This window comes from Macaca nemestrina, chromosome 7 (assembly GCF_043159975.1).
Source record: "Macaca nemestrina isolate mMacNem1 chromosome 7, mMacNem.hap1, whole genome shotgun sequence".
Lineage (NCBI taxonomy): Eukaryota > Metazoa > Chordata > Mammalia > Primates > Cercopithecidae > Macaca > Macaca nemestrina.
This window is the reverse complement of record NC_092131.1, coordinates 23,149,018-23,221,106: the sequence shown is the minus strand read 5'-3', so window position 1 is coordinate 23,221,106 and position 72,089 is coordinate 23,149,018. Positions and strand designations below refer to the sequence as shown.

Sequence of the window (72,089 nt, the reverse complement as noted above, 5' to 3'; positions counted from 1 at the left end):
TATAATTCAGTTGATGAGGAATGGTCCCAGTAATCTGAATTTAAAAAAACGACTCAGGGCTGGGTGCGGTGGCTCACGCCTATAATCCTAGCACTTTGGGAGGCTGAGGTGGGAGAATCATGAGGTCAGGAGTTCGAGACCAGCCTGACCAACATAGTGAAACCTCATCTCTACTAAAAATACAAAAATTAACTGGGCGTGGTGGTGCACCTGTAATCCCAGCCTCTCGGGAGGCTGAGGTAGGAGAATCGCTTGAACCCGGGAAGCAGAGGTGGCAGTGAGCTGAGATCACACCACTGCACTCTAGACTGGGCGACAGAGTGAAACTCTGTCTCAAAAAAAGACTCAGATCAAAAGCACTGATAGTTTTATTTTTCATTTTATAAATAATTAAACCAAGAAAGGTAAAATAATGTGCCCAAGTTTCTGCAAAAGTTGGTGCCGAAAGAAAGAAAGAAAGAAAGAAAGAAAGAAAGAAAGAAAGAAAGAAAGAAAGAAAGAAAGAAACTACCCTAGAATGCTGTTTTCTACTCCAGAAATTTTTTTAGACTTATTTTTATAACCATTTCTTCCCAAAGTGAGAACACAGTTTATACAGTATTAAATGGTAGAGGGTATCACTCAGATTATTTCTTCTTCTGTAGTTTTCTTAATGTGCCTTTCAAAAAAGTGATCAATTTCATCTAAGTAGTCAATATTTTGGCCATGAAATTGTCCATAATATATGCTTATTGTCCATATAATGTCTGTTTGTAGCATAGGTAGTTTGCCCATTATTTAATATAGGCTTAGTCTTCATAATCAGTGTTGTCTCTAGAAAATAATCAGGCTTTGCTTTCATTAATTTTCTTCATGATTTGTCCAATTTCATTTATTTAAATTTCCACTCTTCTGTTTTCATTTTCTCCCTTCAACATACTGCAGGTTTGATTTACTCTTCTTTTCATAGCTTCTTAAAGTAGAGCTTAGATTATTATTTTGTGAGGCTTTCTGCTTTTCTAATATAAACATATAAAATACATTTCTCTCTAAAAAAATGCTTTGAGTTGTATCCTGCAAATTTTACTCTTTGGAGTTGTTATTTTAAAATATTTCAACATACTTTGTAATTTTTTTGTGTGATTTCTTTTCTATCCCAGAAGTTATAAAGAACAGTGCTGTTTACCTTATGAATCTTTATGGACTATCCAGGTGTTCCATTATTGTTTTTAGTTTAATTTTCTATTATTTGCCTTTTTTGAAATTTATTGAGACTTGATTTATGGTGGATAATATTATCTATGTGTATGACTATTTTATGAGCACACAAACAATTTATGTATTTCAGTTGTTCAGTGTAAGGCTCTATAAATATATTTGATGTGAAAATCACATATATTTATGAGCTTTGTGTGCCTATATTTTGTTTAGTTTCAGGTTATTTTCATAGCTCTTATATGTCTAATGAAAAAATCTTAATATTTATTTGACTGAATATGTGTCTTTCATAATTGCAGTGATTTTTTGTTGAGCTAACCTGAAAATTTGCTGCTCCATTGCATCTGTCTTACACTGCTTCTTTTCAAAAGTCATCAGTAATTTTTAGCTTTACTTCATGAAGATGATATATATTTTTTCTCTGATTTTTTTTTGAGATTTTTAAAAATTTCAGTTTCTATCAATTTGATTTTTATAAGCTTTTGTGGTGTTTTCTTTCTGTTTTTATTTAATTAGCATTCATGATAATTATTTTATCTATATATTCATAGCTTTTACTGCATTTGGAAAAAATACATTTTATTTAAGTGTTTTTTTCCATATCTCTTTTTCTTTCTTTTTTGAATTACAGTTATGCATATGTTAGACTACTTGATAATGTTCTTCAAGTAACTGAGGACCTTTTCATTTTTTTAAATATTTTTTTCTCTTTTTCAACTTGGAAACATTTTATTTTCTTATCTTTTATTTACTTATCTTTTCATTGACAATGTTTAATAAGTTGTTAAGCCCAAAATGGTAATTTAAAAATTTTAGATATTGTAGTATTCACTCTAAAATTTTTACTTGTCAATTATGTTGACAATTTTTATTGTAAATTGATAATTATAATTGTATACATTTCCTTTTATTGATCACATGTACATCCTATGCTTTCTGTTTTTCATTATCAATAAATTGATATTCTTCAAGGAGTCTGCCTCTATTTTCCTTTTCTCCCTCTTAAGGAATCGTTTTCCAAAACAGTTAGTGAGGTACTCAGATTAACATTTATCTGCCAAGCATTACTATTGCTATAAGGTACCTCTTTCTTCTCTCCTGAATTGATATTCTGTTTTTTTAATTCATTTCCAAAATATTGTTTGTGATTTTTGTTTTCTAATTTCTAGCCAAAATGTGTGTGTAACGCAGGAAAACCCTGTTCAAATAGATGTCATGATAAAGAGACCCCGCAGGAGGAAACACTCCAAGTCACTATCTGAATGCCACCAGAACCCCCACATAGGAGCAGGAGATGTCGTCCTGGGACATGGATCTGTATCTCATCTTTAATCTGTGGAAGTGCTTCACACCTCTCTGTGTAAACACACTACACCAGCTAAACTGTAGTGTATTTACTGTAGGCTTTGCAAAACTGAGGGAAAAAGAAGAATTCTGAAAACAGGAGCAGAGAATATGATCTATCAAAGACTAGGCAGTATTTATTGGATCCATTTAGATTGTAAGAATACAACTATAAAATATGTGAACTTGCTAAATTAGCTCAATGATTTGCTCAGCCTCATTAAAGGAATGGCTGGTCTGCAATAAGGAAATTCCTCTGGTGTGGTTTTTAACAGGCCCCATCTAGTGAGACCTCAGTAAGAAAGTTTCATACTAGGTGAGCGAAGGAATTGTTCTCAGTTTTGAGCTTCACTGGGTGGGGCATAACTTAATGAAAGCAACTGTCTGTCAGCTTTTGAAAAAAAAAACAAGATTATTCTAATTATGGATTTTCCTACCTGATGATTTGGCTGCCAGAGTGAGAGCCTAGTAAACATGTTGAATACTCAAACACAAACCCTAGAATCCTGGAAAATCTAGGCCATGAGTCAAGGAGCTCACAAAAGTCCTAGGTCTGCTCTATATTTGGAAAAAAAGGGTATTTTTTAGTAACAACACAAAATAACTGGTAATTGACTGCAACATGGATGTGTAGAACCTTTTTATGGGTGTCATACCAGTCACTGCTGTGTTCAATGTGCCAACTCTGCCCATGACTGGCTCTATATTGCTGGCACTAGATGGCAGTTAAATTGCCATATTTTGTACAGCAATTTTACATTTTGATATACAAACAAACAGGTTTTTGCTGAAAATGGGAAAAAGAAATTTTTTTTTACTTCTTTGTTTTGGGGGAAAGAATAATCATGATTTGCAATACTTCACACAATAACTACATTTCACTACTGTAATTGACATGTTGGATGCCATCTAGCTGTCTACATCTGTCTTCTGGCTTTCATCTTCCTATTGTTTATTTGTAATTCTATCATACCTATGACCTAATAGATTTGAGGTCACTTAATCAATTATTTACAATGTGAAATGAAACAGCTTAGTGAAAGTTTGTCATATTCATATGTACATACGTGTAAATGTATAAACGTGTTCGTGTGTGTATCTTTGTATGCAAACATTAATATCCTTAAAAATTGTTTTTTTCTGACTTTACAGAGAAGATATTTAAATAGAAATATAAATGTGGTAAAAATAATTTAAATAATTAAATGCAATAAGATTGAGGGGAAATTTTTAAGCTACCATCAATAACCACCACTCAATAATTAAGTCAATATTATATTAACCACATCATAAGCATATATTGAGGTACTACCATGTATTTGGTGTAATGGGGCATACAGAGATGATAAAGATCCAAGCCTATAGCTCTTGTCAGTCATGAAAACCCCTACCATTTTAATTAATACCTGGGTATCACTATATTTTTGACATGATTACATTCCTCTTTAGAAAGTAAGCTTGAAGACCAGGTTATTAAAAACAAAAGAAATTAGAGATGAAAAAAACTGAAGTTAAACCATGTTAGGTAACTTGCCCAGGGTCAGTCGATTCATTGTGGAGGAGACTTACCATGTGTTGTCAATAGTCAACAAAATAAATAATTCACCAAGCATACAAAAAGCCCTGCATTTCTTGTACAGTGTCATTTAAACTCTAATCAATTACTTCATCTTATATTTACCAAAGAAATTATGACCTCTTTCAATGCTGGAAGAAAAACTGGACAAATTAGATTTATTAATGCATGCTGTACATTCTGGATGACTGAAAAGGATTTTCTAGGCTAATTTTGATATTACTTAATTTAACTCTTACATACTGAACTTAGGACGTAAATCCTGGAAATAATCAACAAACCAAAGCCCTTGCATCTTTACTCTTTGGTCAAGACCTGAACTCAATCATACCTTTTGACTCTTAGACCTTCGTGGTTTCATGGCAAACAGGGCCAATGAGACATTGACCAGTGTTGCCGATGAATTGCTGTGTGGCTAAAGGTCTATTACCAATCCACTCTACAGATCTGTTTCTTAGAGCATGAAGAGGCTAGACTAGATTATACTTAACTCATCAAACTTGGAATTATATAACATTGAAGTTGGGTACTCAGATACAGACTTTATTCCTGAATTAGAATGCATCTTTTCTATCTCAAAGACATTCTGGACTGTCTTGGTTTGTAAAGTTCACTCCCATCATTCTTAGATTTTCTGATGTAGCCATGTGCAAAAGATACTCATAAGCTCTGGTCTTCTAAACCTCAAATATCAGAAAAAAAGGCATGAGTGGTGAAAATTATACTTGTTGTCTGTTTTTCAAGCCACACCAAACAGGATGACTCAAACTCTGAAATCCATGAATGTAGCCGAGTACTCTTCAATGCTGATTAGTAAATTCTTTCATAAAATCTTTATTAGGAGAGTTTCACTCAAGAAAGCCCCCTTCAGTTTCATAGAATTACAATTATTAAAGCATTTTCAAAAGTTCTTGTGAGCCAAGTGTGGTAGCTATTGCCTGTAAACCCCAGCAGTTTGGGAGGCTAAGGTGGGAGGATTCCTTGAGCTAAGGAGTTGAGACCAGCCTGGGTAACATGACGAAACCCCATCTTTACAAAAAAATTATCCGGGAGTGGTGGCACACACCTGTGGTCCCAGCTACCCAGGAAGCTGAGGTGGGAGGATCACTTGAGCCCAGGAGGTCAGGCTGCTGTGCACCATGATTATGCCACTGTACTCTAGCCTGGGCAACAGAGCGAGACCCTATCACACACACAAAAAGAGTGCTTGACATTACTGGTGAAATGCAGATAACACATTTTTTTTAACATGATTTTATATATATATATATATATATGCTATAAATATCTTATGTATATGTAAAGATATATATTTTTTTACATGATCTCTCTATATATAGTGTGTATGTATATATTGATGGGTGTGTGTGTGTGTGTGTGTGTGTGTGTGTGTGTATGTGTAGGTATGCATTTTATCTTTGTAAACGACTCTGACAACATCAAAACTGATTAAAACGTTTGGTTATTCTTGAGTTTCCTAATACAAACATCTGGCAAGATCTGAGTAAACAGGACTGTTTAACTGAACTCAAAGACATATTTCAAAAAAGTGTTTGAAAGTTTATTGTTGAAAAATTTCAATGCAAAACCTCTTGTCATTTATCATTGTTTTTCAATATATTAAAATTTTGTATAATAAAGAAAACAGTTGAGTAAATGTAATTATTCATTTAGCTGAGTTAAAACTGATTTCTAGATATTATATAATTATTAAGTGTACTGTTGGTCCACATGAACATGTGGGCTATTGAAAAATTATATGGTGCTCCTTGGTTTTGAATCTCTCTCCGCCAACTGAAATATATATAGACGCTAGATAAATCCTAGCAATTAATGTTTTAATGCCTCGCTACTGTATGAGTAATTAAAAGAATTCCTATTGAATTAATCACTCACAACCCATTGACAAAGGGAAAAGAATGCTCACGTTTATTGTGTTTGATCTTAGATCATCAATAATTAAGTAGCTCATTCATGCATTCAGGAAACGTTCATATACATGGAATCATGAATATAATTACCTAGGCTCAGAATATTAACCATGCTCAGAATTTTCAATTTGACCTTATCTTTGAGTCTGTAGGCCTGGCCTTAAAATTCAACTAGTAATGTACAAGTGTATCTAGTTTGTGCTGGAGACTGGTTGCCTTCAAGTCTATTACCTTCCCCAATTTTGCACTTAGGAGCTTTTGAAAGGATAAAATTTTGTCCTATTTCTCAGTAAAAATGACATAATTTTCCACTTACCAATCATTTTCCTTCCATTAGCTAATGTTACAATTGGCTCAGGACACTCATTAGAGCCATCAAATTGTTTTGAAAAAAAAGGTAACATTTCATGCAAAATTGTGTTTAAAGAATAAAATGTTGATAATAATCTTTCTAAGCCTGCTGCCTCTTCCATGATACAACTCTGTTATATCACTTTACTCCACAATTTTTAGATGTAAAATGAAGCTTAAGACATGGATACTCAGAGACTAGAAATATGTTAATGGCATCAAAATACTACCATGGTCGGCCGGGGCGGTAGCTCACGTCTGTAATCCCAGCACTTTGGGAGGCCGAGGCGGGCGGATCACGAGGTCATGAGATTGAGACCATCCTGGCTAACACGGTGAAACCCCGTCTCTACTAAAAATACAAAAACTTAGCCTGGCGTGGTGGCGGGTGCCTGTAGTCCCAGCTACTCCGGAGGCTGAGGCAGGAGAATGGCGTGAACCTGGAGGCGGAGCTTGCAGTGAGCCGAGATCGCGCCACTGCACTACAGCCTGGGCGACAAAGCGAGACTTCGTCTCAAAAAAAAAAAAAAAAAAAAAAAAAAAAAATACTACCATGGTCACCAAAAGGAGGGAGACATGAAGGAAGGGGAACTGGGAGCTAGCAGGGAAGAGCAAAACGAGAAGCCATGGTAATATTTAAAATCACTCATTCTTCCTTCTACTTTGAGTTTTATGACTTTTGAAGCCTGTCCAAACTGATGAATTTATTATCCACTAAAATTTCAACTTCTATTTCCTATTTTGTTGTATATTTTATTTTTCTTTAAAGTGCTTTAATATTAGACATTCGAAAGCTTAGATTTTCCATTTATCTATTCCAGATCCTCTTTAACAGTAATACTTAAAACAAATTGCACATAGTAAAAAAATATTTATTCAGGCATTAGTAAAGCAGATTGAAAATTTAAATAATCAGAGCACGTATTACTTACAGAAAAACAAAACTATCCTACAGTTTAGGTGTTGGACCTATTCTAATAATTAATATGAAAATAATGATTTTTTATGCTTACAAGACCAAATCTACTATCAACTCTTTTCATATTCCTCTGACTACATTTCTCTATTATCTGAGATTGTTCATCAAATTTATTTATCAAGAATACCAACCATACACTTTCTTACTCTACTCAGAGACAGTCTTCCCCTTGATGGCACATCCCCCCATAGTGTTTTGATAAGAAATTAACATATTTCTTTCTCCTGTCATTCCCGCCATAATAAGTCCAGTGCTATGCACTCCTTCCACACGCCCTCTTCCTAGAGCCATTTCTACCCTCACATTGATGATTAGTTTCAAAGGTATTGATTTTCAAGGAATTTATGATAAAACTATACAATATTTTGCAATTAAGGAAAAAAGTAATACAGCAGCCTATAAAAATGTAGTTTATAATATCTGTTTTACAGCATTTTAGGAATTATTTTCTCCATTTTCACACATGTCTGGATACATTTTTGTGGAGAATATATGGATTGTGAAAATGTCTAAGTATTGCTGTAAACATGAGTCAGGAAAAATGTTTTCAGTTCATTTGGTCACTTGACCACTGCTATGGTATGAATATCTAGGTGTCCCCTCTACAATTCATATTGAAACTAAATTCCCAGTATAAAAGTATAAAGAGGTGAGGCCTTTTAGGAGGTGATAAGGCCATGAGGACTTCATCCACATTACAAGATCAGTGTCTTATAAAGGGCTTGAGGGGGTGAGTTTCCCCTTGTATCTCTTCTTCCACGTGATGACACAACATTTGTCCCTTTTGGAGGACACAGCAATATGGTGCCATCTTGGAAGCAGAAACTGAGTCATCATCAGCCTCTAACCTTCAGGTCCCTTGACCTTGGAATTCCAGTCTCCAGAACTGTGAGCAATGAATTTCTGTTGTTTATAAATTCTATAGTATTTTCTATGGTATATAGAAAGTCTATAGTATTTTGTCATAGCGACATAAAGGATATAATACAATCATTTATGTTTTATGTTTTATGTCATTTATGTTATAGATTTATATGTGTATCTGTATTTATTTATATACTTACTTATTTACCAAAAGAACAACAAGGATTCCAATAACTTCTATTTCTAGGCGCTTTCTTCAGCCAAAAACTAATATATTTGTTATGATTTTGTTTTGTTTTAAAAAATTTTCTGGTTTTTAGTTTCTCATTTACTATTTCCTGTTGAAGCAAAAAATGTTTATTTACAGAACCATGAATTGCCATTATATTTCTAGATACTTAAAAGATATAATAACATAATAGAAAATCTTCAAAGTTTTTTTATTTGTATTTCTTAGCATTGACAATCAAAATCTAATTCAAATTCTTCTCAGCTTTAATATCTATTATGGTAGATTGGTCTGCTTCTTTTTCTCTTTCTTTCTATACTAGGTATTGCTCTGACATGGGCTTCCATTTGGCAGAAGCTAAACAAAGTGAGGGGAAGCTATTAAAAGAAAATCTAGATCTGAAATAAAATATCTCTGATGGTGAGAGGGGCACAGTGAAGATCAAAAAGCAGCAGGAATAAGATGCTTAGTTCATGACATCCAAAATAGGTAGGTCTTTTCAGAGTACATGTTTCTAGTTAAAAATAAAAGACCCCATAAGGCCTAATTCTTTGCTGTCTTGCAAACCTTCACAGCATTCTACCTACTGAAAATTATGACCTTCATCCCCTTCAATTTTAATTGTTGACTATGTTATTGTTAACTTTCCCTGCCACCCAGCATTACCATAAAAGTAATTGGTGCAAGTGGATTAGCAATGAGATTTCTAAGTATTCATTCTTCATTCATTCATGCATTTATTCTTTCAAAGTTCTCTAGAGAGGTCTATTTGAATGTGAGTTTAATTCCAGAAGCTGAGAATACATGAAAAACTCAAAGCAAGTAGAAACAAGAAAACAGTAAAAATCATAGCAAAAATAAATAAAATGGATACAAAAAAAGAAAATTTATAAACCCTAAAAGTTAGTTTCTGAAAGTATCAATAAAATTGATGAACTTTCAGCTTGAATAACCAAGAATAAAAGGAGATAATTACAAATTATTAATTTCTGTATGCTTTCATAATGTAAGAAAAGACTAAAAAAAACCTAGAAATTGTTATACAATCAATATGGTAAAAGATATTTAAGAAAATCCACAGCTTATATTGTATTCAATGATGAAAGATTGACAGCATTCTCCCTAAGCTCAGGAATAAGAAAAAGATGTTAATTCTTAGAGCTTCTTTTCAAAATTGCACTGGGGGCTTTAGCTAAGAGATTTAGGCAAGAAAAAGAAAGAAAATCCAGACATAGTTGAAAATAACAAGTAAAACTATTTCTCTTCTCAGATAACATGATTGCATGTAGAAAATCTTAAGGCACCAGCAAAAAATTATTATAGCTACTAAATGGTTTCAGTAAATTTGGATGATATGAAGTTAACATGTTAACTTTAATAAAGGTAATTAATACTTGGTAAAATCTATTGTCCTTATAGTAAAAACAATAATGCATACAAATTAGGAAAAATCACTTAACATTAAAGATAATAAAATACTTATGAATAAATTCAACAAAAAAAAATGCAGGATTCCTGTAATAAACCCTACAAGTCACATTGAAAGAAACTAAAGAAAACCTAGTTAAAACGGTAGGCATTCTCGGAAAGAGAACACTTAATATTGTTAAGATGGCAATGCTCTTAAAAATTGACTACAATTCAAAAATAATCCTTCTCAAACTTTGGAGTGTCTTTTTTTTTTGCAGAAATAGACGAGTTAATTCTAAAATTCACATAGTATTGCAAAAGACCCCGAAGGGCCAACGACTTTTTTTAAATAAAAGAACAAAATCAAAGTTGAAGGACTCATATTTCCCAAATCGAAAACTCACTCTAAAGATTACAACAGGTCAGTGTGGTATTAGCAAAAAAAAAAAAAAAAAAAAAAAAAAAAAAAAAAAAAAAGACGTATAAAGCAATGGAACAGAATCAAGAGTACAGAAATAAACCTGCACATTTTTGGTCAATGGACCTTAAACAACAACAGTGTCTCATGGTCTTCTTTTCTTAACTTTTATTTTATTTTCAGGGCTACATTTTTCAGTCTTTGTTATATAAGTAAATTGCATGTAACAGGAGTATGGTGTACAGATTATTACTCAGGTAATAACATAGTACATAATAGATAGTTTATTGATCCTTATGCTCCTCCCACCTTCATCTTTCAAGTAGATCCCTGTGTTGATTCTTCCCTTCTCTGTGTTCATGTGTAGTCAATGTTTAGTCCCCACTTCTCAGTGAGAACGTGGAGTATTTGGTTTGATGTTTCTGCATTATTTCTCTTAGTATATTGGCCATTACCTCCACCCATGTTGCCACACAGGACATATCTTATTTCATTTTATGACTGTGTAGTATTTCATGCTACATATGTGCAACATTTTCTTTGTCCAGTGTATTGTTGATGGGCACCTAGAATGATTCCATGTCTTTGCTGTTGTGAATAGTGCTGTGATGAATATACATATGTTTGTGTCTTTTTGGTAAAACAGTGTATTTGCTTTTGAGTATATACTCAATAATGAGATTGCTGGGTTAAAGGTGATTCTATTTTAAGTTATTTGAGAAATGTCCAACCTGCTTTCCACAGCACATGAACTAATTTACATTCCTATCTGCAGCATATAAGCATTCCTTTTTCTCTGCAACCTCATCGGCATCTGTTATATTTTGACTTTTTAATTATAGCCATTCTGACTGGTATGAGATGGCATCACTGTTGTTTTGATTTGCAATTCTCTAAAGATTAGTGATGGTGAGCATTTTTTTTAATATGCTTGTTGACTGCATGTATGTCTTCTTTTGAAAAGTGTCCCTTCATGAATTTTGCCCACTTTTTAATTGGGTTGTTTGGTTTTTGTTTGTAAATTTAAGTTGCTTATAAATTCTGGAGATTAGACCTTTGTTGGATGCGTAGTTTGCAAATATTTTCTCCCAAAATACAAAATTGGTGAACTTTTTGAACTTTCTGTAGGTTGCCTGTTTACTCTGTTGATAGTTTATTTTGCTGTGCAGAAGCTCTTTACTTTAATTCAGTCCCATTTGTCAACTTTTGTTTTGTGGCAGTTGCATTTGGTGTCGTCATTATAAAATCTTTACCAGGACCTATGTCCAGAATAGTATTTTGTAGATTTTCTTTAAGGGTTTTTATAGTATAAGGTTTTATATATTAAGGCCTTAATTCTTCCTGAGTTGATTTTTTTTTATGTGGTGTAAGGAAGGCATCCAGTTTCAATCTTCTACATATGGCTAGCCCGTTATTCCAGCACTGTTTATTGAATAGGGAATTCTTTCCCTATTAGTTGTTTATGTCAACTTTGACAGATACTAGATGGTTACAGGTGTGTAGCTTTATTTCTGGGCTTTTTATTCTGTTTCATTGAATTATATATTGTTGTTTTTGTTTTCCAGTACCATGTTTGTTTGGATTACTGTAGCTTTGAGTATAGGTTGAAGTTGGATGATGTGATGTCTCCAGCTTTGTTCTTTTTGTTTGGGATTGCTTTGACTATTTAGGTTCTTTATTGGTTTCATTTTTTTTTTCATTATTTTTTCTAATTTTGCCAAGAATACTGTTGGTTGTTTGATAAGAATAACATTAAATCTATAAATTGTTTTGTAAAATATGGTCATTTTAACAATATTGATTCTTTCTATCCATGAGCATGGAATGTTTTTCCATTTGTTTTTATCATCTCTGATTTCTCATAGCAGTCTTTTGTAATTGTCATTGTAAAGGCCTTTCACCTCCTTGGTTAACTATATTCTAGGTGTTTTATTCTTTTTGTGGCTGTTGTGAATAGGATTGCATTCTTGATTTAGTTCTAAACTTGGGTGCTGTTGTCGTATAGAAATGCTACTGACTTTTGTACATTGATTTTGTATCTTGAAACTGCTGAAGTGGTTTATCATATCTAGGAGCTTTGGGGCAGAGATTATGGAGTTTTTGAGGCAAAAATAAAAATTATATGATCTGCAGCAATAGTTCTACTTCCTCTCTTACTTTTTGAATGCCTTTTATTTCTCTCTCTTGTCTGGTTACTCTGTGAGGACCTCCAGTACTACGTTGAATAGGAGTGGTGAGTTAGCATTCTTGTCTTTTTCTGATTTTCAAGGGAAATAGTTCCAGCTTTTGTCCATTCAGTATAATGTTGTCAGTGGGTTTGCCATAGATGGTTCTTATTATTTGTGGAATCTTTCTTCAATGCCTAGTGTGTTGAGAGTTTTTAAGATGAAGGGATTTTTTGTTTTTTTTTAATCGAAAGCCTTTCTTCATCTGTTAAGGTAATTATGTGGTTTTTGTTTTTAGTTCTGTTTCTGTGATGAATAACATTTATTGATTTGCATATGCTGAACCAACATTGCATGCCAGGGATGAAGTCTACTTGATTGTGGTGGATTAAATTTTTTATGTGCTGCTGGGTTTGCTTTGCTAGTATTCTGTTGAGAATTTTCAAATCTATGTTAATCAAAGATATTGGCCTAAAGTTTTCTTTTTCCGCTGTGTTTCTGTTAGGTTTTAGTATCAGTATAGTGCTGGCTTCATAAAATAAGTTAGAGAAAAGTTCCCCCTCCTGAATTTTTTAGATAATTTCAGTAGGGATGCACTATCTCTTCTTTACACATCTGGTAGAATTTGACTGTAAATCCATCTGGTCCTGGGCTTTTTCAGGTTGGTAGGATTTTTTATTATTATTAATTCAATTTGAGATCTCATTATTGGTCTAGTCAGGGTTTCAATTTCTTCCTGGCTCAATCTTGGAATGTTGTACATTTCTAATAATTTATCAATTTATTGTAGGTTTTCTAGTTTTGGTGCATGGAAGTGTTCATAAAAGGCTCTGAAGGTTTGTTTTATTTCTGTGGGGTCAGTGGTAATGTCTCCCTTGTCATTTCTGATTGTTTTTATTTGGATCTTCTCTATTTTTTCATTAGTCTAGCTAGTGGTCTATAAAACCCACATCTGGTTTTGTTGATCTTTTGCATGCTATTTTTCATCTCAAGTTCTCTCAGTTCAGCTCTGATTTTGACTATTTCTTGTATTCTGCTAGCTTCAGGGTTGGTTTGCTCTTGTTTTCCTAGTTCCTCTAGGTGTAGTGTCAGGTTGTTAATTTGAGATTTTTCTAACTTTTTGATGTGGGCATGTAGCACCATAAACTTTGTTTCTAGCCTAGCTTTAACTGTGTCCCAGATATTCTGTATGTTGTATCTCTAAACATGGTCTTATTAACAAATAATGCTCATGTAACTAGACATCCACATGAAAAAGAATAAGGTTGTACTCTTCCTTCATATGGTAGACAGAAATGAATTCAAAATAATTGTAGAACATAACTGTATGAGCTAAAAGTATATGACTCTTAAAAGCAAACATAGAAGTAAACCTTCATGACCTTGATTTAGGTAATGGTTTAGTTCATATGAATCCAACATTATAGCAACAAAATAAAAAAAATTACAAATTTGTCCCTATCAAAATTAAAACCTTTTGGGTTTCAAAGCACACTGTTAGAAAAACAAATTGAAAAGAACACACAGGATGAGAGAAAATATTTGAAATCATCTATATTATCATGGACTATTATCAAGAAAATATAAATAATTTCTACTACACAACAATGAGAAGACAAATACTCAATTTAAAAAACAGACAATAATTTGAATAGATATTTCTTCAAAGAAGATAAACAAATGACAATAAGCACATGAAGAGATGCTTAAAATAATTAGTCATTAGGGAAACGTAAACTAAAACTACAATAAGATCCCACTTCATATCTACTGGAGTGGCTGTAATTAAAAAGTGGGACACTAACAAGTGCCACATGAATGTGGAGAGATGAGAACTCTCATATTGCTGATGGAAAGTGGTACAATCTCTTTTGAAAATAGTTTGGCAGCTCCTCAACATACTGAACATACAGTTAGTATATTACCATGCAATTTTTCTCCTAAATAGCTACCCTAGAGAAATGAAAATGAATATTCATACAAAAACTTGTGTACAAGCGTTCATAGCAGCATTATTCACAATAGCCGAAAAGTAAAAACAACCCAAATACTCATTTAATGAATAGATAAACAAAATGTGCTATTTCTATGCAATAGAATAATACTCAGTAATAGAAAGGAGTGAAGCGCTACAAGCTACCACATAGATCAACTGAAAACATTAAACTAAAGAAAAAAACGAATCACAAAAGACCACATATTACATGATCTATTTATGTTAAAAATCCAAAATTGACAAATACATCAAGTCAGAAAGTAGATTAGTGGTTATTAGGGCTTGGAGGAAAGAGGAAATGGGGAGTGACTACTAATGGAGACGAGATTTCTTTTGGGGTGATGAAAATATTTTAAAATTACATAATGGTTATTACGGAACACTGTTAATATACTAAAAGACACTAAAATGTAACTTTAAAAGAATGAATTTTATGATATGTGTGTTATATCTCAATAAAGCTATTCAAAAACGAAAATAACCCCCGATTATCATGTAAAATTTAATTTGATAAGAGCAAGGGCTGATGCCAGGCCCTTGTTCATTCCAGGTGGTTAGTGAAATAAATCAGGCCAATGAAGACTGTGATTTAGACAAAATCAAATTCTTATTTCTCTGAGATCACTATAACTTTCAGGAAATACAATATGGGCAAGAAATTTATTGCAATTGTCTGAAATAATTTCAACATTGCCAAGGTCCTAAGCATTGAAGTCTATCTGGGCTAATTTTCTTTAGGGAAATAGAAACTTCTCTTGCCACTGAGAAAGGGCTGATTTAAGATTAGGAAGTAAAAATTCTCAAAGTATAGATGATCCTCAAATAAGACTCTATGAAAGAATCAGAAGTACCGCATAAGCTCATGTATTTGTCATTGATAATTTTATAATGTTAATGTCTATATATTTTTAATATAAATTTATTCTCCCATTCCTGATTTGTGCATCATTCAGATTGGCAATTGTTTTTTTCAGTTTCTTGATCATTAGATGTCCTTGCACCAGATAACAATAGGATATCCTGAGATCATCAGTTCTCTAAACCATGAGAACCATTGTCGAAGCACCTCAATCTGATCACATCTTTGAAAAGGGGGAAAAAAGTTTGCAAAGCGCCTAATTCTACCCTCTGGGAACATCTCCTTCATCATACAGCTAATCTAAAACCTCTCTGCTGTTTCCCACTATCATGTGTATCTCTTGTCAGCAAGATCTGCAAATTACCCTCTAACCATTCAGTTCACATCTTGCAATGTTTAATGTCTGCCTTTTTTGTCTTTTCTATACATTAGCTCCTGCCAAATGCTTTCTTTGAAGGGAGAACAAAATAAATTCTGTCCACTATGAAAGGCCAGACATAATTCCATCTTCAAAATATTAAAAGTGATGAAATTGCATTTTACTCCTTTTGGGTTATACTTATTGGAAAGAAGCAGAAAGTTTTCTAATCCACATAAACAATGCCATCAACCACACAGGGAAAGGAGCCTGAATAAATGCATTGGTTCTGGCATTCTTAGAGCAGAATTACACCTCCCCAAGTTCTAGCTAGGAGCAAAATAAGAATTTGTGTGGTGTAGAATGTTTTTATTCTTGGCAGCTCTTAAATGTCTGTTAAAAAAATAAAAATGGCTTTGAAGTCTTTTTGGATTCACTATCACTCTCAACAAACAATATTTTGATGAGTACAGAGTCAATGAATTATAAACAGATGGATTAAATTTCTAATAAAATACTCCCAAGTTTTAAAACTTAGATAACAGTATGCTGTTTCCTGTTATTTTGAAACTTATGGTTTCAAACTAGCAAAAAAGTTGTTGCAAATTACGAGTCTACATTAAATTTCTCCCAGGTTTTCCTATTCTTTAGTAAGCATCTCAAAGTACAGACCTGAAGCCACCGTTTCATGTTGTACTTTTTAAAAATTATTTTTCTTTCTATCAAAAATCTGCCAGAAGTATCCACGAGACAGGAACAGTTTTGTAAATCTGAATATAGATGTTCAAAGAGAACACCTCTAAGAAGACATCATTATTTTTCAAAGCAGTCACACCAACTATTTTCATGTTAGGGGGAAAAAAGAAAGAAAAAATCCTGAAATTATAATACTATTCTTAGACTTCAATAGGGTCAGTAGGTCCCATGCTGTGCTCCAGCTATTAGCTTTCTGGCTAAGCATTTCAAACTCAAGAAGCATTATGACATCCTCTTAGGCTATCTATCTATCTATTGGTCACTAATATGGCAATCTTTTCTCAGGTGATAAGAATGGAGTTAACATATTCTGCTTGCTTTATCTCTGGGTGGGAGAGAGAGATGGAAGTAGATAGAGAGAGAAAGGTGTATCATAAGGATACGAATTAATGACAAAAGATGTGAGGAGAGTGAGCCGGTGTAATGAGAGAGGTAAGTCAATCAGTCACTGGAGAAGTCAAAGTGAGAAAGAACAGCTGTGTAACACAGACTTGCACAAGCACTGCTATCTCATCAGGGTTTATTAGCTGCAAGGAAATAAGATGTGAGAGAAAGATTGGTTCTGTGGAAGAGAGGAAATCCTTCATTTATTATTTGGAGGGATAGAGTTTCAGTGTTCTCAGCCTCCCCTTCCTTTTCCCCCTTCTCCCATCACTCAAGCAACATTACTTATGCTTGATTTCATACTTAAGACTCAGTGAGTACTTTTTATATTATTTGTGGATACAGCCAACCTAAACCATACATCAGAAAAACATGAAAAATATTAATGGAGGAGAAAAAAGTATATATAGAAAGTGCTGCTATAAAGATGTGACTTAAAATGTTTTCATCCAGATTGAGAATAAATGGATAATAAAAAGTGAGGACAACAGGATGTGAGAAAGCAAAACACAAGACGCTTAAGTCATGTTTGCCTGTGACTGGAGTCAAGAAATGTCAGGTGGCTGAACTTAGGAAGAATTCAGAGGAGTTCTGTACTTTGGAATACCAGTACAATTTTGGAATTACTATATGGTACATGTGTTGGGAAAGAAGATAAAGATATAGCAAAGGCAAACTTTGCTAATACTGAAATTTATCTAGGACACAAAAAAAGACAGGTGACAAATCCTTGAAGAAAAACTTCACCTGTGCCAAGAGTGTACTTTAAGCTGTCTTTAACCAGCAAGCTCTTAATCACTAACAGTAATGAAATGCAAGCTGTAAGAAAAATACATGCTGTATATATAACATTTGATTATTTTTTTCTGCTGGACAAACAGAGGATATTGGAGATAAAAACCCATCATAGGTACTGTAAAATGTTCATTGCTTTTAAAACAGCAGGTGACAGTCCCATGAGGCTGAGACCAAGACAGCTTTTGAACATGCTAAGCGCAGGAGGACAGGTTCCTACCACCTTGGCCGATCCAGCTCTTGCCTCTGTAGAAAAAGAATAACAATTTCTTCTTCAACAATTGGCTTTTAGTTTGAATTAATCCCTGTAATAAAAGACAAATTGGCAATAGAAAAACAGATGTACATTAACATGTATATTTCAGGTATAAATGGGAGACACCAGGAAATAAGTACTAATAGTTCTCAAAGAGGTGGCTTTGAATTACAGTTTTTACAACATCTTCAACAAAGAACAGTAACATTTTAGAGAAGAGACAAAATAAAGAAAAAGAACTTCGATTCTCTAGAACCATAATTTGGAGAAAGACAAATAAATGACACATAAAGGCTAGTTAGTAAAGTTTATTAATGTAGATTCTTCCGGTATCATCTGAAGATGATAAGGGTCTAAAGCTGTCTTCAGTGGTTAACTTTTGCTCTCCTAGTTAGAAGAAGGGCAGTGTATCTTTTGTCTTTTTAAATCTATTTCCTACTCTTAGCAGATAGGGGAAGGCTGAGGTTTTTCTGTATCTGCTGTTTCTTAAAATGCCTTCAGCTCAACAAGTGTTCATATTTGGCAGTATATTCTAGTCTCCCATACACTCTTCCTTGCAATTTTCAGGCAGAATGCACTGAAAATGTAACATTCTAAGACAAGCAAGAACTGCCTAGAATAGCCTTGGTTCTGTACTCATCCCTCCTAAAAAAAAAAGATGTACTGTAATACATCAGCCTAGTGGCTTAAGTATCACCTGAGGTATAAAACCCAGAGTAGAATAATTTCAGTCAGCTGTTGTAAGACATTGGGCACAGACAAGACTCTTTCCATACTGGGTTGCTTTCCTGAGCCTTGGGGCACCAGCTTGCCGTGAATCCTAGTCTTGTATCGGTTCTTGCTGCCTATTTGTAATGGAGTTTCTTTGCCTAACTTTTGTGCAAGCCTTCTGTCTTACTGGATTCATACTCTGGCAGCTGGGTTTGTGCAAAACCTCCTGCCAGACTTAGACATTTAAGCAGAAATTGGCAAGGTGTTTAAAACCCTCCCCAGGGATTGGTAACCAGTGCAGGATGCTCCCCTCCTAGGAACTGATACTGGTGCATGGTATTTCTGCTTAACAATCGGGTGAGCAAATTACAGTTTAAATATTTAACATAGCTATGTAAAGCTTGTAAATAGTAGCAATAGCTAAGCTTTTGATGACAAAGTCATGGAAACGCATCAGGCAATAGATAATTGCCTACTGGGTGGCAACAGTGGTAAAGCTGCTGTACTTGATAAGGTTTACTTAAAAACAAAACAAACAAACAAAAAACAAGACTTTGGAACGACACAGCCCAACACAAGCCCCAGGTTCACTACTGACCAGTAGCGTGATTGTGCTCAAATGTCTCTGATTCTTATGAACTAGAGTTTGCATATAAAGAACCCAGGTATGAAGATAATAAAAGCATGCTTACCTATCTCATAGAGCTACTGTGACATTCTAATAGCAAATGGGAAAACATTTTCTAGGTGTGAAGTGCTATGGAATTGTAAGCTATAATTTATCACTAACTAAATACCTCCCTCTCACTTCCTGACAGTTCCAGCAGCCTCCTCGTCTATGAAGGGCAACTTCAAATCCATGGTACAAATTTGCCACATTGTATAATATTCAGTACTTAGTTGTTTAGACCTCTAAACATCCTGGGAATGACTTCCATCCTTATTAAAAGAGGACTTGTTTAACGATGAACTTGTTACTATCATAATAAATTGTGCTGTTTGTACTGAAGATCTGTCATCACATACGTCACTGTTAGAATAAAGACTCTTAAAAATGAAAACATTTATCTCAAATTAACAATGTGTGGTGGAGAAACACACCACCAACAATAACAAAATGAACTGTTTTGCTCTCTTTAATGGACTTGAACTTTTTCAATATGTCAAATAACTACTATTCTTTAAGATTCAAAGGTTATTGAACTGACAGTTTGTGATTTAAACAAGATGTATTGTTAAATCAGATAAGTATTGTAAAAACCAATTATGTATATAGAAAAAGACCCTACAGTGTAATTGTCTAGTAATACGAGGGTCTTCATTTGGATAACACTGTTGAAAGGACCATTAAAAAGAACATATATTCTTGTTAGTAAGTTTCAATACAATTTGTTCTGCATTTCCATCTTAACAACCATAAAAATTTACATCAATTTTTCTGTGCTAGAGTTCTTTAAAAAGCAAATTGTTTTTGAGCTAGTACTTTTCCAGTTCATTGGAAACTAAGGCTATGAACTGAAGACAATTATAATATAACTCTTAATTCTCTGGGCCTGGATGACTGACAGGTCCCAGGTGCTTTCATCTAGAGATGATATTCTCCGGGTGGCAGAGCGTGGGTCCAGGGTAGATTTCACAGGCCGTTAGGTTGATGGCTCTGCAATTGCTTCCTGGTCTGTCACTTGTCTGCCTGTTGATAGGCTTCGATGGGCTCTCCTTGTCCCCTTAGGTATAATTTTATCTTGACATCTTTTTGATCCTGAGGTAATGGAGCATTTTATCAATTTTAGTGAGTAGGTCTTGATCAGATTTTTTTTCCCCTAGAAGATCAATATTCTCAGCTGTTTGGTCAGGGAGAGCAGGAAAGAGGTAGACAGAAGGCCTCTTTGCCTCTCTCCTCTATGCTTGTTGTGTGAACTTTCATAATGGATTCCAGATGGCAGCATCCCTATATTCATCCACAAGTAACACAGCAATGCCCAGTTAACTCTACTTAGAGTAAAAGGAACCTCATCAGAGGTCTGTTGGCAGGGGATTTGGATGTTGAGTTTCTGTAACCTTACCAATATTGTAGTAGTGTGATTTTGGCCATTTCTGGATTTCTTAATGAGCTTTGACATAAGTCATCAAACCAGCAGGATGTATCTATCCAGCAATTTCCAGGATAAAAGGAGAATAGAATGGTAGGCTCTAGAAAATTCTGTAGTCTTCTTATTGAGTGTTTGAAGAGATGTTACTTTTCTGACATTAGGTTCATCAGAGAAAGGAGGAAGGTGATGATTGATTCTTTTTTTCAAATTAAACACAATTATTAGAATGTTATAACATTCTAATAACAAAATTGAACAAGATTTATTCCTGGACCCTTATTAGCATTAATGGAATTAAATTGATTTTGATATGACTTAGAAGATGTGGAGAAGAGCACGGTTCATCTATTAAAAATAAAAATGTTATTTGCCCAAAATTATTAATTATAAGACTCAGGTTAAGACATCATGGTCTTTGAGATGAGATATTTCTTTAAAATCTTATACATAATAAATCTAAAACTTAACCGTTCAATTAATATCATTTTATTAATCTTGCGTCCCTTATGCAAATATACATTTCTGACAGAAGCAACAATGCCAGTGTGTAATCGATGTTTTGAGAGAGTTCTGATTGCATAGTATTTGATTTTCTTTTACAGATGTTTTACTTTAAAGACATAATAAATGTGATTTGATGTCAAGTGTTTCCAGTTTTAAAATAATCACATGCTAATTCAATATGCATGTATTGAGTGCCTACTTGCACTCAACAAATGCGATATTTGGGGCTGGGACTACAGAGGTGAATAAAATAGTGGCCCTTGTGGGGCAGATCATCCCATGGAAATAAATCATGTAATCATGTTCTCAGTTTTGTCTTCACAGATATAGTTACCACGACATCTCAAAGTTTTCTTTTCTCTGGCTGTTTGCTCTTCTGGCTGCTAGAAAATTCGAATTAGTAGTTCATTACCAGCTTCTGTTAAGAGCTATATACCTGATTTTATTATTCTTACCAACTGTTTTTGCTTCATTTTTTGTCCTCATTTCCTCATATATTTAAATCTATTTTTCTCATAAGCCTCATGTATTTTATTTTAAAATAAGTTGTGGTATCAGTAAATGGGGAAAAAATAAACACATTACCTGTCTCTCCCAGTGAGCATAAATAAAGCTGAATGTGTGTTGTTTTTAATAAATATTTGTTGAATGATTAGTTAATTACAAACCCATAACCCAATGTTTTTCACTGAGTATTAGGTTTCATCAATGTTGCTGTCTTGCTTTGTAGGATCAGGAAAGATATAGGACACGTTCTTCAGGAAAGAATTGTCCTGCTCCTCACGTTTCCACAGCCAGGCCTTTTAAAATAAGAGCTAGAATGGCACTAAGGAATGGTGCCTAAGAGAACATAAGGAAGAAAATTGTGGAAAGATTATTTTGGGACCCAGGGTGTTTGTTAGGATAAATAAAATTGGTTTAGGGCCAGATTATGAAGGATCTTACATAACATATCAATTTACATTTCATTTCAAAAATACTTATTGTCTGTGCCTTTCTTATAGAGTTCTGTCATAAAGATGGAATGTGGCCAACAGAACCTAGTACAATTCCGATGCTCAGCCCTTTTCCCACACAGTTTCTTGTGCTTTCTTACCATGACTATCTATTAGCAAGTGGAAACATAGTGAGAGGTTGAGATAAGACATTAAGTGTTAAGTAAAGACTTGAATACTTTTATTGCATTATGTTATTAAGACCACCTTAATTGAATGTTATTCAATTAAGGTGGTCTTAATAATGATATGACAAGCAGCATTTGGGAATATTTGCTCTGAATGTAACAAGATGAATGACGTGCACCTCTTCTGTTTCAGCATCATCAATCTCTGCATTAGTCATGGTCTCCATAACTCCTATTATCTGTACCTTTGTGGATGAATGAACGGAGGCACTGGGCTTTATTACACCACAAACTCGTGGACTGATATGTCAGCAGGTGTTCTGACTGATGTATCCATGTATACTATTTGCCTTCTCACAAGATTGACTCTCTGCTGCTTTCAAGGGCTTATAGCATGTATTCCTGATGGAGAATCCGCCTTCAAATTGTGAACAACAATTGAATAGAAGAGACAGGAATACTGCTGTCAAACTTCTACCTAATTATTTTTCTAGAAGAGTTACAAAGAAATACAAAGAGTATTGACAGTCAAAGTGTACATAACATTAACTAGGCACCAGAAACATTTTTAAGAATGTAAGTAAAATATGTCATTATTAATATTTAAATCTTATGAGAACTCTTTGAAGTAGGCAATATTATCAACATCATCTCTATTCTACAGAAGAGAAAAAAACAACATAAAAGTTTAAATGTATTGCCTAAGAGAATATAAGGGAGGACATTATGTGAAGATTTGGGGGGATATTTTTGATAGAATAAATAAAGTTGGATTGGGGCCAAATCATGAAGGATCTTACATAACAGATCAATCCACATTTCATTTCAAAAATATTTACTGTCTTAGGTACCAAGGAATATAGCAGTGAAATGAGATATTAAAAACACAACTTTCTTCAACTTATTTTATTGATTTGAGTTTCAGAGGACTGAGGCCACATGAAAATCTTGCAGTTGGTAGAAAAAAGTAATTTCTACATTTGTTTATATCATTGTCAGTTCAGTTATCTCACCTCAATGTCACTCTGCCTTTTTTATATTACTTTAACTTTTTTTTTTATCTGGAATTAAACATTTTACTCTGTCTTTATAAAATATCCTTTCTTTTCTTGAGGTCAATTGTACAGAATTACAGTCTCTTAGGTGGATGGTGAATGCTTATGGAGTAAATTAATGAAAGTTAATGAAAGTTAAAGGCAGATTTAGCCTTAGGGATTTTGCACTTACTTCTCTCTTATCCTGAGACTCAATTCTGCCAGATATTTTCTTGGCAAATTTCCTTATAAACATTTTTTTATATTCCTGTTCTGACCACCTTACTGAATAATGTCACCTCTCCCTCCTAGACTTGTCCATCACTCTTGATATTCTTTACTCTGCTCTACTTTATCTTCTATCATTAATAATTATTCACTTATAACAAAATAATTTACTTATATATGATTTCTAATATTTTTTGTCTGTAATGCCTCCTTAAGAACATAAGTAACATAAAGATAAAGATAAGAAATTTAATTTTGTTTGCTACTGTATCCAAAATACCTAGATTATGGCAGGCACTCAACATGTATTTATTGAATAAATGCATAAATGAATAAGCAGAAAGTAACTGTCAGTGGAAATAAAGAAGTTGGCTTCTCCCACTTTTGTTTTGTCAGTTATAATCTCTTACAATTCCGTTTCAGGTCAAAAAAAAAGTCAAAAGAGTTAGGATAAATTTAAAACAAACATGGTAATTGCTTGTGAAAGCCTCTTCAAATCTGGCATCTAGATCTGAATACAGACATCATAGAATGAAAATATTCATTATAAATCATATTGCTATGGGCAATGGTTTAAGAGTTGTAATGCAAGAGACATGTAAGTTAATCAGCTTGTATTATTTTTGAAATTTGTTGGTAAATATTGTAAATGTGCAATGACCAGGATTTTCAGGCAGGAGTTTATTCAGGTATCTTTAAAGATCTAGGTTTGCAATTGTTAAGAGATATTTGGTTTATTAATAGGAGGTACACACAATCCTCCAGAAGTGCCCACTCCCAGTGGGGAACATTTGAACTGAGATTCAGGATAATATCTCAACCCGTCATTAGGTAGGTTGCAATCCTATTCATGTCCAGAAACCATTTTGCTTCCTGCTCTCAAAAGATAAGAAGTGACAGATTGCAAATGTACTATAGAATGCATCCAACCCGAGAATTCATTTTCAGCTCAAAGCATTTCCAATGGGCTTGGCATTTCTTTATCAGAAAGAAAGTGTCAAGAACATAATACTATCTTCATATATTTTCTATTTAAAATATACACAACTCTTTTAAAAAGGGATGAATAAATGAGTTGATTAAATTATAAAATCCAATGAATATTTCCATAGTGAAATGAGTAATTACCAGTACCTCAAGGATAGATTTCTATGCATTTCAACAAATATTTACAGTGACGAATTATATTAACTTATTAATTCAGATATTGACCATTAGGATTACAGAGTCTAATCACATAACCTGAATATGTCTGGTTTGGGTTTTTACTTTTGGTTTTGACACGTTACACTACTTTGAAGGCTTTCACTTGTCAATTCACTGTAAGAAGCAGTAACAGGGCAATATGTACAAATTTGATATGCAGTGTTTTTATTATACTTTAAGTTCTGGCATACTTGTGCAGAACGTGCAGGTTTGTTACACAGGTATATATGTTCCATGGTCGTTTGCTGCACCCATAAACTCATCATCTACATTAGGTATTTCTCCTAGTATCCCTCCCCTTGCCCCTTGACAGGCCTCAGTGTGTGATGTTCCTCTCCCTGTGCCTGTATGTGCTCATTGTTCAAGTCCCACTTGTGAGTGAGAATATGTGTTGTTTGGTTTTCTGTTCCTGTGTTAGTTTGCTGAGAATGATGATTTCCAGCTTCATCCATGTCCCTGCAAAGGACATGAAGTCATTCTTTTTTATGTCTGCATAGTATTCCATGGTGTATATGTGTCACGTTTTCTTTATCTAGTCTAACAGTGATGGGCATTTGGACTGGTTTCAAGTCTTTGTTATTGTGAATAGTGCCACAATAAACAAACGTGTGCATGTGTCTATATCATAGAATAATTTGTAATCCTTTGGGTATATGCCCAGTAATGGGATTACTAGGTCAAATGGTATTTCTGGTTCTAGATGCTTGAGGAATCGCCACACTGTCTTCCACAATGGTTGAACTAATTTACACTTCTGTCAACAGTGTAAAAATGTTTCTATTTCTCCACATCCTTTCCAGCATCTGCTGTTTCCTGACTTTTTAGTGATCGCCATTCTAACTGGCATGAGATGGTATCTCATTCTAGTTTTGATTTGCATTTCTCTAATGACCAGTGATGATGAGCTTTTTTTTTGTATGTTTGTTGGCCAATAAATTGTCTTCTTTTGAAAAGTGTCTGTTTATATCCTTTGCTCACTTTTTTATGGGGTTGTTTTTTTTTTTCCTTGTAAATTTGTTTAAGTTCCTTGTAGATTCTGGATATTAGCCCTTTGTCAGATGGAGAGATTGCAAACATTTTCTCCCACTCTGTAGTTTGCCTGTTCACTCTGATGATAATTTCTTCCACTGTGCAGAAGCTCTTTAGTTTAATTAGATCCCATTTGTCAATTCTGGCTTTTGTTGCCATTGTTTTTGGTGATTTAGTCATGAAGTCTTTGCCCATGCTTATGTCCTGAATGGTATGTCCTAGATTTTCTTCTAGGGTTTTATGGTTTTAGGTCTTATGTTTGAATGTTTAATTGATCATGAGTTAATTTTTATATAAAGTGTAAGGAAGTGGTCCAGTTTCAGTACTCTGCCTATGGCTAGTCAGTTTCCCAACACCATTTATTAAATAGGGAATTCTTTCCCCATTGCTTGTTTTTGTCAGGTTTATCAAAGATTACATGGATGGGCTCTTTTTTGGTTCCATATAAAATTTAGAGTAGTTTTTTCCTAACTATGTGGAGAAAGTCAATGGTAGCTTGATAGGAATAACATTGAATCTGTGAATTATTTTGGGCAGCATGGCCATTCTCATGATATTGATTCTTCCTATTCATGAGCATGGAATGTTTTTCCATTTGTTTGTGTCCTTTCTTACATCCTTGGGCAGTGGTTTGTAGTTCTCCTTGAAGAGGTCCTTCACATCCCTCATAAGTTGTATTCCTAGGTATTTTATTCTCTTTGTAGCAATTGTGAATAGGAGTTTGCTTACGATTTGGCTATCTAATTGTCTATTACTGGTGTATAGGAATACTTGTAATTTTTGCACATTGATTTTGTACCCTGAGACTTTGCTGAGGTTGCTTATCAGCTTTACAAGATTTGGGGCTGAGACAATGGGGTTTCCTAAATGTACAATAATGTCATCTGCAAACAGAGACAATTTGACTTCTCTCTTCCTATTTGAATATCCCTTATTTCTTTCTCTTGTCTGATTAACCCTCGCCAGAGCTTCCAATACTATGTTGGATAGGAGTGGTGAGTGAGGGCATCTTTGTCTTGTTCCAGTTTTCAAAGGGAATGTTTCCAGCTTTTGCCCATTTAGTATGATATTGGCTGTGGGTTTGTCATGAATAGCTCTTACTATTTTGAGATATATTCCATCAATACCTAGCTTATTGAGTGTATTTAACATGAAGGGGTGTTGAATTTTACCAAAGAACTTTTCTCCGTCTATTGAGATAATCATGTGGGTCTTGTCATTGGTTCTGTTTATGTGATGGATTACATTTACTGATTTGCATATATTGAACCAGTCTTTCATCTCAGGGATGAAGCCAACTTGATTGTGGTGGATAAGCATTTTAATGTGCTTTCAGATTAGGTTTGCAAGTATTTTATTGAGGATTTTCTCATCGATATTTATCAGGGATATTGGCCTGAAATTTTCTTTTATTGTTGTGTCTCTGCCAGGTTTTGGTATCAGGATGATGCTGGCCTCATAAAATGAGAGAGGCAGGAGTCCCTCTTTTTCAATTGTTTGGAATAGTTTTAGAAGGAATGGTACCAGCTCGTGTACCTCTGGTAGAATTCAGCTGTGAATCCATCTGGTCCTGAACTGTTTTTGGTTGGTAGGCTATTAATTACTGCCTCACTTTCAAAACTTGTTATTGGCCTATTCAGGGATTTGACTTCTTTCTGGTTTAGTCTCGGGAGGGTAGATGTATCCAGGAATTTGTCCATTTCTTCTAGATTTTCTAGTTTAACTGTATAGAGGTGTTTATAGTATTCTCTGATAGTAGTTTATATTTCTGTGGGATCATTGGTAATCTCCCCTTTATAATTTTTTATTGTGACTAATTGATTCTTCTCTCTTTTCTTCTTTATTAGTCTGGATAATGGTCTATTTATTTTGTTAATCTTTTCAAAAAAACAGCTCCTGTATTTATTTATTTTTTGAAGGGTTTTTCATGTCTGTATTTCCTTCAGTTCTGCTGATCTGGGTTATATCTTGTCTTCTGCTAGTGTTTGAATTTGTTTGCTCTTGCTTCTCTAGTTCTTTTAATTGTGATGTTAGAGTGTTTATTTTAGATCTTTCTTGCTTTCTCCTGTGGACATTTAGTGCTATAAATTTCCCTTTAAACATTGCTTTAGCTGTGTCCCAGAGATTCTGGTGTGTTATATCTTTGTTCTCGTCGGTTTAAGGGAATTTATTTATTGCTGCATTAATTTTGTTATTTACCCAGTAGTCATTCAGGAGTAGGTTGTTCAGTTTCCATGTAGTTGTGTGGTTTTGAGTGAGTGTCTTAATCCTGAGTGCTAATTTGATTGCACTCTGGTCTGGCAGACTGTTTGTTATGATTTCCATTCTTTTGCATTTGCTAAGGAGTTTTATTTCCAATTATGTGGTCGATTTTAGAATAAGTGCTATGTGGTACTGAGAAGAATGTATATTCTGTTGATTTGGGATGGAGAGTTCTGTCGATGTCTATTAGGTCTGCATGGTCCAGAGCTGACTTCAAGTCCTGAATATCCTTGTTAATGTTCTGTCTTATTGATCTGTCTAACTGTCTAAGCTCTTCTTGTTGCATTGATCCCTTTACCAGTATGTAATGCTGTTCTTTGTCTTTTTTGATCTTTGTTGGTTTAATGTCTGTTTTATCAGAGACTAGGATTGCAACTTCTGCTTTATTTATTCATTTATTTATTTTTTGAAATGGAGTCTCACTCTGTCTCCAGGCTGGAGTGCAGTGGCACAATCTCAGCTCATTGCAACCTCTGCCTCCTGGGTTCAAGTGAGTCTCCTGCCTCAGTCTCCCGAGTAGCTGGGACTACAAGTGCCCATCCCCACGCCCGGCTAATTTTTTGTATTTTTAGTAGAGATGGGGTTTCACCATGTTGGCCAGGATGGTCTCAATCCCTTGACCTCATGATCCACCCACCTCAGCCTCCCAAAGTGCTGGGATTACAGGTGTGAGCCATTGTGCCCAGCCACTTTTTTTTTTTTCCTTTTCATTTACTTGGTAAATCTTCCTCCATCCCTTTACTTTGAGCCTGTGTGTCTTTGCACTTGAGATGGGTCTCCTGAATACAGCAAATCGATGGGTCTTGACTCTTTATTCAATTTGCCAGTTTGTGTCTTTACATTGGGACATTTAGCCCATTTAAATTTAATGTTAATATTGTTATATGTGAATTTCTTCCTGTCATTATTATGCTAGTTGGTTATTTTGCTATTAGTTGATGTAGTTTCTTCATAGTGTTGACGGTCTTTACATTTCGTTTTTGCAGTGGCTGTACCAGTTTTTCCTTTCCATATTTAATGCTTCCTTCAGGAGATCTTTTAAGGAAGGCCTGGTGGTGACAAAATCTCTCAGCATTTGCTTATGTATAAAGGATTTTATTTCTCCTTTGCTTATGAAGGTTAGTTTGGCTGAATATGAAATTCTGGGTTGAAAATTCTTTCCTTTAATAACGTTGAATATCGGTCTCCACTCTCTTCTGGCTTATAAGGTTTCTACAGAGAGATTCACTGTTAGTCTGATAGACTTCCCTCTGTGGGTAACCCAACTTTTCTCTCTGGCTGCCCTTTACATTTTTTCCTTCATTTCAACCTTGGTGTAACTGATGATTATGTGTCTTGGGGCTGCTCTTCTCGAGGAGTATCTCTATGGTGTTCTCTGCATTTCCTGAATTTGAATGTTGGCCTGCCTTTCTAGTTTGGGGAAGTTTTCCTGGATAATAGCCTGAAATGTGTTTTCTAACTTGGTTCCATTCTCCCTGTCACTTTCAGGTACACAAATCAAACATAGGTTTGGTCTTTTCACATAGTCCCATATTTCTTGGAGGCTTTGTTCATTCCTTTTCATTCTTTTTTTCTCTACTCTTATCTTCATGCTTAACTTCATTAAGTTGATCTTCAGTCTCTGATGTCCTTTCTTCCACTTCATCGATTCGGCTACTGATTCTTGTGTATGCTTCGTGAAGTTACCGTGCTATGATTTTCAGCTCCATCAGGTCATTTATGTTCTTCTCTAAGCTGATCATTCTAGTTAGTAATTCCTCAAACCTTTTATCAAAGTTCTTAACTTCTTTGCATTGGGTTAGAACATGCTCCTTTAGCTTGGAGGATTTTGTTATTACCTACCTTCTGAAGTCTACTTCTGTCAATTTGTTAAATTCATTCTCCATCCAATTTTGTTCCCTTGCTGGTGAGGAGTTGTAATCCTTTGGAGTCAAGGAGTTGTTATCCTTTGGAGTCAAAGAGGCATTCTCGTTTTTGGAATTTTCAGCATTTTCGTGCTGGTTTTTCCTCATCTTCATGGATTTATCTACCTTTGCTCTTTGCTGTTGGTGACCTTTGGATGGAGTTTTTGTGTGGTCATTCTTTCTGTTGATGTTGATGCTATTGTTTTCATTTTTTTTTTTTTTTTTTTTTTTTTTTTTTTTTTTTTTTAGTTTTCCTCCTAAGAGTCAGGTCCCTCTTCTTCAGGTCTGCTGGAGTTTTCTGGAGGTCCACTTTAGGCCCTGTTTGCCTGGGTATCACCAGCAGAGTTTGCAGAACAGCAAAGATTGCTGCCTGCTCCTTCCACTTGAAGCTTGGTCCCAGAGGTGCACCTGCCAGATGCCAGCCAGAGCTCTCCTGTATGAGGTGTCTGTCCACCCCTGCTGGGAGGTCTCTCCCAGTCAGGAGGCTTGGGGATCAAGGACCCACTTGAGGAGTCAGTCTGTCCCTTAGCAGAGCTCGAGTGCTGTGTTGGGAGATCTGCTGCTCTCTTCAGAGCCAGCAGGCAGGAACATTTAAGTCTGCTGAAGCCACACCTTCCCCCAGGTGCTCTGTCCCAGGGAGACGGAAGTTTTATCTATAAGCGCCTGACTGAGGCTGTAGACTTTCTTTCAGAGATGGCCTGCCCAGAGAGGAGGAATCCAGCTAGCTGTAGCAGCTTTGGGGTGCTTCGGTGGGCTCCACCCAGTCTAAACTTCCTGGTGACTTTGTTTACACTGTGAAGTGAAAACTACCTACTGAAGACTCAGTAATGGCAGATGCCCCTCCCCACACCAAGCTTGAATTTCCCAGGTTGACTTCAGACTGCTGTGCTGGCAGCAAGAATTTCAAGCCAGTGAATCTTAGCTCACTGGGCTCCATGGGGTGAGCTGAGCAAGACCCCTTGGCTCCCTGGCTTCAGTCCCCTTTCCAGGGGAGTAAATGGTTCTGTTTTGTTGGCATTCCAGGTGCCACTAGGGTACGCAAAAACAAACAAACAAACAAACAAACAAACAAAAAAAACTCCTGCAACTAGCTCGGTGTCTGCCCAAAGGACTGCCCAGTTTTGTGCTTGAAACCCAGGGCCCTTGTGGTGTAGGCAAACCAAGGGAATCTTCTGGTCTGTGGTTTTCAAAGACTGCAGGAATAAATGTAGTATCTGAGCCAGATAGCATTGTCCCTCACAGCAAAGTCCCTCGCGACCTCCCTTGGCTAGGGGAGGGAGTTCCTCAATCCCTTGTGCTTCCTGGGTGTGGTGAAGTCCCATTCTGCTTCAGCTCACCTTCCGTGGGCTACACCCACTGTCTAACCAGTCCCAGTGAGAGTAACTGGGTACCTCAGTTGGAAAGGCAGAAATCACCCACATTCTGCATTGGTTTCACTGGGAGCTGCAGACCGGAGCTGTTTCTATTCGGCCACCTTGCCCAGGAATCTGCAATTTTTTTTCTGAATTACTAGAGCATTTTAAGAAAAGGAGAGGATAATAGAGATGCTGAATTTATAAAAGGACACCAAAGTAAGGAAGCATTTTAAGCCTCACAATGCTAAACAAGCACATCTGTACATCAATATAGTTTAATGGATATTACAGTTAATATTTTAAAAAGTTTGGCTGCTGAGCAAGTCTATAAAGTTCCTACTATGCAAATATACCCATAAAGGTTAAAAGTTGACAGTTTTAGGTAAGGACACTTTCTATCAACATATGATTAGCAATGTATAAAGCTGAATATTCCGTACAATTTCTGGACTTTTTCCTTCAGTTAAAAATAACCATTGTTTAGTTTTGTCATTATGTATTTTGCTTATTGTGAGTTCATAAGCACCACTAAATTGTGTAGTGATACATATTTGAGTCATCACTACTCTTTGATCAATTTTTTTCCAATAACTGGATCTTAAGCCAGTGTGGATTGTAATAATTATCTCCCACTCATGTTCCTAATGTGTTTTCACATCTAGGTAGATACATACAATCTGTGAATTCCTAGTTTGCTTGTAAGTTTACACTTTATTGGAGATATCTTGCCAAATAATTGTACTTTTAAAATAACTTTAGTATGTTATCAGGTCCAGTGTCTAGGTAATTTTATGAACATTGTCAGCTAATGCAACATCACATAACTAAGCTTGTTTTCTTTTATGAGGTAAATAATATGGAATCCTCATATGTCACCTGAAACAGTTATTTTTTTTTCCTAAGTATTTGTCATGAAGGATTTTTTTAAAAATAGAGAATGGGAATAAGTTAAGTAAAGGGTAACCAGCTCCCTGGGCTTTATCTAAGTCTACCTCACTCAAATATTTGCTGGTTGCTCCTTCCAATAATAGTCTTTATTGGATTTAATGATTTATTTTACTGTTACTTCATGTGTTTCACAGATATCCTTGAGATAAAATATCCCTCCTTTCACATTTCAAAATGGGACATTCTGCTGTTGTTGAAAGTACAAAAAGTTTGTACCGTGATTCCAGACTCAACATCAGTGTACTTTGTTCGGCAAGACACTGACTTTGAACCTAATTTTCACCAAAGAAAAAAGGAAGAGAAGAAGAGAGTGTAAAGTGCCATGACTTTCCTGGCCCATTTACATATATTTTAGATGTCACAATGCTACAATAAGGAAATATAACTCATCTAAGATCCATTTACTTCCCAGTGGCAGCGTTTGGCTTGGAAGTCAAAATTATCTGATCCAATGTCCATGCCTTTTACTATACTGTGCTGCCTCTATAAGCATGCTCATTCCATTGGGACTCTGACATGATTCCCTGTGATCAAATCCTCCCTTTCCACCTCAGTACCAATATCTACATCCCTGCTTTCTGCTCCTGCATGAGAGCCTTCCCTCAGATTGCTGCTGTCTTTCCACCTTTTCATAATAAGGAATACAAAATGTCTATGATATGGGCTACTTGCTAGTCAGTAGATAGTGTCCTCTCTCAATGATAAAGCAAAGGAAAGATAGACATTGACACCATCTAACATGTCATATTAGGTGGGGGAATTTTTTGACACCAGAGGTGAAAACCAGGTTTGTGCAATTTAACATACTGATACTTCATGTAAGGAGGATAATGATGAATTTTTTGTGACGCCACATGGCAGGCCAAAATCTACTCACACCACGCCTAGATAAACAAGTGATTCTTTTCCAGCTGGTGCCCAAAGTTATTTCAGATGAGTTCATCATCTCTTAGTGAAGTCCAAATTTGAAGTCCCTGCAGAACTCATGAACTTCAGAGTCTGCACAAAGGGACTTTTCAAGTCTCGTATCTTCCTTAGACTTTCCTGCACCAGCTGTGAAAATCAATTAGCCCTGGTGAAAACTGAGCTGCTCTATGCTCTCAATAATGAAAATGGCCAACTGCACGCTAGCAATTTTCTCTGTCCTTTAAAGAGACAAATGGAGACTTTGAATCTTTTTCCACTGCTCCATGGAATTGCCTTTTACTTCTATTTTGAAAGTTGCCAGACATGCCAGGAGATTAGCACAGAAGACTCTTTGGAGCAGCAGGAAAATTATACCATCGCACACCAGTGACATTTGTGACTCCCTCAGGCTGGTATGCAGCCATCAGACAGTCAAAACAAACACCTCCCAAACACATGCCAGAACTCAACTCCCCCTCGCGTCTGCTCCCTTGATAAAAACTGAAATGGCTGACGGTACCTCATCAATTTAAAGACCCAGTGAGTAGCTCAGATAATGCTCCAATAACATAATAATAGGAAAATGCTGGCATAAAGATGGATAAAGAGAAGGCCACTGAGATGATGAGCTACCATAGAAAGCACAGGAAAACGCCAGAAGGACAGAGTCACAAATTGCCTAGAGAGCTAGATTGCTCTTCACCTTCCCATCCTTTATGGGAAAGTGGTCACTTCCAAAGAATGAGAAAAGAAAAGAATCCCCCTCCACATCCCTTGTACTGCTGCCATCATAATTTGCATCATGAACTACCTTCGTAATAAAATAATAACATCTCAGTACATTCTTTAGTCAGTAAAAACAGGGATTCTCAGACTCGGTTATTGACATATTGGGTGGAATCATTCTTTGTGGGGAGATGGAGAAGCTGTAATGTACATTTTAGAATGTTTAGCAGCATCTCTGGCCTCTAATCACAAGACACAAGTGACCACACCTTCCGAGTATGACAATCAAAAACATTTTTAGGCATTGCCAAATGTACTCTGAATGGCAAAACCACCCCAGTTGAGAATCACTAAGTTAAAGTGATGCCTCCATTTAAGTCCAAAAGGAACCAAAAATTTAGAAGACTCAGAGAAATTCATGCTATTAAAATGGCTGGGTATATACCCAAACTGCCTCTGATGAGTGCTGGCTTCACATTTTTAATGCAATTAATCAAAAGGTCATTGATTTGTATTACAAGACTATAAAATGCACACAGAAATAGATTAGATAAACAAGGTCTCATTTTTACAACAACTAGGTTCAAAGATATCCTTTGGTTAGTTATTATTAAGACACTTTGTCTCACTTTATAATTGATTTTACATTCTATCACATATTGTCTCATTTGACTGGCAGGTAAGAAAATCAAACCAGTTTCCAAATTTTATTGTGGAACCAGATACAGTGAATTTAAATGACTTTCTAGAGAGCACATTTTAAGTTTACTTTAAATAAATTATTGTGTTCTCTTCGTGACAGTGTTTCTATGTACCCCCCAAAATAGGAGAAATTTTTCACTTTAAATAAAGTTAATTAAAACAAGTACATTAATTACAAGTATAAATTATAAGGGAAGAACTACCTGATGAAATTTAGATTATTTCTTTTTAGTCAAAATTGTATATTCAATTAAGCATAATCAACAACCATCATTACCAAGTCACTACATTCAAGGATGACACTAAAGGCAAAGAACAGCAGGTTTTAAATGGATTTCATGCTAATTTCAGTGGTGAGTAGCTATTAAGCAGAATGTGGTAGATTGAAATACTGCGTTTCTCCCAATTCCTCCTGTCCCTATCTGAATGATCCATTGACCTTGCAGCCTTTTTAGCAAGTGGCGAAGTGTATTTTTCCAGTCTTTGAATCTAATTGCCCTCATCTGAAACATGGGGAAAATAGTAATACCCATTACCTAAAAGGATTATATGGAGGAAATTTGGTTCAGGGAGTTGTAACTTGTCTAGAATCCCGCAGCTGATAATTTAGTAAGTTAGATTTTAAACTCAGGCCTTAATCATTCCATAGGTCACGTTCTCAGTCACTATTTTCACAACTGTGCTTCAATTGATTCTGTTGAATTTTTCCATCCATCCAATAGTTAATGCCCTTATGTATGAATGGATGCTTTCAAAAATTCCGAACACATAGGTTTCATATATTATTCATGCAGAATCGAAGAAACCATACAAATTTCAAGCTCTTGTGAAGTTGACACACCTTATTTACTTTCACTTCTCCACCTTCTACCTTGTTCACACTACCTACCTAAACCTTATTTTTGTTTTCTCTATTTTTAAAACATTGATAAAGTTTTCATTTTATAATCTTAACATACTATTTTTTATTTCAATAGGTTTTTGGGGAGCAGTTGGTGTTTAGTTAAATAAATAAGTTCTTTATGGATGATTTCTGAGATTTTCATGCACCCATTATCCAAGCAGTACACACTGTACCCAGTGGTAGTTTTTAACCTCTCAGACCCCTTCTACTCTTTTCCCCAAGTCCCCAAAGTCAATTGTATCATTCTTATGCCTTTGCATTCTCATATCTTAGCTCCCACTTATGAGTGAGAACATACAATGTTTGTCTTTTTATTCTTGAGTTACTTCACTTAGAATAATGGCAATGAATGCCATCCAGGTTGCTGTGAATGCCATATTTTCATTCCTTTTTATGACTGAGAAGTATTCTATGCTCTCTCTCTCTCTCTCTCTCTCTCTGTGTGTATACAAATACATATATATCACATTTTTTGTCCACTTCTTGATTGATGGGCATTTGAGCTGGTTCCATATTTTTGCAATTGCAAATTGTGCTGCTATAAACATGCGTGTTCAAGAACCTTTTTCATATAATGAATTATTTTATTCTGGGTAGATACCCTGAAGTAAGATTGCTGGATCAAATGGTAGATCTACTTTTACTTCTTTAAGGAATGTCCACACTGTTTCCATAGCAGTTGTAATAGTTCAGATTCCTACTAACAATTTAAAAGTGTTTCCTTTTCACCACACCAATACTAGCATCTATTATTTTTTGATTTTTTGATTATGATCATTCTTGCAGGAGTAAGGTGGTATCACATTGTGCTTTAGATTTGCATTTTCCTGATAATCAGTGATGTTGAGCATTGTTTCATGTCTGTTAGTCATTTGTATATCATCTTTTGATAATTGTCTGTTCATGTCCTTAGCCCACATGTTGATAGGATTGTTCATTTTGTTCTTGCTGATTTTGGGTTCCTTGTAGATTTTGGATATTAATCCAGTGTTGGATGTATAGATCACGAAGATTTTCTCCCACTCTGTGGGTTGTTGGTTTAGTCTGCTAATTATTATTATTCTTATGTTTTGCTGTGCAGAAACTCTTTAGTTTAATTAAGTTCCATCTATTTATCTTTGTTTTTATTGCATTTGCTTTTGGTTTCTTGGTCATGAAGTCTTTTCCTAGGCCAGTGTCTAGAAAGCATTTCCCAAAGTTTTCTTCTAGAATTTTTACAGTTTTAGGTCTTAGATTTAAGCCTTTGATCCATCTTGAGTTGCTTTTTGCATAGGGTGAGAGATGAGGATCCAGTTACATTCTTCTATATGTGACTCAACAATTATCCCAGGACCATTTGTTGGATAGGGTGTCTTTTCCCCACTTTATGTTTTTGTCTGCTTTGTTGAATATCAGTTGGCTGTAAGTATTTGGGTTTATTTAGGGGTTCTCTATTTGGTTCCAATGGTGCCTATTTTTATACCAGTGCCATGCTTTTTTGGTGACTGTGGCTTTATAGTATAATTTGAAGTCAGCTAATGCAATGCCTTAAGATTTTCTCTTTTTGCTTTATCTTTCTTTGGCTATGTGGCTTCCTTTCTGGTTCCATATAAACTTTAGGATTGTTTTTTCTAGTTTTGTGAAGAATGATGGTGGTATAAGTTCTTGAAGCTTTGTGGATGAGTCTGTAGGGTTTTCTAGGTATACAATCTGGTCATCAGCAAAGAGTGACTGTTTTCTCATTAGCTATTTGGATGGCCTTTATTTTTTTATTGTCTGATTCCTCTAGCTAGGACTTCAGTCCTATGTTGAATAGAAGTGATGTAAGTGATCATCCTTGTCTTGTTCCTGTTCTCATGGGGAATGCTTTCAAATTTTCCCAATTCAGTATAATGCTGGCTGTGGGTTCGTTGTATATGGCTTTTTACTACCTTATGGTATATCCCTTCTATGCTGATTTTTCTGAGTGTTTTAATCATCAAGTGATGCTTGATTTTGAGAAATGGTTTTTCTGCATCTACTGAGATGATCATGGGCTTAAAAAAATCTGTTTATGTGGTGTATCACATCTATTGACTTGAGGATGTTAAACTATCCCTGTATCCCTGTTATGAAATCTATATGATTATGGTGGATTATCTTTTTAATATGCTGTTGGATTCAGTTAGCTAATATTTTGTTCTGGATTTTTGCATCTATATTCATCAGAGATACTAGTCTGTAGTTTTCTTTTTTCTTTATTTTTTTTTTCCTGGTTTTGGATTAGAGTAAGAACAGCTTCATATAATGATTTTGAGAGGATTTCTTCTTTCTTCATCTTGTGGAATGGCATCAATAGGATTGGTATCAATTCTTTAAATATCTGATAGAATTCAGTTGTGGATCTTTCTGGTCCTGGACTTTTTTTGTTGGCAACTTTTATTACCATTTCAATCTTGCTGCTTGTTATTGGTCTGTTCACAGTTTCCACTTCTTCCTGGTTTAATCTAGGAGTGTTGTATATATTTAATAATTTATCTGTCTTCTCTAGGTTTTCTAGTTTGTATGTGTAAAGATGTTCATAGTAGCCTGGTATGATCTTTTGTATTTCTATGGTGTCAGTTCCAATATTCCAATTTTGTTACTAATTGTGCTTATTTGGATCTTCTCAGATCTTCTTTTCTTGATTAATCTCTCTAATGGTCTATCAATTTTACTTGTTTTTTCAAAGAACCACCTTTGTGTTTCATTTATCTTTTGTATTATTGCTGTTGTTTGTTTGTTTTGGTTTCATTTAGTTCTGAACTGATCTTGGTTATTTCTTTTCTTCCGCTGGGTTTGGGTTTGGTTTATTCTTGTTTCTCCATTTCCATAAGATGTGACCTTAGATTGTCTATTCATGCTCTTACAGACATTTGATGTAGGTATTTAATGCTATGAGCTTTACTCTTAGTGCCACTTTTGCTGTATCCCAGAGTTTTTGACAGGTTGTGTGATTATTATCATTCAGTTCAAAGAAATTTTAAATTTTCATATTGATTTCATTATTGACCCAAAGATCATTCAGGAGCAGGTTATTTAATGTCCATGTATATGGATAGTTTTGATGGTTCCTTTTGGAGTTGATTTCCAATTTTATTCCACTGTGGTCTGAGAGAGTATTTGATATAATTTTGATTGTCTTAAGTTTTCTGAGATATGTTTTGCAGCCTATTATATAGTCTATCTTGGAGAATGTTCTATGTACTGAAGAATAGAATGTATATTCCATGGTTGTTGGGTAGAATATTCTGTAAATATCTGTTAAGTCCATTTATTGTATAGTTTCTTTGTTGACTTTGTATCTTGATGACTTGTCTAGTGCTGTCAGTGGAGTATTAAAGTCTCCCACTATTACTGTGTTGCTGTCTATCTCAGTTTTTGGGTCTAGCAGTAATTGTTTTCTAAATTTGGGCACTCTAGTGTTAGGTGCATACATATTTAAGATTGTGATATTTTCCTGTTGGACTAGTCCTTTCATCATTATGTAATGTCTCTCTTTGTCTTTTTTAACAGCTTTTGCTTTAAAGTTTGTTTGTATGATATAAAAATAGCTACACCTGCTTAGCTTTTGGTGCCATTTGCATAGAATATATTTTTCCACCCCTTTACCTTAAGTTCATGTAAGTCTTTATGTGTCAAGTGAGTCTCCTGAAGAAAGCAGATACTTGGTTGATGAGTTCTTATCCATTCTGCCATTCTGTATCTTTTAGGTGAAGCATTTAGGCTATTTACATTCAATGTTAGTATTGAGATGTGAGGTACTATTCTATTCATCAGGCTATTTGTTTTCTGAATACGTTATTTTTTAAAAAATTTTTCATTGTGTTATTGTTTTATAGGTCCTGTGAGGTTTATGCTTTAAGGAGATTCTATTTTTGTGCATTTTGAAGATCTGTTTTAAGATTTAGAGCTTCGGCCGGGCGCGGTGGCTCACGCCTGTAATCCCAGCACTTTGGGAGGCCGAGGCGGGCGGATCACAAGGTCAGGTGATCGAGACCATGGTGAAACCCCGTCTCTACTAAAAATACAAAAAATTAGCCGGGCGCGGTTGTGGGCGCCTGTAGTCCCAGCTACTCGGGAGGCTGAGGCAGGAGAATGGCGTGAACCCGGGAGGCGGAGCTTGCAGTGAGCCGAGATCGAGATCGCGCCACTGCACTCCAGCCTGGGCGACAGAGCGAGACTCCGTCTCAAAAAAAAAAAAAAAAAAGATTTAGAGCTTCTTTTAGCAGTTTTTGTAGTGCTGGCTTGGTAATGGCAAATTCTCTCAGTATTTGTCTGAAAAATACTTTATCTTTCCTTCACTTATGAAGTTTAGTTTTGCTGGATACAAAATTCTTGCGTGATAATTGTTTTGTTTAAGGAGGCTAAAAGTAGGACCTCAATTCATTCTAGCTTATAGGGTTTTTGCTGAGAAATCTGCCTAACCCGTTAGGTTTTCCTTTATAGGTTACTTGATATTTTGGGCTTACAGCTCTTAAGATTATTTTCTTCATCTTGGCTTTAGATGACATGAAGACTATATGCCTAGGTAATGATCTTTCTGTGGTGAATTTTTCAGGTGTTCTTCGAGCTTTGTGTATTTGAATGTCTAGATCTCTAACAATCCCAGGGAAGTTTTTCTTGATTATTCCCTCAAATATGTTTTGCAAACTTTTAGATTTCTCTACTTGCTCAGGAACAGCAATTATTCCTAGGTTTGGTTGTTTACCATAATCGCAAAATTTTTGGAGGTTTTGCTTATTTTTTTTTAATTCTTTTTTCTTTGTTTTTGTCAGATTGGGCTAATTCGAGAGCCTTGTCTTTGAGCTCTGAAGTTCTCTCTTCTGTTTGCTTGATTCTGTTGCTGAGACTTTCCAGTGCATTTGGCATTTCTCTAAGTGTGTCCATGATCTCCAGAAGTTGCTATTTTTTTTTTAATTTATGCTATCTATTTCACTAGAGATTTTTCCATTCATATCCTGTTTTGTTTTTTTTTTTTAATTTCTTTAAGTTTGACTTCACTTTTCTCTGGTGTCTCCTTGATTGATTTAATAATCAACCTTCTGAATTCATTTTCTCACAATTCAGAGATTTTGTCTTGGTTTGGATCTATTGCTGGTGAGCTAGTGCAATCTTTTAGGGGTGTTAAAAGAATACCATTTTATAATATTACCAGAATTGTTTTCCTGGTTCCTTCTCATCTGGGTAGATTATGTCAGAGGGAAGATCTAGGACTCAAGGGCTGCTATTCAGATTATTTTGTCCCACTCAGGTGCTCCCTTGATGTGGTGCTCTCCCCTTTCTCCTAGGGATGGGGCTTTCTGAGAGACAAGCTGCAGTGATTGTTATTTCTTTTTGGGTTCTATCCACTCAGCAAAGCTACCAAGTGCCAAGCTGGTACTAGGGTTGATGCAAAGAGACCTGTGATGTGATCCATCTTCACGTCTTTCAGACGTGATTACCAGCACCTTCTCCAGTGGAGGTAGCAGGGGAGTGAAGTGGACTCTGGGAAGGTCCTTGGTTGTATTTTTGTTCAGTGCACTGGTTTTGTGTTGGTTGGCCGCCAGCCAGGAGGTGGCGCTTTCAAGAGCACATTTACTGTGGTTGTATAGGGATGATTAACTCTATGGGCAGGGTCATAGAGCTCCCAAGGGATTATGTTCTTTGTCTTTGGCTACCAGGGTGGGTAGAAAAGACCATCAGGTGGGGGCAGGGTTAGGCATATCTGAGGTCAAACTCTCCTTGAGTGGGACTTTCTGCGGCTGCTGTCAGGGATGGAGGTGTGGTTGCCAGGCCAATGGCATTATATTCCTGAGGGATTATGGTTGACTCTGCTGTGCCACACCTTTCACCAGGGAAGTGGGGGAAAGCTGTCAGCTACAGGCCTCACCCAGGGCCTGTGCAGCCTACAGACCAAAAGGCTAGTCTCACTCCCACCTTGCCCCATTGACAGCATCAAGTTTATTTCCTGGCAGCCTGTGAGCAGGGCAAGCAAGCGGGTTCACAGTTCTCGACTGTCTCATGGAGCCTGCAACAGTGATCTAGTTCCTTCAAATGCTCTGTGGATTGTCTAGGCTTTCCTGTATGTTCCTGAAGTAGTTCTTGGAGCTAAAGTTCACAGTGTGGCTCTCCACACACTACTCTGTCCATCCCAGTGGTTGCCACAAGTTAGTCCTGCCTCCTATCTGCCATTTTCCCAGCTAGTTTCCATAACAAACTTTTAGAACTATAAGGGAACTTATAGAGACAATGAAGTACAAGTCAACCCATGATCAGATTAGGAAGCAGAATCCTAGAGACTTTATATTTTACATGAAATATATCATATAATTATGTGCACATTTTTGGTGTCTACATACACAAACACACAGGGAGCATTTACTTTAAAAAGAGAGAAAAGGACAGAGAGAGAGAGACAGACAGAAAGGCATGCCTTTATTTATGTCTAGGGGCAGGGTGAGAGAACATAGACACCAGACCTTTATTTCAAAAATGAAAGGGTACCTACTGGTATCATTCCCTTCTCTGTCCCTGATACATATATTTTGTAAAAATTATTTAATTTATATATTATAACCACTTGTGAGAGAGAGGTTCATTAAAGAATGGTATCATGGTACAGGACTACAACTCCAAGTCTTATATTATCTGCTCTGTATGCTTCAAGTAAATAAAAACATCTAGAAATGTTACTATTTTTATTAGTTTTAATTGGCACGTAGTAATCATACATATTTATAGGGTAGATTGTGATATTTTGATATACAAATGATACTGTGTGATAGACAATGCACAATGATCAAATTAGGGTAAGCATATCCATAACACTTACAGTATTTACCACTTTTTTGGTGTTGGGAATAATCAAAATCTTCACTTTTAGCTATTTGAAAATACACAGCAAATTATTATTAACTAGAGTCACAGTACAGTGCTATGGAACACTAGAACTTATTCCTCCTATCTAGCTGTAATATTGTATCTGTTAACCAAGCTCTCTATATCTCCCTTCCCCCTATACATCCTAGCCTTTAGTAACCACTACTCTATTCTCCACTTCTATGAGATCTACTTCTTTAGATTCCACATATGAGTGAGAATAAGGGCTATTTGTCTTAACCATGCCTGGCATGCTTCATTTAGTACAATGTCCTCCAGGCTCATCCATATGGCCATGAATGACAGGGTTTTTTTTTTTTTCAGGGCTGAATAGTATTTCGCTGTATATTTCTACCACATTGTCTTTACTTATTCATCTGTTGATGGAAATTTCGATTGATTTCATATCTAAAATGAATAGTGCTGAAATAAATATGGGAATGTAGATATCTTTCGCATATTTATTTCCTTTCCATTGGATATTTGTCCAGTAGTGGGATTACTGTATTCTACAGTAGTTTTGTTTGTAATTTTGTTTGTTTATTGTTTTGAGACAGAGTCTTGCTCTGTTGTCCAGGCTGGAGTGTGGTGACACAACTTTGGCTCACTGTAAACTTCGCCTCCAGAGTTCAAGAGATTCTCGTGCCTTAGCCTCCCGAGTAGCTGGGATTACAGGCATCTGTCACCATACCAAGCTAATTTTTGTATTTTTAGTAGAGACAGGTTTTCACCTTGTTTTGACCAGGCTGGTCTCAAACTCCTGACCTCAAGTGATGCCATGCCTGTGGCCTCACAAAGTGCTGGAATTATAGGTGTAAGCCACTGTGCCCAGCCTGTTTTTAACTTTTTGAGCAGCCTCCTTATGGTTTTCCATAGCGACTATATTATTTTACATTTCCAGAAACAATGTATAAGAATTCCTTTATCTCCTTATCCTCAACAGCATTATGTTTGTCGTTTTGATATTAGCCATTCCAACTGAAGTTGAAAAATATTTCATGGTTTTGATTTGCATTTCTCTTACAGTTAGGGATAGTAAGTGTGTTTTCTTTTGATAATTGTAGACATTTGTGTCTTCTTTTGAGAAATCTCTATTTAGATGATTTGCCTATTATTTAATCAGGTTTTTTTGTTTGTGTTTTTGTTTTGTTTTGCTATTGAGTTGTTTCAGTTCCTAACATATTCTGGATATTAATATCTTACCAGATGAATAGTTTGCAAATATTTTCACCATTTTGCAGGGTGTCTCTTCACTGTGTTGATTGCTTTTTCTTATATGGAAGCTTTTTAGTTTGATTTAATGTAATTAGTCTATTTTTGCTTTCGTAACCTGTGCTTTTAAGGACTTATCCAGAAAATCTTCACCGAGACCAATGTCTTGAAATATTTACCCTATTTTTTTCTAGTAGTTTCATATTTTACTTACTACATTTAAGGTTTTAATCAATTTTGAGTTGATTTTTATACATAATAAAAGATATGGGTATAGTCTCATTCTTCTGCATGTGGATTCTTCATGTTTTTTTGGGATCATTTATTGAAGAGACTGCCTTTAGTAGCTTGGATCCCAGGGAGCAGGGGAACCCAGTGTGAGTTCCTTCTCTGGAAAAGTGCAGTTGCATAGATTCCAGGTCAGTCTTTATACTGGGTTTAGAACCCACAAGGACTGTGGCGCTCTCCTGTAGGTAGGACTACGGGCATCCATCTTGGCAATGGTGACTGCTGGGGATCTCCCACTTACCTTTTCCCAGCAATGAGGAGTCTGTCTTCATTTTAAGCCAATCCTGGTCAGGTATTTTTCTTACCTCTCTATGCTGCAATTTCAAGGTTCCATGGTTCAGAGGGTTTTCATGTCTTCCTTGCTCAATTCCAGTGTTTTCTCATACAGTACAGTTTCTCATACAGCCATTATTTGTTTCTTGTTTTGGTCTTTTTTATGAAGGAAGTGAACATTGGGCACCTCTAGTTATTCGTCTTGATGATAAGGCAGGTGATCCGTGAAGTCATGATAAGGTCAATCTGCACAATTAGAAGCCTGGCCCTGTACCCCACAAAAAGGTACAGAAGGTAAGTCACAAAGAAGCATTTAATAATGGTTAATATTTACATGAAAAATATCACGTGATGTATTATCAGTTTAGCACCTAATTGAGAGGTCTAATATAAAGTCTCCACATGCATTCTTATTTAAGACATTGCTTCTGATTTCATAATGTTTCATAATTGCTAATGTAGGATTATCTCCTAAATATTTCAATAATTCATAATTTTTATGTTCTATCAGTGACTGAGAGTGGTAATACTGCCATACACCAGCATCTGTACTTGAGATTCGAGGTTTTATTTAAACCAACAACTTAACATATTTTGCAACAGAAGTGTAACATTAATGATTTGTGAATTTGCAAATTGACTTTTCCTGCTGAGAGCAGTAACTAGTTTTACAGCTTATGCTATAACAGGGTCACATACAAACATGTAAATATAAAATATGGCCTGGTCTTGATGACATAATATCTTTTCCTGACACAAGTTATTTTGTTTTTATCCTCCCAAAAACATTCTATTGTAGTAAATTAAGAAAAAATGAATTAAACATTTTATAAACTTCATCTCCCATGGATAGACTGTGTCAAACCCAAGATAATATGTTTCTTTTAAAGCACGTGACAAGCAAAGATTTCTAAGAATTCAAAACCACACCAATTGTTGATCATTTTAATCAGAACTAAAAACATTTCAGACTACGTGTTACAAGAATTGTTTTTCCCACAATTATTTTCAGGAGAACGTGAGAAAACTATCGTTAAGCCCAGCAGGTCAGAAGATTCCATAAAATAGTTACTATTTGGGAACTTTCCAGGTGGATAGAACTTCGGTCAGCATCTTCTGAAATATTTTTCTCAGGGTTGGGGCATAAGGGGTGTGAGGATGTGCATATGTGAAAGAGGGAGAAAGATACGGAAGTACACATATTTTCAAGTTTGCTAGAAATTAATACAACTAGTATGCTGTGTTGTTTTGCTTTGTTTCTTGCATGTAAACATGTGGTCAATTTATAAAACAACTATTGGTCTTTTCAATTTTTTTTTTCTTTTCAGTTTGAACTTCCTCCCAACATTACGAGCATTATTTTAAAGAATGCTATTAATCTCTGACCTCATCACGCCTCCTCTCTGAAAGATCTATCATTTATGATTTCATTTGGATGAAATCATACATGCCATCTTCCATATACTTTCCTGTTAAAAAGACACTATTTCATTGAGTATACACAGGAATGCCATGTTAATCATTAATAAATGATCAGTTCTGAGGCTTGTACCTCATTAGTAAACATTTTTTTTTTCATGCCTCTAATGAGAGACTGGACAAAGAGGAATATTTCTGCTCACTTATGTTTCTGAATTGACTCCATTTGTCCGGTTTGTTATGGCCTTATTGCCTTGTGATGAAATGTTAGCATCTAGCAGAGAACTTCATGAAAGGAATGGTATTTTGAAGGATTTTTCCCCTTATGAAGTGAATAATGACAGTATCCTTCCATCACTCTTATTCTGAAGTTATGCTTTCTGAATCCAACAATAAAAAATCTGTGAATTATTAAAGAAGAAAAATGCGTAATTGGCAGTGTATCATATGGTAGTTTCTCAACCTTGGGTCCAGTTTAAAATATTTCTCAAGATCCAAGTCTTTTCTATACTACTAGTTCAAATTATATTTCGTTAAATTGACATTAAACAATAAACATACTTATTTAAAAATACATTTTTTTTTGCATCTGTATATATAGAAAATCAGCAATGCCATAAACCTAGCAGGAAATGCAATGAAGACTATGCTACCAAATTTATCAAAACTTTAATATAAAAACCAAAAGATAAACCATGAAATGCAAGTATTATTTATTAAGCTAAGTTTCACTGTAATAATTATTTTACATGCAAAGTCTAATTTAGTTGCTATAATAATCCATCAAAATAAATATTAGCCATATTTTAACCAATGGGTTAACTGCAATCCAGAGAAGTAAAATGACTTATCAAAGGCCATTTAGCTTGTATGTGGAACAGCCAGGATACAAACTTGTGTTCATTGGATAAGAAGTCACAGATTCTGATTTCATTATAATCCTAAAACACTCTTTGACTGCTTTCCTGTCAATGAAGGATATTGTCATTATTCACTGATCTGTCATTAAGATAGCAGAATGTTCCAGATTATTTGACATGTCCTCATGCCACTATCTTGTTCCTTGTTCCTGAGATCTTTCCCAGGATATTCAACAACTGGATTTTTTTTTTTTAATCTGAAATATGATTTGATTTTATATTCTATTCTGCTTGAAATTTTAAAAGTATACGTATTTCAGACATGGAAATACATTGTTACTCGATTGATGTGAGAATGCTAATTGAAGGCTAAAAACAAAATTGTTCTATAAGTGAAAATGGGTAGGATTGACTGAAGCCAGGAAGCTGCTTTAGAGGAAGAACTCTAGGTAAAAGGCAGGATCCTGTGAATAGCAGCAGATGGAGAATTTGGACGCCTCAGGAGGAAGCATTGCGCTAGAATGCTCTAGGAATTTAAGTTATGCCTGAGAAAATCTGAGAGGGATTTCAGATTTCAACCTAAACCTTATTCTGGGAATCTCCTCCCTCAGTGCAGAATCCTTGGAGACAGCAAATGTCAATTAAATTTCAGAAGATCCTCCAAACTGATTATAAAATAAGGAGACCAAAAACCAAAATTTTAATAACATCTTTATTTATACTTCTATGTATTTTGTAGGTATTTTATAAACCAGTAAATGTATTCAAATGTTCAGTAGGAATCATAACAGAAAACAATCTGAAAAGTAGTTCTCCTATACTGCCTGTGGTGAAATCATTGTAAGTGTACGTTTCCCTTAGAAACTTCATTACAAATGCATTTAGAGTGAGTTTCTGAGAAATTCATGCCACATTATAGCAAGTTATATTTCAGCCCTTCTGTGTAGGACTTATGAGGTCATGTGGGGTGAGGTGAAGATTCTTTTATATCCCTCGAATGAGTATAGTTTTGTACATAATTACCAGCCTATGCAAATATTCATAATTAATTAAAAATAAAATCAATTAGTTTCTTTGTCAAAATACAAACATAATGAGCTCCTGTATTCGGATCATGAGAAATACTTCATGATTGCAGACCAGCGTCTTTAAAAGAGTGTTCCCATAACTCTGTATTAAAATGACCTTGGATGTTGTTGTAAATGCAACTCTTTGAGCTTCATCCCAGACTTGCTGAATCACTTTCACTTGAGTTGGAATCTACTTTATATGGTCAATAGTTAATAGTTAATTTTTACTTATCCTGAAACTTATGAATCTTTCCAAAAATATATGATAAGAATGAAATGTACTTACTGTTTCTGTCATTTCTTTTCCAAGATTACTTTAAGGGAATATGAATAATAACAGTCAAACTAGTTTTGGTGCTTTGATACAGCTCTTTTTAATGCATCCCTCTCATGCCCCTGACCTGAATGGCAACAGTGATTTCAATAGAAAATAAGCATATAATATATCTGAAAAGGGATTGTTCATGGGCTTTTAATATCTGCCCATTTCTGCAAGAGCCACTTCTGAATCACTTCTCTGCCACTATCCAGTGTAAAAGTCTCTAACAGTAAGGCCCCAAAGTAGGACCATAAATAAAACAAATTAAAAGATCCAAGAATGGGCAACTTGTCAAAAATTTGCTTTTTTTTTTTTTTTTCTCCCTACTGAAATCCTAAAGAGAGAAGAGCAATTTACATGGGATTCAAACAGCTGTATCATTCTTGAAGTTACACCTCTGAACTATATCTGATTTTCACATATTTGGGCTTTTTAAAGACAGTATAATGGTAAGTCATCCTCATATGGTACACACATTTTAAAAAATATGTATTTCGTTGGCTTTAAATCTTTTGACAGAAAGAAAAAAGTCAAATGATTTTCATATTCAGCAGTGGTATGATCTCTACGACAGCGTATTTTTTTAGAAGACAGAATGCAGTTTTGTTGTAATTTTCTATCAGACAAGCAGCTTATAGTACACATCAAGTTACAGAACTACTCGGTAGCTCCTGAACACTAATGACGTTGAAATCTTAACCTCTATTTAATAGTAATGAAGAAATTAGAAAAGTCAGAGTTCAGCTGAGTTCTGCTGACGTTGAATTCTCCAGGCACCCAGAGCTTCCTGAGGTTCTAAAAATCTCTCTTTAGTTCATCAGGTAGTGCCCACCGTCTTGAGATCTGGCGGTTTGGCTTTTTCTAGCTTCTCCCACACACAAATAGTTGAATTTGTATTACTGGTCTTTTGTCATCATCTTTCTTCTCCTCCACCCATTCAATCAGTGATATTCATTGCTTTAATAGGTAAGTGAGATGAAGAAAAAAAGAGAAAATAGAAGGATCCTTGATCCCTAATGATGATAGAGTAATCACACCAATCTGGCAACATCTTACTGCAGACTTGTTTTATGAGAGAACTCACTTCTGTACAATGATGTTTATTTAGATACCTCTTTACATGTAGCCATATCCAATTTTAATTGATATATTAACCAATGCTTTATGTAATTAATTTTTCACTGCACCTCTTTTCTTATCCCAAGTCATATTTCTTTTCTTTTCTTTTCTTTTTTTTGAGTAGGAGTCTCGTTCTGTCACCCAGGCTGGAGTGCAGTGGCGCCATCTCAGTTCACTGCAGGCTCCGCCTCCCAGGTTCAGCCATTCTCCTCCCTCAGCCTCCCGAGTAGCTGGGACTACAGGGGCCCGCCACCACTCCCGGCTAATATTTTTTGTATTTTTGGTAGAGATGGGGTTTCACCATGTTAGCCAGGATGGTGTCGATCTCCTGACCTTGTGATCCGCCCGCCTCGGCCTCCCAAAGTACTGGGATTACAGGCGTGAGCCACCGCGCCCAGACCCAAGTCATATTTCGTGAAAGGTCCTACTTAACTGAAGAAGCATGCCTTAAGTGTAATACTTAATTTATAAACCTATTTCAGTGATATTCCCACTCCCATGGCAATATGGTCTCATGTCAAAGGAAACTGGCTGGACAGGTATAATATCAGACATTAAAAAAAAAAATACACACCCAGCCAAGCATATGGACAGGAAAAACCTTAAATTTTTATTACTTAACTACATCCAGTTGCTTTACATGAAAATTATGGCTCTACATGACTCACATTCTCTGAGTCTTGTCCAGTCCTATAGAAGCTTTCAGCAAAGTATATGTGAGTCTTTTTGATTATGGTGTTTAATTTCTGGAACTCCAAACACCTTTCAGTAATGTGCACTTAAATTTGGCATTGAAAGTGTTTCTTTCTTTTTTTTTTTTTTTCTCATTTATCAGGTTTTCAAATGCCTGGTTAAGGGAAGCATCAAAAAGAGCATGAAGAACTAAGGTGGGAAATTCTACCAAAAAATTTAGTTTACTTCCTAATATTCATCCCAATGATTTCATCTCTTAGCTCTAAGGAAATGCAACTTAGCAAACTAAAGCAAATTTATCACTTCTGAAAACTGCTGGAAAACCCCCAAGACAGAACGATTACCCCCAAAATTGAATTTAAATAAAAGTAATTAGTTTTATCTTGTGTTTTAATTCATTTACCTCTGCATAGAAATCCTCCTGGAGTTTTGAAACTCATCTGTGATTTTCCCTGGAGCTGATCCAATAATGTGAGAATAAATACACCATTAGCCAATTATACATAATGACTCCAAGACATGCCAATAGTGGAGCAGTTCAGGTGATTTATAAGACTCACTTCAAACAGCCTATTCACAATTCACTTATTTTATAAAAAAGACATTAAAAGTTAAGTAAGACTTGAGATCTGCTTATATTCATCTCTTAAGGATATGAATAAACAGAACTAGGCAATTCATTTCAATTTTTTTCAGTTTGTCACATGAAAATTCCTGAGTGTAGGACATGACATATTTTTTTTTAGAAGTCAGCAGAGTATAATTCAGATATTTAGTTTTTTTGGCTTTATTTAAGTTGATCTGCTGATCTAGTTCTATGTGCTGACATAACATACAAGCTACTGAATTAAAAGACAAATTTTGGATTTCATATCTATCAAAAATTTGAGAAGCTTATATCTATGTATGTATATATGTGTATATATGTGTTTATATGTATATATGTGTATGTATGTATATACACATGTTTGTGATTTATGTATATATATTAGATATATGTCATATATATCTATATATACACATACACATATAATACATATACAATATATACATATATGTATATTATATACACAATATATAAATATATGCACATAGATATATATCATATATATGTATATACACATATATGTGTGTGTGTGTGTGTGTGTGTGTATATATTTAAATGGAGTCTCACTCTGTCACCCAGGTTGGAGTGCAGTGGCACAATCTCGGTTCACAGCAATCTCTGCTTCCTGGGTTCAAGCAATTCTCCCAGACTTAGCCTCCCAGATTAGCTGGGACTACAGGCATGGGCCACCACACTCTGCTAATTTTTGAAGTTTTAGTAGAGACGGGTTTTCGCCATGTTGGTCAAGCTGGTCTTGTACTCCTGACCTCAGGTGATCCATCCACCTTGCCCTCCCAGAATGATGGGATTACAGGCCTGAGCCACCACGCCTCACCAGATGTTACACTTTTAACATTGCAACATGCTCCTTAAAATAGAATTTAACCATGTACCTTATGGATAATAACAGATAATTTTTTGAAGTATTCCCCTACTTGTAAAATATAAGAGGGTAAAGATAATTTAAAATTGAGAAGTTTCAGTTAAAAAATAACAATTGCTGGAGATTCTTTAGAGTTTCCGCCACTTTATGGTATTTGACCTATTAAATGTTCTTAACACCTCTTATGGCACGATATAAAGAGAAACTATAGATTAGGCTGTAGAGTCAGAGTGAGTTCATTAAAATCCCAAATCCACCAGATTCCACCACTGATGAGCTATTGAATTTTGGGCAGGTTTTAAAAACTTTCCAAATTTCCAGGCCTTCATTTGAAATGCATAAGACGAAATGAGAGCTAATTCACTGGGCTTTTGAGAGGTTCTGGTAAAAAATAATAATCCACTTATAATCATAGCAGAAGGCCAAGCATACAGCTAACAATCAATTTTGTTAATAACTATTATGTAATTAGGAAATACTCACAATTTCTGTTTTATCTTCTGTGCTCTACAGGTATTACAGCAGCAGGAAACAGCTGTGTGTATTCTTTTGCTTCTACCAAAATGAACTAACCTTTTATCTTACCTTAAATAAGCATATATGTAGGAAAATACGAATCATTTTGTAACATCAACAACAAAAAGAAATGCATATATTAGAAAAGGAAAGAAAGCTACTGACTATACTAAACATTTAATATGTACCAAGTTCTAAAGCGGATTTTTAAAATTGTTATTTAATTTTAAAAGAACAACATGTGAGGGGCTCAGAAAGTCATAAAATTATCTGAAGTTACTTTGATAGTAAATTGTACAGAGTTGAAACTGGAGTTTCATATCCCTGTGTTCTTTTTATTGTGTTTGCTATGCTTCCTTGATTTGGCAAAAGAGCATTGGAAAAAAAGTTGGATTGGCCATGGATGCTGACACTATATAATTATAGATGTCTAGCAAATGCTGAGCCATAAAAAACATAATTTTAAATGATTTATTGCATGACAAGAATGTGTCACATATTTTTTATTTTACATGCCTTTTCTAGTGGCACAATTTATGAATCATGCAATGTCCTTTTATTATCACTATAGAGAAAGATGGAAGGGCGAGTAGACTCACACAGCGAGGCTAAAGAGTTGATAAAACAAATGATATGTGTGATAATAGAGATAAAAAAAGAACAAGATTTTGAAGACAAAATCAATAAATTAAAATGGTTTATTTACATAAAAAGGGATTTCTATATGTTTTTAAATATCCTAGGATTCTTTTTAATATGATGAAAGTTTGACAATCCTGTCAAAAAAGCATGTCACATTTGTAGGATTAGATTAATAAAATCAAATACGTTTATAATTTATAAAACACTAAATATATTTTTTGGAAGAGACCTTGAATCACACAGACATACACTGAACTGCATCAATCAGAAAGCAAGAATACTGTGGTTTAAACAAATAGTATTTTTTGTCCATAAGTAATCTGACAGTAGAGTTTAGTGGCATTTTTCGGGGCACTCAAGCATTAAATTAGACAGGTAGGCTACTACTGTCTTCCCACTTTGTCACCCTAAGCATATTGACTTTCTCTGCTTGCCTTTCTCCCTGTGGTTCTATGGGCATGTGACCCCTATGAATGTCACCTATTGTGAAGGCAACAAGAATGGCCAAATCTGGAAAATCCGCCACGTCCTTCGTTATTAGGTAAGCAATTTGTTTTTCAAACCAAATCCTCCTCATCTGCATCATTCTGCTTATTATGCAGAGATTGAGACTGGACTAAATAGCTACTATAACATACAACTTTCCTGGGAAAATAATTATTTGGCTTTCCAGCCACTTTTGTGGAGGGAGTAAAAGAGAGAACTTTGGGAAGTCCTTTGTGTAGTCAGTTAAGAGGATCTGCCCCGAATGTCTAAAAAAAAAAAAACACCCTGTTTTTGCTCTGATTAAGCTAGTGGTTGACAATCTGAGACTGAAATTTAAGAGTTGGCATGCACTTAGAGTATTTTTCATGGTGGAAATATGTCTGTGCATAAACATTGACGTTATGCTAAATTAGGAAATACATGAAGTTTCTTTTTAAACATTCATCTCTTTCTGTTTTATATATCTAACTATTCATGGTGTATCCTTCTAAAACACCTTTAGCTCATGCGCTTGCACACATACTTTTCCTTTTTATGTCTCTCAGTCCCTAGACCAGATATGTACACACACATACACAAATGCACACACAAAGGCCTAATTAGCAGCTCATCCCTTCTTTACTATCCCTTCTTTACATCCCTTCTTTATCTATTTCTGCAGTTTGGGACCTAACTCCTTGAATGCTATGGCTCTAATCAGTCATTGAGAAATTGTTATTGATGCTCATCATTTTATAGAGCTGGGTTAGCTAGACAATGTAAAATTTCATTGGCTCTCCATATCTGGAGGACACTAGAATGAAAACATGCTTTCAAGGTTGCAATCAATTCAGAAGGAATTTTCACTATTTATACTGAGTCATGAAGAAGATACAGCTCCCTTTTCACTGTAGCTCTCTTACTTTGCATGATACTTTACAATGATGGTATCAGTTCATTTCCCAGTGACATTCAAAGTAAGTATAGATATAGACAAAGACTGGGAGGAAATTTTCGCACACATTTGTAAAACAATGATAAAGATTTATGTTATTATTAACGCTTAGAATCCATTCACTATTTGTCTGATGGTCATTATTTTATATATCCTTTCAAGAAAATGTATTAATTGACTCACTGCCACAATTGTAGATGTGACCTCTATTCAGGAAAGAGGATAGAATGTTTAAGAAAACAGAAAGATTCATGTTGGCTGTCAAAACAAGAGATCATGGAATTAATGATGCTAACCTTTTTATTAACATGAATTCTTTCATGTGGAACCAGTTTGTTCTAGAGGTCACTGTATTATTCTGAAATGTCTTCATTCCTTAGCCTCATGTTTTGGCCTCTTCCCTATGTCTGCCCAGGGAATAAAAGAATGAGGGTAAATACTATCTGGAATTCTTCCTTTGTTATGCAACTCATCAAATTTGATTAAATGTAGTGCAAATTTAGACAACGTAGGCCATGGGAAAGGAGACTTAAAGGTAATATGGGTTCCCCTTGTAAAATAAACAATATAGCAACATTTATTAGGAAACTCCCTTCGTTAATCCATTAACAGCCAGTAAGCTTTCTTTCCCTCTTTCTTTTATCCCCTATGGGCTTTTAAGTGAAGAACACTAAAAGAATTTCATATATATATTTAATTTTTTCTTCTTTCTCTCTCTTTTCTCCTTTTCTCCTTTCCTTCTTCCTTTTCTTTTTTGCTGCTTCCTCCATTCCCTTACTTCCTTTCCTCCCTCCTTCCTCGCTCTCTGAAATTTTTAAAATTCTTCCTTCAGAGGTAACAATGATTTTAATAGCCAAAGTCTAAAGGTAGAGCATACATTACAACACAACTCTGCAACAGGGACTCCCATCAATCTTTTAAAGCTCTTTCCCTTTTTCCAATCATTAGAGCATTTAAAATATGATGTTTTACACCAAACTGAATTTTTAAAATTTTCTTTATAGTGGTTTCAGTATTAGGACAATATTACTTAAAGTAGGTATTGAAAAGTCACCTTAGCCTTAGACATTAATGGTGGAAACGTTTATTATTTATTTAGTCAGCATTGTTAGCAAAATTGCTAAGTGGATGAGAGTTGCCCCTCATATTCTCACAACATAAGACTATAATCATTCTCCACTTTCTAACATTGACCACACATAGCACATGTTGTTTGACTATTATTCTTATTGAAAGATAAATAAGGGAAGCTATGTTTTATTCGTATAGAAATCAGAATATTTTTGCTCAAAAGCCTAGTACTAATGACATTTCAGGTATCGGGCAAGGGATAATTCATGAAAAGGACTTCTAGTCTTCAGAAACTAAAACCAAAAACAAACAAAAAATATTCCTAATTAGCAACAATTTTTTTTTTTTTTTAAAGAGAGAATAAGGAAAATCTCCAGCTACAAGCATGAGAAACACTCGTATCTGAAGTATTGACAGAGAAAGAGAATCTCACGGGTAAATCTCTAAAAGCAGATTAATAGGAAGTTAGGAAGTCAACAAGAAAAGAGAAGACCGTGAAGCTGAGAAAGAAGAAAGCTACTGAAGAAAACACCTAATAGGAAGTAATGAAGCAGAAAGTGCAGTCATTTAAAAGGCCACTGTAATAACTTTAGAAACACAGATTTAGTTTCCCTTGAGTTGGAGTGAAAAAAAATATGATAGAAAAAATATGAAAAGAAAATGAGAAGGAAGGCATTTTCAGAGAACTTGGCTATCGCAAGAGATGAACAATACGAAACAAGCTGAGTGGGGGTGTGGAGTGGAACACAGTATCCCTTTTAGTTATTCCCCAGATGGGATTTGAGCACAGTTTTCAAGCTGAAGGAACCAGTAGGGATATGAGTTGAATATGTATATGTATATGTATATGCTATGCATATGTATATGTATATGTATATATGTATAAGAGAGAGAGAGAGAAATGACATCATCGAGATGACAAAATAAGAAGTCTCAGGCTCCAATTGCCCTGCCGAAAGTTCAGCTAGGAACTATCCACAGACTAGAACATCTTTTTAAAAACCCCAGCACTTGGAAAAAAGCCTGATACACTCATGTGGTCTGCAGGACTAGATAGAATCTGAATTAGAATGCTCAAAAGAACAGTCTTACTCCAACTGCACCACTTCCCCACCCCACAAGTTGGCAGAACACCAGATGGAGAAGATTTTTCTGTACCACAGTTTCTATGGGGAGAAAAAGAGGACGAGAGGCAGTAATTCAGTATCCCTAGCATTTCAAAATTCTTCCAAGGAAGCCCGCTCTGGTCTCACCTCAACCAGATAGGGAGACTCCTACTTCCTACGTATTTCAGAGAGGCAATGAAACGAGGCTGGCTTGCCCCAGAAAGTCAAGAGGCATCTCCATTTTTCAGCCATTGGGCTTTCCCAGTGACTGCTCAGGAAAAGAGACTTCCACTCTCATGCCTCTTGAACAAGGACGTGGGCTAGAGTTGCTTGACCCAGGAAGTCAAGCAGTAGTTCTACTCAGCCAAAAACCTGCTCTATAACCCGTCCTAGGGAGTGATACTCTCACCTCCACACGGATTTTGGAAAATTATAGAGGCTAACCCTACTCCACCAAAAAAGCTAAACAGCTACTCAACTCAGCCCACCCCATGACTTCCCTTGACAGGGAGGCAATCCTCAGTTGAGCATTTCTAAGGAACATAGCCTCTTTCTTGCCTTTCCTGAGCAGTAATTTTGCCTAACCTTAAAGCTCAGTCTACAGCCCTGTCCAGCTGAAGACCCCAAAGAGTGGAATTGTTCAACCCTAGAATACATCTTCTGATTCACCTGGCTAGAAGCCCGCATAATACCCAGCCAGTAGCTCCATGTGATAGTGGATAACCACCAGCAGCCTCACTTGACATCAGAGGAAAGGCAGCACCCAAGAAGCTAGAGAATTCACAACAAATTCTGCTGGATTCGGGTCATCATCAGCTGGCCCTTCAAGAATTGCAGGCTAAAAAAAATAGTGAAGGTCTGTTTCTACCAAGGAAATTTTCTAATTTGAGGATAGATGCCAACACCCAAGTAGAGTAAGCATGAAGATTCCCAATCACATTACACCCAAAGAGAAATATATCTAAGTACATAATCAAAGTATCAAAAATCAAAGACAAATAAACCATTTTGAGAGCAACAAGAGAAAAGAAACACATTGCATAGAAACAAGTGTCAATATGACTATGAGTAGATTTTGTGGGAAAAAAGAAAACCAGCAGGCTAGGACACAGTTATATAATATATTCAAATTGCTTGAAATAAAAAAAAGTAAAAGTTTTAATGAGGAATAATTTTTCAAGCAAAGGTGAGTTTCAGAAATGGGTAAGAAATAAAAAACTTTCCCAGAGAAAAACAACAGCCACCACAAAAACACCTATGTGAGTTAATCACCATCAGATCTGCCTTACAAAAATTGATAAAGAGAGTTCTTTTTTTCCCCAACATTTATTTTGGATTCGGTGGGGGAGACATGCATAGGTTTGTTTCATGGATAAATTATGTGTCATGGAGGTTTGGTGTACAGATTATTTCATCACCCAGCTAATAAGCACAGTACCTAGTAGGTAGTTTTTCAATCCTCCCTCTCTTCCCACCTTCCACACTCAAATAAGTCATAATACCATATTGTTTCCTTCTTTGTTTCCATGTATACTCAAGGTTTAGCTCCCAATTATAAGTGAAAGCATGTGATATTTGGTTTCTATTCCTGAATTAATATGCTTAGGATAAGAGACTCCTGCTCCATCCATGTTGCTGAAAAGGATATGAGCACATTCTTTTTTGTAGCTGCAAAGTATTCCATGGTATATGTGTACCACATTATCTGTCCAGTCTACCTTTGATGGGAATTTAAGTTGATTCTATGTATTCGTTATTGTAAACAGTGCTGCAATGAACATTTGTATACATGTGTCTTTATGGTAAAATTAGTTCTATTCCTCTGGGTATATACTCAGTAATGGGATTGTTGGGTCAAATGATAATTCTGTTATTAGCTCTTAGAGGAATCACCATAATGCTTTCCACAATGGCTGAACTAATTTACACTTCCACCAGCAGTATGTTAGTTGTCCCTTTGCTACTCAACCTCACTAGTATCTGTTACTTTTTGACCTTCTAATAATAGCTATTCTGACTGGTGTGAGATTGTATCTCATTGTGGTTTTGATTTTTATTTCTCTAATGATCAGAGATATTGAACTCTTTTCATATGCTTGTTGACCAAATATATGTCTTCTTTAGAAAACTATCTGTTCATGTCCTTTGCCCACATTTTAATTGGGTTGTTCATTTTTTTTGCTTATTAATTGGTTTAAGTCCTTACAAATTTTAAATATTAGGCTTTTGTCAGATACATAGTTTGCAAATATTTTATCTCATTCTCCACATTGTCTGTTTACTCTGTTGATAATTTCCTTTGCTGTGCAGAAGATCTTTAATTAGGACTCTTGTCAATTTTTGTTTTTGTTGCAATTGCTTTTCGACTTTCTTTTCTTTTCTTTCTTTCTTTCTTCCTTCCTTCCTTCCTTCCTTCCTTCCTTCCTTCCTTCCTTCCTTCCTTCCTTCCTTCCTTCCTTCCTTCCTTCCTTCCTTCCTTTCTCTCTCTCTTTCTTTCTTCTTTTTTTTTTTTTTTGACGGAGTTTCACTCTTGTTGCCCAGGCTGGAGTGCAATGGCGCGATATCGGCTCACTGCAACCTCTCCCTCCAGGATTGAAGCGATTTTTCTGCCTCAGTCTCCCGAGTAGCTGGGATTACAAGCATTCGCCACCATACCAGGCTAATTTTGTATTATTAGTAGAGATGAGGTTTCACCATGTTGGTGAGGCTGGTCTTGAACTCCTTACTGCAGGTGATCCACCCACCTTGGCCTCTCAAAGTGCTTTGATTGCAGGCGTGAGCCACCGTGGCAGTCCTGGACACTTGTTCATACAATCTTTGCCAGAGTCTATGTTCAGAAAGGTGTTTCCTAGGTTTTCTAGGGTCTTTACAATTATGTCTTTATTTCATCTTGATTTGATTTTTGTATATGGTGAAAAAAGGAGTTCATTTTCAATCTTCTGCATATAGCTAGCGAATTATCTCAAGAACATTTATTGAATAGAGAGTCCATTTCTCATTGTTTGTTTTTGTTATGATCTTATACTTAGAAAACCCCATAATCTCTGCAGAGAATCTCCTAGATCTCATAAACAACTTCACTAAAACTCGAGGATACAAAATAGTAACATTTTTATACAGCAAGAACATCCAGGCTGACAGTCAAATGAAGAATACAATCCTATTCACAACAGCCACACAAAAATTAAAATATTTAGGAATATAGCTAACTAAGGAGGTGAAAGATCTCTACAATAAGAATTACAGGCCAGGCTAGGTGGCTCATGCCTGTAATCCCAGCACTTTGGGAGGCCGAGGCTGGAGGATCAACTGAGGTCAGGAGTTTGAGACCAGCCTGACCAACGTGGAAAAACCCCATCTCTACTAAAAATACAAAATTAGCTGGGCTTCATGGCACATGCCTGTAATCCCAGATACTCTGGAGGCTGAGGCGGGAGAATCACTTGAACCTGGGAGGGGGAGCTTGCGGAGAGTCAAGATCGCGCCACTGCACTGCAGCCTTGGCAACAAGAGCAAAACTACCTCAAAAAACAAACAAACAAAGAATTACAAAAGCCTGCTGAAGGAAATCAGAGATGATACAAACAAGTGGAATAACATTTCACACTCATGAATACAAAGAATCAGTATTGTTAAAATGACCATACTTCCCAAAGCAATGTAGAATTTTGATGATATTTCCATCAAACTACCAATGACATTCTTCACAGGATTTGAATGACCTATTCTAAAATTCATGTGAAACCAAAAAAGAGTCTACCAAAGCAATCCTAAGCAAAACAACAAAGCTAGAAATGTCACATTACCTGACTTCAACCTATACTCAAGGCTACGGTAAGCAAAACAGCATGGCAGTGGTACAAAAACAAACCTGAGAACCAATGGTAAAAAAATGGAGAACCCAGAAACAAAGCCACATATCTATAACCATCTGGTCTTTGACAAAGTTGACACACTACTTAACTTCAAATATACTAAAGGGCCACAGTAAGTTAAACAGTATGGTAGTGGTACAAAAACAGACATATATGCCAATGGAACAGGTTAGAGAACCCTGAAATAAAGCCACACACCTACAACCATCTAATCTTTGACAAAGTAGAGAGTTCTTTAAACTGAAAAAAAAAAAAAAAAAGCTGCTAATTAGTAACACGAAACACACAAATGTCCAAAACTCAAGGATATAAGTAAAACTGAGCCATGTTAAGAATATCCTAGTACTATAATAATATTGTATAAGGCAAGTTTATTTATAGTACAAGGGTTAAAAGTTAAAACTATTGGTAATAAATGTAGCTAAAATAAATTTTAAAGGAAAACAAATTATGAAATAATATAACTATGAAATAAAAAACAAAGTGTGGAAGAGAAATATCATTAGTGACTAAATATAAATGGATTAAATTCTCTAATAAAAATAATAGAGTGATTAAATGAATAATAACTAGAAAAAGAAAAAATAAGCCAAAATAAAGCTGAAATAGGAGATAATAAAGATCAGAGTACACATAGAGAAAAACAATTAAAAAATTCAAAAAAAATTTTTAAAGTTATTTTTTGAAAAAGATAAGCAAATAATTTGAGCCTTCTGTCTTTATCTTAGTTTAGCTAAAGGTTTTTATATTTTGTTTACATCAGAAATGAATGAGGACACATTGCAACTGAGAAGAAATAAATAAATTTCTTGACCCATACAACCTACCAAAACTGAATAGCAAATTAGAACCAACCAATAAAGAGCAAGAATTTTGATTAAGTAATGAAAAGTCTCCCATCAAAGAAAAGTCCAGGACCTAATGATTTTATGGCTGAATTTTATCAACCATTGAAAGAAAAACTAATACCTGGTTTTTTTTTTCAAACTCTTTCAAAAAATTGAAAAGGAGGGGATATTTTAAAATTATTTTAATGAGGGCAGCACAGTAGATGCTCCCTTACTTATGAAGGTTTGATTTATAATTTTTAGACTTTACAATTGTGTGAAAGCAATAGACATTCAATAGATATTGTTAACTCATTGAAAATTGTAAGGAGCTCTTCAACTTGTAATTGAGTTAAAACTCATCACAAAACTGAAAAATTTTGTGATGAGTTGTACATTGTACAAAAAAATTGTACATTGAAGACTATCTGTGTGTTGCTAGGAGAGTAAATTCCTAATGTTCTCAGCACAAATAATGTTAAACATTTGAGATAATGAATATGGTAACTAGCTTAATTTAATTATTTTACATTATATTCATAAATCATAACACTTGTACTTTATATATTTATAAAATTTTGAAGTGTCTATTATATATGTGTAAGTGGAAAAAAATCAAAGAGCCAATGAACACAAATCATCTGGCACTTAAGAGGAGATGAGAAGCAGAGTCATGAGAGAAAAAGATGCCTTATACAAAATTAATGAGAGCACACATTAGGGTGATATAATTTAGTTGAAAGTGTGGTGAGATAAGGATGTTGAAGAATTCCTATCTTATGATTCTCAGTTGTGTAGGGGAAGTAAAGGAGTGTTCAGCAACAGAATGAAGAGAGGTAGGAGGGAAGGTAGTTGTCCTAATAACAACCCATATTTCAAGTATATTGCAATGTGATGACTATATTTATTATTGCTGAACTTTGTACGATTTTGAAATTGTATCAATATTGCTATGTACACTGGATTTCTTGTGTTTGCAGAATATTATAAAATGCGAGAGTACTGTAAACCAGTGTCCATTCCAAAGAAAATCGATCAAAAAGGAAAACATACAAATATAAAATAATAGCTATAAAATAGGTTAGCTGAGAATTATTTCATATCAGGTACTAATTGTGCAATTAAGACAACAAATGTAAAACAATCCTAACAGAAGAGTGCATAGAGCGCTGATGTGAATGTTAGCATATGATGAGGCAATGCTATGTCATGGTAGAGAATGAGACTTCCAGAGTAATATTGCTAGGTTATGCTTATTCTTCCTACTATTTATTAGAATCTTGGGTAAGTTACTTAATCTTTCTGTGAACTTAAAAATTTTAGAATATAATAATAGAATGCTTTCACAAAGTTAAGAGGATTAATTAGTAAATCCATGCAAAATACAGTGCAGAACACAGCATCTGGTATCTAGGAAAAGCTCCATAAACATCAGTGATTATTATAAAGTGGTCTAACTTAGTTGAATTTTGAAGAATGGGCAGAGAGGACTGTACATTGGAAGGACTTAGGCTACAGGTAACAGACTACTAAACACAAGTATTTTAAACAAAAAGGGACTGTTTTGGTAATGGTAAGTCCAGAGGTAGGGAAAGCTTTGGGGTTGATCCAGTTTAGTAAAGCCATCTCCTTTTTCTGTAGTTTATTTTGATTCTCATTAAGTCTGATTTGCTTTCTTATTAAGCAAAATGGTTGCAACAATTCTGGGAGCTCCATCTCTGCACAAAAGTAACTGGAGGACAAGAGGTCATCTCATCATGTGGCTTTTTCACATAAAGAAGGAAACAAAATCCCCAGGACACTCTCTTAGATGTCTTTAACTAGGATTAGGTTCAAAAACATTTACTGTAACTGAAGAATATTACACCCTACTTGGCTTAAACATGGCTGCTGAAGTGCAGAGTCTGTCTCTTAGAATTCACCCCTGATGTTTGTATCCATATCCTAATATGGTACCTTTGCTACAATGAGATAGAGATCAAATGGATATTGGTGAGATTATCATACAATCCTTCAGTGGGGAGGGTACTTCAGGAGTAAGTAAAATACGCCATTAGGTTTGCTGATGACTTGTCTAAGGTCAATCTTGTGGGCTTGATTGATGCCCTGCATTTTAGGAAAGGATAGAGAAATGACATGTGGATAGCTCAGTCAGATACTTTTTCAGTCCAGAGAGAGCACTAAAAGTATCCCAAGAAGCCGAACCTAAATTCAGTACAGAGATGAAAAAATGTAAACACCATCTTCGATATGATGAACTCCAGTTTATCTTTATAGCCTCTTTGGTCCATAACCAAGAGAATGTCACATTTCACATAGCATGAATTAACTTCAGTCCTTCTGGAGCCAAGTGATTATGAGAAAACTGCTCCAATAAATTCATCTCACTGGTTCTTTTTTTTTTTAAACTAAACATCAACCCAAAAGCCCTAAAGTTCTCTCTTAAGAGTTTTAAAATACTAGGATAAAGATTCTGCTGTACATTTAGATGAAACTGGAATTTTTTATGAATAAAATATAAAATGTATCACCATATGATTATTGAAATTATCTTTTAAGATAAGGAGTCATCTTACAGAAAACTTTAAGTGTTATATCCTCTCTGACAGCTCAGTTTTCAATTGGACATAATTTACATGACTCTCCTCATACCCTTCATGATTTTTAAGGAAAAAGTGAGCTAAACTCAGTCTCAACCTCTCAGTGGGACTGACAGTCACCATTTATACTGAAGATAATATCACTGAAAATAGTACGAAGATGCCAGTAACTATTTTTTATTCATAAATCTTCATCATTCCAAAACATGTATTTGTATATATCACCCTTTTTTTTAGCAAGAAATCTATCATAATGTCCTATCTCACAATATTGATGAAAGATTTTTATAGCAAATATTTTGTCACAAGCTGAATTCAACATCTCAAATATTATAAAATGTTTTGGCATTTGTACAGCGCCTTTTTAGTTTATTTGTTGAGTCATGTATCATCTGTTTTGTCTGCTGAATATCCAAGTGATAATTTGTGCCAATTAACAAAACATAAAATCAATCACCAATCTTGCATCCTCTTATCTGATCCATATGCAAGGCAAAAGGATTAAGTAGTCATGATGTCAAGGAAAACACGTGAACCATTTATTCTTTGAGACAGTATGTCTTCCGGGGATCTAGCACTTTTAAAATCAGCAGAAAAGAAATTTTAAGTGGAAACATAGCATTCTTCTTCTGCCTTTTATCATGCTTCGGGATCCGTGGCTTTTGTGACCTTTGAGTTTCATGCAATAGCAGACCAAGCAAAATCATTCTGAAGACAAAATATTGACTGACATCAAAATTATACTTAACATTAGCCAGAAAATAGAAGAAATCAGTTTGGGTTGGTTAAAAAAATGAACTGTTAAGTCTCATTGGATCTGAAAAAAATTGATTTATGAGATGGCTAAATGATGTCTCAGCCACTTCTACCAACACTGTGAAGAATTGTGTTCCTTAGATTTCAATATTATGTGTTCTTTTAAAATTCAGAATCAATTTTTAATCCACCTACACTTGGAAATTATTATTTTTAGCAAGTTTGGCTAAAAAACAAGAAAATTATCATTGAAAAAATAAGAAAATATAAAATATATAAAAGGAAGACAAAATATGTCTGAGTATTTTACTCCAATATTTAAACTACCTTCCACCTTTTTGCAGTTTCTGAGTGATTAATTAATAGAGAAAAACAGGCATCTTTCAAATATAAAGTATATACTTTGATTTTTTAATCACTGTTTTCTTATTTTCTTAGTGATTTTTCCTTAGTAATTTTTAGATGTGATGAATGTTCAGCTTATGTATTTATAAAGGAATTATTCATTGATACCAGTTTTAATGCTATTATGAGCGAAAAATGCAATAACATGAAAATACAAATTCACAAAATACTAGGGAAATGTAGGTTAATAATTCTGTTCTGGAATCTAAGAATCATTTTTCTATGTACAACATTAAATTCTTATCTTTATGATTTATGATCAACAGCTGAACATGGTTTATCTACTTAATGGTTTTACATACACTGATCCAGAAGGGCTGCCTCAATCACTAGAACTAATCAACTTGAAATTACATTAGATGTGTTCCACCACAATTTAAGGTGAGCATTTCCATAATGATTCTGCAGCTATGAATGTCGAGTACTATGGTATTATCTGAAAAGATTCACAGTTCATCTAAATGTTTGACTTACATAAAGGGATTTGATAAATTTTTATTTCTCTATGATCAATTATGTCACAGTCATTACCAGAGAAACATGAAGGAAAATTCAGTAAATTGATGAGATGCCTAAAACACAATCTATATACCATTTATGTTGACGTAATTTTTATGGCAAAGTTAAGAAGAAGCCTTAGAGATAATTAAGGAGTAATAAGGAGGACTTTTGATGTTTTTTTTTTGTTTGTTTGTTTGTTTGTTTGTTTGTTTTGAGATGGAGTCTAGCTCCGTTGCTCAGGCTGGAGTGCAATGGCCGGATCTTTTTAATTGAATTATTAAGACAGTTATAGATTCACACAGAGAGATACACACACCAGACATAACCATGATGTTGGCATTGACACAATCCACTGATCCTATTCAGATTTCCCCAGCTTTACTTGTATTCATTTGTATGTATATATACGTATTCAGTTCTACACAATTTTATCATATTTGGAGGTTCATGAATTCACTACCAAGTCAAGTTATGGACAATTCCAACACCAGGATTCCTCATATAGCATCACTAATCAATCCTTTATATCTAAAATGTCAACTAAGGAATTTCATATAAATGGAATCCTGCAGTATATATTCTTTGGGAGTAACTTTCTTTCACTCAACGTAACTCTCTAGAATTTAATCTAAATTGTTACCTGTATCAAACTATCAGTAATTTCTCTTTATATTGCTTAGTGGACTTACATGGAATATTGTACCACAGTTTCTTGAATAGTTCACCTGCTGAAGGACATCAGGGTTGTTTCCAGTTTTTGCTTATTCCAAATTAAGCTGCTATGGGCATCTTTGTCCATGTATTTATGTAAACATAGTTTTCTTTCATCTGGGATAAACCTCAAAGAGTTCAGTTACTGAGTCTCATGGTAATTGAGTGTTTCCTATTATAAGAAATTGCCGAACTTCCAGAGTGGCTGTACCATTTTACATTCCTATCAAGAAGATGTGAATGAATCAGTTTTTCCTCATCCTTGCCAGCATTTGGTGGTATCACTATTTTTTTTTAAATTTAAGTCGTTTTAAATGTGTGTAATGATGTCACCGGGTTTTTTTTAGGTACATATCCCTTGTAGTTAATGATATTCAACATATTTCCATGAGTGTGCTTTTCATCTGTTTATCACCTTGGTGAAAGGTCTGTTCAGTATTCTGTCAATTTTCAGGTGTTTATATGTTGAATTCTGAGATTTCTTAGATACTAGTCTTTTTCCTAACATTTTCTCCTAATGTGTAGCTTGTCTTTTCGTCTTCTTCACATGGGCTTTCATGGAGCAAAATATTTTTTATTTTGTTGAAGACAATGTATTAATATTTTCATTCATGGTTTACTCCTTTGGTGTCAGTCTAAGTACTCTTGTTAGTGCATTTTTTAAACAAGCATTTATTTTAAAAAGCTATTAATTAGACCAGTGGTTCTTAGACCTTTGCAGTTATAACAAACATTTATTGAAAAACTGACTTCTGGGATCTCCCTCTAGAAATTCTGATTTGGTGGATTTGGGATTGCAGCTGAAGATAAGCATTCGCAATAAGCTGAGAGGTGATACGATGCTGTTGGTCCACAGGAAGTATTTTGAGTATCCATTTTTTATTTCTAGTCTTTCAGGTTTCATCAGAGACCAAGAATGGGAAAACTGAGACCTCAAATGTGGTCAGACAAAACAAGGAAAACATTCTTATAGTGTTTTTTAAGATATTAAAAAAAAAAAAAAGGCCGGGCGCGGTGGCTCAAGCCTGTAATCCCAGCACTTTGGGAGGCCGAGATGGGCGGATCACGAGGTCAGGAGATCGAGAGACGATCCCGGCTAACACGGTGAAACCCCGTCTCTACTAAAATATACAAAAAAATAGCCGGGCGAGGTGGCGGGCGCCTGTAGTCCCAGCTACTCGGGAGGCTGAGGCAGGAGAATGGCGTGAACCCGGGAGGCGGAGCTTGCAGTGAGCTGAGATCCGGCCACTGCACTCCAGCCTGGGTGACAGAGCAAGACTCCGTCTCAAAAAAAAAAAAAAAAAAAAAAAAAAAAAAAAACTATTATCCAACCAAGACATTTGTTTGGAAATTTCCTTATTTGGTAAAGATTACTTAGATAAAAGTTGATTGTATGTATATTTTTATATATTATCATCTTGTCCCTAGATAGAATTGCTTTTGGTTCCATAGAGGATTGACCTGAGTTGCTATATGGTTCACAACTGTATCTCCTCTAACTTAAAGCTGGCAAAAAAACAATACTTCGATTTGCCTTCTTGCAATATGGAGCAAGGAGAACATCACCTAACATTTTGTAGAGATTATTATGTGTTCTCTGCTAGATGCTTTATAGCCTTTATGTCAATGAATCCCCACAATTCTAAGTATTGGTTAGTGTGGAGAATACAGAGATTTAGAATGGGCTAACAGGTGTCCTCAAGGCCACTCATCTGATAAGAAATAAAGCAGGATTCCTGCATATGTGTTACTCTATTCGCTGTGCTTTCTTTAATATATTATGTTACATCGCAGTTTTTTTAATTAAAAAATCATGAGAGAAGTTTAATAAAATGTTAACATTTAAAAAACACATAAAACAACTTTAGAATAAAAAGCATTATGATCTTATTGTATACCTTTCTACAATAGCGAGAAAATACTTTCTTTATAAAAGTATTGATAAAGGTAAAAGAATGTGGTAGATATAATTAATTTACATGCTACAACCTTCTGCCTCCTTGTAAGTCAATGTCGAATCATTCACACTTTGGACCTTTCCCTCATCTGTGTTGCCATAGACACTAAACAACAGGTTTTTGCTGGTGCTTAACTTTTGCTCTGATTTAGGGGTGCTGTGTGGACACAACAATTTTTGGACTTTGGAATCTCAACAGCAATCTAGAATGTCAGAAATAAATCTCAGAATAAAATAATATAGAAATATTTTAGTCTTGATATTTCAAAAGTATCTGAAAAAGCTTTATTACCACCATCTCTTGAGAAACACCAATAAGCGTCCTAAAAAAGATTCTTATTGTAGGAAGGGTAATGTTCTCAAAAATTTTAATCAAAATTACATTTTTAGAATAAACATAAATTGCAAATTACCCGTTTAGAACTCAAACTTATTACCATCATATTGGCAACACAGGAGCTGGTTATTATGACAAAGCTCTTATCTATAGGAAATTAAAGTCCACACATTCTTTGATTCTTTGCATTATCTATAATCAAAAACAGTCCCTGCCCATCTTTGCTTAGCTTGTTGAATAATGTTCAATAAAAACAGAAAGATATTTGCAATTTTAAAGGTGAATAATAGTGGGTAAAAGAGAAACAAAATCAATATTAAAGTTTTCTACAAAAGACATTTTTAATTTCAAAGAGACATACAACTTAATTTTCAATTAGACGTGTTTTTAGGAAGGTGAAACAATATAAGAAAAACCATTGAGAATAGTTTCCAGGAAAATAATGCTACCTACAATATAACTTCCTCAATTAAGTTCGCCAATCAATTAACTGAAGCAAAATGCATTTTAAATTGTCATGATTTATTATAGACAAAAACCCCACTATTTCATTTTAATATACAGAACTAAAGAAAAAATGTTTTTTTGTGTGTGTGTGTTACTGATTTGTAATGAACTGAAAGATGCCTATGAATCACATGAAATCTTAACCTGGAAAACTAGAAAATGCTTCACAGTATTCAGAAGTCATTTTTAAGAACAGAATGTGGATTAACTTTTTTATATCATTTATGTGCACCCTCCTCTTACTCCAAGCACTGCACTCAGTACGTACTTAATACAATATTCAACATTGCAGAGAAAATTTGGGCTAACAGAAATCTTGGTAACTGGAAATCTTTTCCAGACAAAGTTAAGGGGTCAGTGAAGATCACGACATGTTAAAAACATTTCAAGATCAAGGAATTTTTCTTAAGAAAAAATAAATCAGTTTATAATTGCTTCCAAAATAATAATCTTTTTCACAAAGATTTTATTTTAAATCTTCCTTTGACACTCCCATTCCAAATACAATGGAAGTTGTATTTAACTGTTACTATGAAATTTCCCTTGGTTTTCATCAAAATAAGCTTTTTTTCTCATTAAAGTGAACTGTGGCATTCCAAAGAACTGACAGAGAGAAGGTGCCATTCTTATTCTCTACTAAATTCCTTTTCCAGTTTCTTAATTTGAAGCATTGGATCTGAATACATTTGGCAACAACTCACAAAACATGAAATTTGTTGGCTGAGAAGTAATGCTATCTATTCCAGCCTAACTACAAACAGAAGAACATTTCTTTGTGTGGCTGCTATGCAGAAGATATTTTGAGCAGCTGTAACAAAGATTGCAATAAAAATTGGAGGTCAAATTGTCTTTATTCCAGATTAGAGAGCTCAGCATTTTTAATGTTCAGTACTGAGAAACAACACACCATAATAAGCTTTAGGTTTCCTGTTTGCAATTTCCCACAGTACCAATTACCATCAGTGCAGTGGTGCACTCAGTGGATTATTTTGGGGCTATTTTAGAGCCAGCCATTAAGAAACTTTTGCTGAATTTGAACTTCTCTACCTAAACCATAATACTACTACTAATAACGATGCATAATGCTTAATATTAAGAATAGCAGCACATATTTTTGAGCACTTGTTGTATGTCAGATACTGTATTGAGAAGATTATATCTTACATAACTTAAACCCATGAGTTAGTTTAGATTGATATCCCTATTCAAAAGATATAGGACCTGCAGCTAAAAACAAAGTAAATTGATTTGTCATTAACAAAGACAGTCATATTGATAATGTGCGACATAGTTTAGAGTGTAGTCTATGTGTTTTGGTATATGTTTTCTATTTATAAGATGCTTCCTTCTTTCCTGTTTTGATGACCCCCTTCTCTGAACTTCTTTGGTATATATGGGCAGTTTATGCAGATGCTTAATCACAAATTGTTCTTTTCTTTCCCCTCATTCTTTGGGTAAAGACACACACACGCGTGCGCGCGCACACGCACACCACACACACTCTCTTTCCCTCTCTCTACTGCAATTCTTGGATTATGGACTAATAATAATAGGAGGGCACGGGAAAGCATAAAACTATGTTTTAAGGATCAAGAGTAAATATGATATATCATGTCTTTCATTACATTAAGCAGTAGTATGTCATTTCTTTTGCTGTCCAGCACATCACCTTCCTCCTAAGCATCTTGATCTCCTTTGGGGAAGTTGCCTTTACTTGGTTGGCATGCTTTCCTTGTGGAGAGTGTCACAGCAACTGGATCTTCCTCCTCCACACCTTCAGAGGAGTTACAATATCTGGGATTTTGTATTGTGAATGCCACGAGACTCCATTCTTCAGAGCTTATTCTTCGAAGCAGCCAGGAAGCTGGAGTCTAGATAGACTGTTCTGTTGCTCTTTTGTTCTTCAGAGCTTGATTGTTTTTTATCCATCTGAGTTGACTTCTCCAGCCTCCCAGGGACTCTCTGAAACACTGATATATTTACAATACATCCCCCTAAGCTCGTATCAGCCACAGTGAAGCCAGACTCCTCTGGTGTGGACCTGATGGGTGTGTGCAGCAGGCTTTTCTTCTGCTTGATTGGATCTTGAACCATAATAACAAAGAGCTTGATCTTTGGGAGGCTGAAGTGGGTGGGCCACCTGAGGTCAGGAGTTTAAGACCAGCCTTGCCAACATGGTGAAACCACATCTCTACTAGAAGTACAAAAATTAGCTGGGCATGGTGGCGCTGGCCTGTAGTCCTCAGGAGGCTGAGGCAGGAACATTGCTTGAACCCAGGAGGCGGAGTTTGAAGTGAGCCGAGATTGTGCTACTGACTTCCAGCCTGGGCAACAGAGTGAGACAGTGTCTCAAAATAATAATAATAATAATTATTATTATTATTATAAAGAACTTGACTCTCATTAGCAATTACAAGTGTGCTGTTAACTCAGGGGGTGGGACAGAGGAACCACAACATACAGGTTCCTTAACTTTTCTTATGAGCTTGAATAATTAAAGGAATGTACTATTTGACAAGAGACATATAGTTGAAGGTCAAAGAGATATTTTAAAGCAGTAAAAAGAGAGCATGTGGTTAGCAAACAGCAGTCTGTGCTCAAGTCAAAGAACTATCATTTATTCCAGGATAGAAAATGGGCAAGTCTTGTTATTGCTTGAGTGCATTTCATAATTCACATAGTGAGAGGTGGCGACATAGTTTTCTTTTTAATCTCAGGCCTTAATAGATGTATTATTCATTATTAAATATATATTGAAGAAATGAGACTATGTTTTTACCAGTTGAAGAAAAATGAATGTAAATTTATGAAGCATATTAGATGTGTTTAAAAAATAGATATGTTTGACCCTTGAACAATACAGGGGTTAGAAGCACTGACTCCCTGGAGAGTCAAAAATCTACATACATATAATTTGTCTCACCAAAAACTTAATAACTAATAGACTACTGTTGACCAGAAGCCTTACCAATAACATAAGCAGTCAATGAACACATATTTTGTATATGTATTATATACTGTATTCTTAAAATAAAGAGAATGCTATTAAGAAAATAATAAGGATGAAAAAATATATGTACTATTTATTAAGTCGAAGTGGATCATCACTAAGCTTTTGATAAATTTTGAATTTCTATAATAAATTGTGAGGATTTTGAGGCAATAAATGATTAAAAAAGACTAGAATCTACATATATATTATGCATTCGTGACATAATTTAGTAGTTTAGTCTTGGTACTATAGATAATGAGACAATTTATAGGAAATTTCTAAGTTAATAAAGTCAAAATATACTGTATATACTGACAAATTGTCATGATTTCAAGCAGGTTTGTTAAATTCTGGAAGCCTGATGCAAGCTCTTAGTGCTTAGTGCAACTGGACACACTTCCATGGGGTCATCTGTCTCCATTGAAGACCCCTTTACAATGATTTATATTTGAAGCTAAATGATGTCTCTTTATTAACAGAGAATACCACTCTTTGCAATCTATTAAGTGAATATCCTACTTAACAAATATATTTTTGTGGAAGATCTACTATCATCTATGGAAACATGTGAGAAATCAATTTGATCATCATATTTAATATGTATTAAAGCGTATTTTGTGCTGGTCATAATGGAGAATCAAAGGTACTAGACTGCATTCTTGTACTCAGTGAACCTATCTTCTGTTTGGAGAGGCACCCAGGATCACAAACACCCTAATAAGCCAAAACAAGGGAATCCTTAATGCTAACTCACAAGATTAAAAG

The 72,089-nt window shown here is 35.1% G+C and overlaps 1 long non-coding RNA gene across 1 annotated transcript; it reads left to right on the top strand.

The window, feature by feature from the left end:
* Window positions 1-22,291: 22,291 nt before the first annotated feature.
* On the top strand, window positions 22,292-52,783 carry LOC105467611 (uncharacterized). Its single transcript, XR_979026.2, has 6 exons — window positions 22,292-22,326; window positions 22,490-22,872; window positions 44,301-44,425; window positions 48,140-48,248; window positions 49,754-49,805; window positions 52,751-52,783. It is a non-coding gene; the product is annotated as an uncharacterized lncRNA (long non-coding RNA).
* Window positions 52,784-72,089: the final 19,306 nt, after the last annotated feature.